The sequence below is a fragment of the Microcaecilia unicolor genome, chromosome 4 (genome assembly GCF_901765095.1).
Source record: "Microcaecilia unicolor chromosome 4, aMicUni1.1, whole genome shotgun sequence".
Taxonomy (NCBI): domain Eukaryota; kingdom Metazoa; phylum Chordata; class Amphibia; order Gymnophiona; family Siphonopidae; genus Microcaecilia; species Microcaecilia unicolor.
The window spans coordinates 295,144,765-295,216,853 of record NC_044034.1 but is presented as its reverse complement, the minus strand read 5'-3'; the positions used below and the strand labels follow the sequence as shown (position 1 = coordinate 295,216,853).

The 72,089-nt window shown below is 44.9% G+C and overlaps 1 long non-coding RNA gene across 1 annotated transcript; it reads left to right on the top strand.

The window, feature by feature from the left end:
* The first annotated feature begins 35,012 nt into the window (after positions 1–35,012).
* On the top strand, positions 35,013–50,251 carry LOC115468082. The gene is made up of 4 exons (XR_003941819.1): positions 35,013–35,076; positions 37,690–37,810; positions 49,340–49,538; positions 50,168–50,251. It is a non-coding gene; the product is annotated as an uncharacterized LOC115468082 (long non-coding RNA).
* Positions 50,252–72,089: the final 21,838 nt, after the last annotated feature.

The window sequence follows — 72,089 nt, the reverse complement described above, 5'->3', positions numbered from 1 at the left end:
TCTGTTTCATACATATTCATTATGGCAATCCTGAAAAATGAAATGAGCTAGGTGTACATCAGGACAGGGCCGGAAATGATTGTGGGGACTGCATTTCTATAACAATCCCCAGTCTCTCTCCTCATAACCAAGCAGCTTGTTTAACAGAAAGGTGTCTTCTCAAAGAGATCTTTCATCTGTTCCACATCCTAATTATATATGCAACAAGCCCATCATTCCCCAATTACTGCATAACAAAGAAAGGATGCAGAATGGTCCTTGTTTCTATATCCTGCTGTATGTATTGTATAATTGCAAAGCACTGCTTTACTGCTCTCTCCTGTGCAGTGAGGAAATATTTGTGTTTGTGACAAACTGATCTATAGAGACACTTGTACAAACCTATACCATACCGCAACATCTCAAGAGCAGATATGAAGGATATATATTTAGGAATATGAGACTTAGCATTGATCCTTTCTCCACAGAATGAGGAAGCACAGCATCTTCATTAAAGTTCTTGGAGGGATGGGCTTTCTGCAGACCCTTCCAAACCCAGGTACATTAATAACTTCACAGCACCTGAAAATGCCAGAGATCACCATCAAACAACAGGAAGTGGACACAAAAACCCCCCCAGAGAATACCGTGGCAAAGCATGGAGACAAAAACACTAGCAAAATGGACCTTGGTCTCTTGGTTTAGTTTCCTGAGTGGCACAAGCTAGTTTTGACTAGCTTAAAATGCAGATCTGCCAAATTCTCACAGACAAACAAGGAACAGCTGCACATACAGGGAAGACACAACAAGGCACAGTTGCAGATACAGGGCAAGTCCTTATCCAGGGCCGTGCCTAGGGTCTCCGGCGTCCCCCTGCAGTTGGCCCCGCGCCCGCCCGCCCCCCCCCCCCCCGAAAACGATCGCTACACTACCCGCCCTCTTCTCCCCAGATCCTTTTCTTTTTGTTTAAATTTACCTCTGACCGGCGGCAGCGTAGCGTTAGTGAAAAGGAGGCGGCGCTCCCCTGCCCCGACGTGTCAGTCTTCCCTTTGCTCAGTTCCCGCCTTCTTCTGACATCATTTCTGATGTCAGAAGAAGGCGGAACTGAGCGAAGGGAAGACTGACACGTCGGGGCGGTGGAGCGCCGCCTCCTTCTCACTAACGCTACGTTGCCGCCGGACAGAGGTAAATTTAAACAAAAAAAAAAAGGATCTGGGGAGAAGAGGGCAAGGTAAGCATGGTGCGGCGGGGCGCCCCCCAGAGAATGGCGCCCTCCTGCCATGCTTACCTCGCTTACTGTGTTGGCACGGCCCTGTCCTTATCCTTATATCAGTGGCCTACACTTAGATCTCATGTAGTGGTTGCCCAGAAAAGCATAATAGAAGGAAGAGGGATCAGAAGTGGCCTTGGGTAATAAGGCATAAAGTTGCCAACTTGCTCCAGAGGTGGCCAATAGGATTGATCCAGTTATGGGTTTACCCCATTGCACTCAAGGACTTGTAATCTTGCTGTTTTTAGGGAATGCACCTGGGAAGTCAGGCCTAAAAGTCCCTATATGCAATGGCATAAACCCAGGACTGGATCACATATGCAAAGAAAATCTGGAGCCAGCTGGCAACCTTAACATGAGCCTTGATGCAAGGTTTAAATCTCAACACCTAGCAGTCCAACACAAAAGGAGTATCCAATCCTCATGATATTAATCATACAACAGTTCAATATTATTTTATTTTCCCACAGGAGCACCATATGTGGTAAAAGGTCCCCCATTCTTGGCACCTCCAAAACATATTGGAGATGCTAAGGGAAACATAGCTTTTAATTTCTCTGGAGTATAATACCACCGATTGACTATCTTGCACATATTTTCTTTAATCAAAACACAAACAGAGCTTTTTTTTTCACCTCACAAAACACATTTTTCCCACTCTGTGTTAAAGGTGTTCACTATAAAAATTGGGGGGGGGGGGGGGGGGGGGGGGAGAATGTTGGAAAGAATGTATGCAGTGTTTGGGAGGGGAGGTTGTTGTTATATTATAAAATCTGACGACGATATGTAATGTTCTGTAATGTTATGATTTGTTGCTGGTTACCTGATATGAAGGTGCTGTGTACACTGATTAGTCATCAATAAAAAGTTGAAACATAAAAAAAAAATTTGATAGTTCATTCATTTATCAGGCTAATAAAATTTGGAACTCAATGCCAGATCAAATATGAACCATCTCAGATTATCTATAGTTTTATAAAGCATTAAAAACCTTTCTTTTTGAAAGATATTTGAGTGATTAAGTAGCAGAACAATCATTCTAGTCTTGATTTTGTTTTGTAATCTTATTGTAACTCGTTTAGATTCTTCACTGATGGAATAGAATAGAATAGCAGTCCTCCCAGCCCAGGGGCGTAGCTACGGGTGGGCCTGGGTGGGCCCAGGCCCACCCAATCTCAGCTCAGGCCCACTCAGTGTTTAAGCACCAAAAAGTGTCAGCCACAACCTTTCTATCCTCGCGACTCAGCCACCTCCAGTCCCACCTGCTTTTTGCCAGTCGAACGCAGCTCTTCTGACTTGAATCTGGTCCTCGGTAGGCCAGAATGAGCACTGCATTGCCGCACCCCGCTGCTCTCGCATCTCGCGGTCTCCACTGTCTGACCTGAACTACCTACCTTCTTGGCCGCTGCGCCGCGCTGTTCTCACATCTCGCGGTCTCCACTGTCTGACCTAAACTACCTACCTTCTCGGCCGCTGCGCCTGCGCCGCTCTCTGGTTTCGTTTCTTTATTTTTTGGTACATAAAAGCTCCCGCTCCTCAACTGCACACTTACTGCCTTGCTCCCCGCAGTGTGAATGGCATGTTACCACTGGTGCCGCACGCAGTGCCACATGGGAAAGGCTGTCGGCTGTGTCATGGGTGCAGCTCCTCCATCCCACACTGTGCCTGCCCTGCCTACTTAGATGATTTAGTCTATTCCAATAATCGATCACACAATCATCACAGAAGCTGAGCACTCCCCCGTAGCCCCCCACAAAAGGTACAGGAGCCAGTGCACACTGCAGCACGTGCAACTGCAAGCAGCAGGTAATTCATACATTTTTTAATTTTAACCATGTCATGTAATTGTAATCAAAATGCTGGCTGCTGGTGGTGGGCTTCTGGGTGGGGTAAACACTTCACTGCCTACAGGGCAAAAAAGGTATATTTAATGATTAAATATACCCTTTTTTGCCCTAGGCAGTGAAGAGCTCACCCACACCCAGAAGCCCACCACCAGCCAGCATTTTGATTACTCTTGTAATCAAAATGATGGCTCTGGTGGTGGGCATCTGGGTGGGGGGTGGACTCTTCACTGCCTAGGGCAAAAAAAGGTATATTTAATCATTAAATATATCTCTTTTGTCCTAGGCAACGAAGAGCCCATCCCCACCCCGAAATTCACCAATAAATTTTAATAGTGCCCATGTTAATTTTAAAAGATTGTCTATTTCTCATGTTGGTGGGTTTTTGGGTGGGGATGGTCTCTGCAGTGCCTAGGTTAAAATTAAAATACAAAGTGTAGGCAGTTTTCTCTGGGTGCCAAAGGAAGGGGAAAGGACTTCAAAGGTATTTTACCTATTTTCCTTAATCAGACATTTACATTTCTTATAAAGCAAATTATATGCCATTCTTGTAATTATAGTGCAGGATCCTGTTATGTGTGTTGACATATTTGTCATTATTATAGACTTATATTTGGTCAAGCTTGATATGGCATAATGTAACCATATTTAAAAATATAGGTATTTTATTTTATTTTCTCCATTAAGTATGTATGTGGTTTATGTTGATGCAGTGCAGCTGTTGGGCACACTACATAGAAATCGATCATCAAGTGCACTCTAAGGCATTATTTTATAGTATCCCAAGAAACACTACTCATACATAGTGCCCACGCACATTAGCTCTGGGCCCAACCAAAATGTCAGGTCTGGCTACGCCACTGTCCCAGCCTCTTTATGTGGCTTTATCAGTGCACACTTTGTCGAGATTCAATAAAAACTACTGGCAACGCAACTTTGTGCCATGCAGGCAAAATGTTACAGATGCACTGACACTGTTCTATATATTGCTATCAGCTCCTCTTATTGTCACATGCTACAAGTGGCACTTTATTTATTTATATAACACCCTAAATCAGGGCACTATATAACAAATTGCATACAGGTACAAGTAATTCCTGTCCCTGAGTTTACAAGCTAAGTGGTTACCTGAGTCATGAAGAAACAAAGGGACTTGCCAAAGATCAGAAGGTGTGCAGGTGAGAGATGCTGGATTTGAATGGTAATGGCCTGGTTCCCAAACCCATTGTTCTCAACACAAGGCCACACCTTGTTCCACTGAATCTTCAGGCCTCTCAGACTCTCCTGCCTTTTTTATGATCAAGTCATAGAGAATTTCTGGTGACCTTACTAAAAAAGAGGTTCAAAGAAAGTTTTACCACTTATATAGTTAGTAGAGAAGCATGAACTGATTACTTTGCTGCCTGGATGTCTCACCGCCACCTAAAGCTCAGTATGTCCAAAACTGAGCTCCTTATCTTCCCACCTAAACCAACCTCTCCCCTTCCCCCACTCTCTATTTCTGTGGACAACACGCTCATTCTTTCTGTCTCATCTGCTCATAACCTTGGGGTCATCTTCGACTCCTCCCTCTCCTTCTCTGCACATATTCAACAGATTGCTAAAACCTGTCGTTTCTTCCTCTATAATATTGCCAAAATTCGACCTCTCCTTTCTGAGCACGCTACCAGAACCCTCATCCACACTCATCACCTCTGGACTACTGCAACTTGCTTCTCACAGGTCTTCCACTCAGCCATCTCTCTCCTCTTCAATCTGTTCAAAATTCTGCTGCACGATTAATATTTCACCAAAGTCACTATGCCCACATCAGCCCTCTTCTAAAGTCACTTCACTGGCTCCCTATCTGTTTCCATATACAATTCAAGCTCCTCTTATTAACCTATAAGTGCATTCACTCTGCTGCCCCTCACTACCTCTTTACCCTCATCTCTCCCTACACTCCTTCCCAGGAACTCCGTTCACTAGGCAAATCTCTCCTAATTGCACCCTTCTCCTCAATCGCTAACTCCAGACTCAGTTCCTTTTATCTTGCCGCACCTTATGCCTGGAATAGACTTCCTGAGCCATTACGTCAAGCTCCATCCCTGGCCGCCTTCAAATCCGGACTAAAGGCCTACCTGTTTGATGCTGCTTTTAATTCCTAACTTGTCACCTGCTCGTAGCCTTTATCTTGTCTTCCTCTCTTCAATAGTCCCTTTTCCCTATGTGTCCTATTTGTCTATCCTTCCTACCCTTATCCCTTATTTGTCCTGTCTGTCTGTCCTGATTTAGATTGTAAGCTCTTTTGAGCAGGGACTGTCTTTTCTTCATGTTCAATTGTGAAGCGCTGTGTACGACTGGTAGCGCTATAGAAATGATTTGTACTAGTAGTAGTACTTATAGTTACTAGTACCATTTTCCACATAAACACGTAAGAGACAATCTCTGCTCAACAGAGTTTAAAACAAGGGCTTATGGAGTTTCATTTGTTATGATAAAGAATAAAACAACAATGGTATGAAACATGGAACAGGATGTGCCAGCCCAGGAAGTCCTGATGTACTATCAAAAATAGTTATCAGGTAATTGTTTGTCCTCTGAACCGAGTGGGCCTGCCCTTGTTTCATACTCTGACTTTTCGATTCTAGATGTGCCTTGCGGTACTAGTAATCCCTGCTGATTTCAATTGGAAGAAGCACAAAGAAATTTAAACGGGAGTCCTTTAGCGTTCTTTGCCTGACGTCAAGATATTATTTTTTTCTGGTACACTGTCACTTTAAATGGTTGTGACTTGCGCAGTAGCTCTGTTCTGCAGTATGTGCATGGAGCAGCCAGTACTGTGAGGGGGAGGGGTGAAGACAGGGTACACTCCAGAGGCACCCTGGGGAATAAGAAGTGCAAAGCAAGGTGGGGTGTGTGCAATGCATCTCAGCTGGATTTGTATTGCATTTTCCATCACAAAGGTCTGTATCCTTTTGGGGTTTTCACAAACCGAGCTCTGCCCTAGCAGATTAAACCCCTCTATGGGCTTCCTTTCCTTTGCTCAAATGACAAGACTTTGGCTTTCATGCTTCGAACACATCATGTGAGAAGAAAGATAACATGCTTGGCAAAGTTGAAGATGTACGCAAAAAAAAAAAAAAAAAGGAACACCAGATATGGATCGATAACAATAATAACAGCAGCTATGGATGCCACTATATCAACAATTAGCCGCCTGACCGAAGACCGATCACAGTTCACGGCAACTATCCAGAGGGTCATCATGAGTCGACACTGATTCGAGGGTACTTAAATGGTCCTGAGAGCACATTGTATGTCTCTGCTTCCCTGTACATTGTGAAATGGCTCACTGTGTTCAGCATCTAGGCTCTGTTCCAATGACTGAGTGAAAGAGAGAGAGGGGGTGGGGAAGAGCGTGCCTTGAAACTCCACCAATGAGGTAAATTAAGATGTTCATTTCACAGACTTTTAAGGCAACAGGAAAGTGAAATGGAGACAGGGACATGGGGAGAGATCTCTCTAGGTCTAGGCTAACTGGTACTGTATACAAAAATTGAAATTTACATTAGCTCCTCCTTTGTTGGTGGTCATGGAGTACAACATCTCTCTTTCCTTCCGAGCTGCACATCCCTCCTTTTCTCTTTCCTTCCACCCAGCATTTCTTCTGTTTCCCTTCACCTTTCAAAACTGCAGCATCATTATTCCCCTACCTCTTCTCTCTTTTTGCCTATGCCAACAGGTTGTGGAACGAAAAGGTGGGGGTTGCACTATGGCAGAGTCCCTGATGCTTAATGCCCTGAGTCACCACTCTCAGAGCTGGCCCTGGGGGTTAGAACTATGTGAAAATAAGGATGGATGTCTCACTTCCCCCACCAGCATTCCTCCTGACTTGTATCTTCTGTTGCCTCAGGTACCTAGTTAGACAGTAAGCTCTTTGGTGGTGGTGGAGGGGGGGGGGGGGAGTCTTATTGCAACTGAGTACTAATAACATGGTTAGCTGTAAAGGTGGACTAAAGTTCAAAAATGATAAGCAGTTCCAGGATGTCATGAACAACCTCTCCCACAAAGACATCACTATATTCAGAGCCTGTAGAGACTCTGAAGTCTCTACTTTCAAGGGTGAATTTGTTGACTCCTTTATCTTTATATCAAAGGAAGTATTTTTTTTATTAATACATTTTAAAAAGCAATCAGGTTCAGATAATTATTGGCATGTCAAAGTGATACATTTAGCACTAAAGAGAAAAAAAGATAATTTACAGAACAGTAGCAAAAACAGTAACAAATTACAGTAACATTGAACACCAGGCTCTGCTGCTGCTCCAGCTTAAATTTCTCACCTGGTGGCAGGATACAATGTAGTATTAGGAATCCAGTTCCTACAACATTCAGTTCAGTTGCAATGCATGTTACACAAAGGTACATTTTGGAGTCCTTTTACGAAAGCTTGGTATGTTTATGCACTTACCACACCTTAACCACAAAAGTAAAGGTGCAGTATATAAGCCTGTGTAGTAAATGCAGGACACATGCACAGCATCTGCCCTGCATTTACCTCATGGGCAACTGCGGTACATAAACCCACTTGAGTGCATCCATGCTGCTTTCTTGGTACATGTAAAGTGGTTGCCCCAGCACTGCCCCTACTGTTAAAAAAAAAAAAAAAAAAAAGATTAAGCTGCCAAGGTTGTTGTGGTGGTTCCCCTCCTTCTGATCTCCACTGACCCCTCCCTCATAGGACTTACCAGAGGCTTCCCTCTGCTCCCATCCTGTCTGGCTGCGGGTGTCAAAATGGTTCCAATGACCCCTCCCAGTGATCTTGTGGTAGTACCATGAGGAGTTATCCATCCATATAAGGGCAATCACACTGCTTCTGGGAGTCATCAATACCATTTTGACACCCACAGTCAGAGGAGCAAGAGTGGAAGGGGTCTACTTCTATCCCATCCCACTAGTCTACCAGGGAACCCCACAGGAGCTGCAGGTGGGGGGAGGGTTGGGATGTTTTCTAGGCAGGATAGGAAATGTTGAGAGGGAATAGAGGGGGAAGTTGTGATTTGGAGGGGACTTGTTCTCAACTCAAGTAAGACTACCTCTTACTGGATCATTGGTATATACCGGTCTCCCTCTATTCCACTTCGGTTTTTCAGCACTAATTCTGTGTATGCTGGTATCACTCAAACTCAACAATACCGTCTTCAAACTCTTCAGAATTCTGCTGCCCGTTTGCTTCGACATGCCAAGAAATATCATCATGTAACACCAGTTTTTCATCAGCTGCATTGGCTTCCAATTTCCTTCCAATCATGGTTTAAGATTCTTGTTGTTGCACATACAGTTCTGCATTTTGGTAGTCCTTCATATCTCTCCTTTGTCATTTATTCCATGCATGCTAGCTTGTACCCTCCATTCTTTAGATGGTCACCGTCTTGTCCTTCCCTCTCCTGTGAATCTACCAGGTCTGCTGCTTTCTTTTTTTTTTGCCTCAAAACTCTGGAATGACCTGTAACCCTCAATTCATTCTGAGCTTTCTTTTCCTAAATTTAATCATCCCTTAAAGCCTATTTGTTTCAGTTTAGCATTTGGAACCACTTTGGACCAAGTAGACTAGCTACAGTTGTGTAAATAGAAGCAGAAGTATTTGTTAGGTTCTAGGTTTTAATTGTATTTTTCCTAATAATCATAATTTAGCTAGTTTCCATAGAATGAAAACTAGGATTGCCAACTGGCTTCAGGGTAATTTTATACAATATGCCTATATGAAAAGTGCAAATGACACCAAACTAGGTTTGATTCCCACTGCACCTCCTTGTGATTCTGGGTAAGACACTTAAACCTCCATTGCAGTATCTGACATGCCAGCTCACATGCATTTGGCATGTAACACACGCATTTGTGCCCCTTCTCACGCCCACACACACAAGTATGCTATTCACACACATTCTGGCTCCCAGCTCGGGATGTGTCTCATCTTTCCTTCCCCACCTTCCCTGACTTCTCGCTCCCTCCCAGTCCATCTGCATCTGTCTCTCTCCTCTCTCTCCCTGAGCTGCTGACTCTAGTGTTTTTCCCTCATCTCCACCACCCCCTCTTCAGTCCTTCAAACTTGTGTGCATCAGTGGCAGGATTATGACATTCTGCCTTGAGCCTGTTCCTCTATGATATCCTGCCTCCTCTGATGGAATTTCCTATTTCCATGAGGCAGGGGCGTAGCCAGACAGCAGATTTTGGGTGGGCCTAGGCAAGAAGTGGGTGGGCACCAAATGTTCTCTCCCCCACCCCGCACCAAAAACATATCTCAGCTGGTGGAAAAATGCTTCTCTCCAGTCTCCACCTTGGTAGTCTGCAGCAGGCATACGCTGAAAACTGAGCATGCGAAGGTACTAATATTGTGGACAGCAGCATTTTCATTACCATGTGCTGCTGTTGGATGGGCCTGAGCCCTAAGTGGGTGGGCCCCGGCCCACCCAGGCCCACCTGTGGCTACGCCACTGCCATGAGGGTGAGACATCATAGAGGAATGGGCCTGAGGCAGAGTGCCATAATCCTGCCACTGATGCATGCAAATTTGAAGGACTGGGGGGGGGGGGGGGGAGTGAAGATAAGGGAGAAACATTGGAGTCAGGAGCTTAGGGGTAGAGAGTAGACAGATAGACACTGGCTTAGGAAACTGGAAGAATGGGCATCCAAATGGCAAATGAAATTTAATGTGGACAAATACAAGGTGATGCACATTGGAAAGAATAATGCAAGTCATAGTTACCTGATGCTAGGGTCCACCTTGGGGGTGAGCAACCAAGAAAAAGATCTATTTGTAGATAATACACTGAAATCTTCTGCTCAATGTGCAGTGGTGGCCAAAAAAGCAAACAGGATGCTAGGAATTATTAGGAAAGGGATGGTGAATAAATGACCTAGAGATGGGAGTAACTAGTGAGGTAATTAAATTTGCTGATGACACAAAGTTATTCAAAGTCGTTAAATCGTGGGAGGATTGTGAAAAATTACAAGAGGACCTTACGAGACTGAGTGTCTCAATGGCAGATGACGTTTAATGTGAGCAAGTGCAAAGTGATGCATGTGGGAAAGAGGAACCCAAATTATAGCTACGTCATGCAAGGTTCCACGTTAGGAGTCACGGACCAAGAAAGGGATCTAGGTGTCGTCGTTGATGATACGTTGAAACCGTCTGCTCAGTGTGTTGCTGCAGCTAAAAAGCAAATAGAATGTTAGGTATTATTAGGAAACGAATGGAAAACAAAAATGAGGCTGTTATAATGCCTTTGTATCGCTTCATGGTGCGACCGCACCTCAAATATTGTGTTCAATTCTGGTCGCCGCATCTCAAAAAAGATATAGTGGAATTAGAAAAGGTGCAGAGAAGGGCGACGAAAATGATAAAGGGGATGGGACGACTTCCCTATGAGGAAAGGCTAAAGCGGCTAGGGCTCTTCAGCTTGGAGAAAAGGCGGCTGAGGGGAGATATGATAGAGGTCTATAAAATAATTAGTGGAGTTGAACGGGTAGATGTGAAGCGTCTGTTCACGCTTTCCAAAAATACTAGGATTAGGGGGCATGCGATGAAGCTACAATGTAGTAAATTTAAAACGAATCGGAGAAAAAAATTTTCTTCACTCAACGTGTAATTAAACTTTGGAATTCATTGCCAGAGAATGTGGTAAAGGCGGTTAGCGGAGTTTTAAAAAAGCTTGGACGGCTTCCTAAAGGAAAAGTCCATAGACCATTATTAAATGGACTTGGGGAAAATCCACTATTTCTGGAATAAGCAGTATAAAATGTTTTGTACATTTTTGGGATCTTGCCGGGTATTTGTGACCTGGATTGGTCACTGTTGGAAATAGGATGCTGGGCTCGATGGACCTTTGGTCTTTCCCAGTATGGCAATACTTATGTACTTATAAGACCAAAAATACTATAATGCCTCTGTATCACTCCATGGTGTGACCTTGAGTATTGTGTTCAGTTCTGGTCGCCGTATTTCAAAAAAGATATAGCGGAATTAAAAAAGGTTCAAAGAAGAGCGACCAAAATTATAAAGGGGATGGAACTCCTCTCATATGAGAAAAGGCTAAAGAAGTTAGGGCTCTTCAGCTTTGAAAAGAATGAGAGGAGATATGATTGAGATCTACAAATTCCTGAGTGGTGTAGAATGAGTAGAAGTGAATCTTTTTTATATATATATACTCATTACAAAAGTACAAAGACTAGGGGACACTCAAGGAAGTTACATTAAAATACTTCTAAAACAAATAGGAGAAAATATTTTCCACTTAATGAATAGCTAAGCTCTGGAACTCTTTGCCAGAGGATGTAGTAACAGCAGTTAGCATATCTGGGTTTAAAAAAGGTTTGGGCAAGTTTCTGGAGGAAAATTCCATAGTCTGCTATTGAGACAGACATGGGGAAGCAGCTACTTGCTCTGGGATTGGTAACACGGAATGTTGCCACGATTTGGGTTTCTGCCAGGTACTTGTGACCTGGCTTTGCCACTGTTGGAAACAGGATACTAGGCTAGATGGACTATTGGTCTGACCTAGTATGGCTATTGTGATGTTCTGATGTTAGACCTGCCTGGGACCTTTGAGAAAAACCTCACTCATTGGCCTTCAATCTCCAGTATACCGGTGGTAAGTCTCCAGCTTTGGGATGGGCCACCCTTGGCATCTCTGCAGTATATCAAATCCCATCCCATCCCCTTTCCTTTCCTTCCTTTTCCTAATATAAAAGCAACACAGGCACCTATGTGCCTTTTTAAAATAAGCTTGCATTGTCATGGGGGTGGGGGGCTTCCCACTTTAGGTTCATGCCACTCCAAATTTGCATCACCATCTGGCGCTTTGACTGGTGGGGGTCCCCAAACCCAAGTGCTCATCCACCTGTGATCTGCACTTTCCCTGGGCAGCTGCCATCATGCTGGACCTCTCCACCCTCCCCATGCATACTCGGGTTTTGTAAAATTGAGCATGAGGGGGTGGGCCTCTCCCACACATGCTGAGTTTCAGAAAAAACAAGTATGTGCTGGGGGGAAGTTCAGCGCCATGGCAGTGGCAGCCCAGGGAAAGTACAGGCTGTGGGTGGAGGAGCACTTCCACTGGTGGGGCTTGTGGGGGTTACAGGGGAACAAAAAATGGTGGGGGAGGGGATGAAGAGTGGCAGCAGGACAAAATTTTGTCTCCCCCCACCTCATCCCTTTGTGCTCAGGTCCTCCCAAAATCCAAGGTCTAGTTATGTGGCTGTTGCAGATCTGTCTTCATAGTGCACAAATGCAGAAATTTACACCTTCAAAGGTATAAATTTGTGCATGCATCCAAACTATGCCCCTATTTTTATATTGTGAACTACACAGGTGGTCATTCCAATGGCACAATCTATCAAGAAAGATAACCCTGAAACTTCAGACCACCATGGGGCGCACACATATCATTGTGGGACCCCAAGATGTTCATCAGGTACGGCGCACCTTATTAAAAGGACCCCTATGTAATGCATACATCTTGGGATCACACCCAACTTGGGTGACCCTTATAGAATCGGGGGGATATCAAACAAATGGTAGGTAGTAGGGTTGAATTAACACAGGTGTGAAACTTTGGAGCAGTAGGTGCCGGTTGTAAAGGCTTCAACCCTACCTACTGTCCATTCGGACTCGATTGTAAATTTTAAGGGGCTTCAACGTTAGCTTCAGAACTTTTAGTACAGGAACACTACTGGGCAGACTTATACGGTCTGTGCCCTGAGAAAGGCAGGGACAAATCAAACTCTGGTATAAAGTATCATATACCATGTAAAAAGAGTTTATCTTGTTGGGCAGACTGGATGGACCGAACTGGTCTTTATCTGCTGTCCTTTACTATGTTACTCTTTGAGTTTCTACATGGAATGTTTCTACTGATTCTCTTTAGGATTCCAGAATCTTCAGAAATTTTAGTACAAGAAGAGTGCTGGGCAGACTTCTACAGTCTACGCCCTGATCGTAGATAGATAGGGATGGGCTGGAGTGTAAATTTTAAGGGGCTTTGATGTTAGCTTTAGAACTTAGTACAAGAACAGTACTGGGCAGACTTCTACGATCTGTGTCCTGGGAAAGGCAAGGACAAATTAAACTCGGGTATACATATAAAGTATCATATACCATGTAAAAAGAGTTTATCTTGTTGGGCAGACTGGATGGACCGAACTGGTCTTTATCTGCTGTCCTTTACTATGTTACTCTTTGAGTTTCTACATGGAATGTTTCTACTGATTCTCTTTAGGATTCCAGAATCTTCAGAAATTTTAGTACAAGAAGAGTGCTGGGCAGACTTCTACAGTCTACGCCCTGATCGTAGATAGATAGGGATGGGCTGGAGGGTAAATTTTAAGGGGCTTCAACGTTAGTTTCAGAACTTTTAGTACAGGAACACTACTGGGCAGACTTATACGGTCTGTGCCCTGAGAAAGGCAGGGACAAATCAAACTCTGGTATAAAGTATCATATACCATGTAAAAAGAGTTTATCTTGTTGGGCAGACTGGATGGACCGAACTGGTCTTTATCTGCTGTCCTTTACTATGTTACTCTTTGGGTTTCTACATGGAATGTTGCTACTAATTGGGATTCCAGAATCTTGTAACTCTTTAGGATTCTAGAATCGTCAGAAATTTTAGTACAAGAACAGTGCGGGGCAGACTTCTACAGTCTGTGCCCTGAGAATTGAAAGGACAAATCAAACTCAGGTATACATATAAAGTAGCACATATCATGTAAAATGAGTTTATCTTGTTGGGCAGACTGGATGGACCGAACTGGTCTTTATCTGCTGTCCTTTACTATGTTACTCTTTGAGTTTCTACATGGAATGTTGCTACTAATTGGGATTCCAGAATCTTGTAACTCTTTAGGATTCCAGAATCTTCAGAAATTTTAGTACAAGAAGAGTGCTGGGCAGACTTCTACAGTCTACGCCCTGATCGTAGATAGATAGGGATGGGCTGGAGGGTAAATTTTAAGGGGCTTCAACGTTAGTTTCAGAACCTTTAGTACAAGAACAGTACTAGGCAGACTTGGGTATACATATAAAGTATCACATACCATGTAAAATTAGTTTATCTTGTTGGGCAGACTGGATGGACCGAACAGGTCTTTATCTGCCATCATTTACTATGTATGTTACTTCCACAGAGCAATGCAGACCATGTGACATCGGCCAGTGAAACCTAAGCCTACACTATCACAGAACTGGTCAGTCAGACATTAATTGATCTCAATTAATCTTCGGTAGGGTTTGCACACTTGACTGGGGAGCATCATTTCAGAGAGAAACACACTGACAATGCAAGGTTCCACATTAGGAATCACCGACCAGGAAAGGGATCTAGGTGTCCTTGTTGATGATACGTTGAAACCCTCTGCTCAGTGTATGGCGGCAGCTAAGAAAGCAAATAGATTATTAGGTATTATTAGGAAAGGAATGGAAAACAAAAATGAGGATGTTATAATGCCTTTGTATTGCTCCATGGTGCAACCACACGTTGAATATTGTGTGCAGGTCTGGTCACCGTATCTAAAAAAAGATATGGTGGAATTGGAAATCGTAAAGAGGGCGATGAAAATGATCAAGAGGATAGGACAACTTCCCTGTGAGGAAAGGCCAAAGTGACTAGGGCTCTTTAGCTTGAAGAAGAGACTGGTGAGGGGAGATATGTTTAGATAAAAAAATGAGTGGAGTGGAACGGGTAGACGTGAATTGATTTTTTTACTCTTTCCAAAAATACTAGGATTAGGGGGCATGTAATGAAGTTAAAAGTAGTAAATTTAAAACAAATTGGAGAAAATATTTCTTCACTCAATGTGTAATTAAACTCCGGAATATAGTAAAAGCAGTTAGCTTAGTAGGGTTTAAAAAAAGGTTTAGATAGCTTCCTAAAAGAAAAGTCCATAAGCCACTATTAAAATGGACTTGGGGAAAATCCACTGCTTATTTCTAGGATAAGTAGGATAAGATATATTGTACTGTTTTGGGATTTTGCCAGGTACTTGTGACCTGGATTGGCCACTGTTGGAAACAGGATGCTGGGCTTGATGGACTTTCGGTCTGTCCCAGTATGGCAATACTTATATACTTATGACAAGAGAAAAAGATCTACAAGGGCCACTGAAATAAGGGATTTGAACACTGAGTTTGAGAGACTGATACCCAGAGCCTCTTTTACCAAACTGTGTTAGTGATCCCCGTGCAGCAATGTGGACGAAACCCATTCAAAGAGAATGGGCTTTGTCGGCATTGCCACACTCGTTAGCGCAGTTCAGTAAAAGGGACCCAGAGTAATTTTGAGAATTAATTGTCTTTTTTTTGCCTTTGCTTATTGTGTTATACATGTTTTTGTTTTTAACTTGGTTCTCTTGCTCTTATTCTTTTTACCTACCTAGCCAAAGAGAATAAATAAAACTTGTTCAAAATTACCTTATCCCTGCCTGGTCTCCCATTACAATATTTTCTTCTGTACAATAATATTAACCATTTTTTCTAGATCCACTCCCTTTGCCCCTACCTCTAGGGAAACCTTATGTGAGTGTAAATTGTGACCTCAAGGAGCAGTGAGGGTCTCTTCTTGATCTTGCTCTATAGGAGAGGTTGTGTGATCCCAAAGAGAAGCTGCCGATGAGACTGAAGAAGACTAATGGGAAACTGGGCTGCCTGACCTGCCCTGCCTGGCACAAGGGCCACATTAACCTTTGTAAAGTGGACTAACATGGTTTCCACACTATTTTAAATTTCGAAGTCTCCATCCTACCCTAGATCTTCTCCTGTTCCTCACCATGGACCTCTCACTTGTACTAGCTGCGTTTTGGTCATGCTATTCTTACGAAAAAGAACTCAGGCTAAGTTAGAAAACCAAAAGGAATCTTTATTTCTCACTGCAACAGCACAAGAAATATTATTGGCTCTTGGCATTAGTAGTTTTACAGAAAAAAATCTAACAATAGGAAGGAATACAAAGGTCACAGAACAGAGAGAAAGAAAGAAAGAAAGATTCTTAGCTATAGAGAATTAGTTTGTACGAGGGGAGGGAGAGAGAGTACCCCCCACCCCTGGAAATAGGCTGTGGCAAGGATATGAAACTCTCCTGCCATCCGGACTATTTCAGAGTCTCTTTAGATGAGCAGTTACTTATATACCCTTCCCATCACAAAGGACCACCTCATATATCACCCAATCAGCAATCCTGCAAGTACATAGGAGTCCTGTGATAAAACCTTAGTGTCCTTGCCACACCTCTGCTCAGTAACAAACAGTTGGGATGTCATGACAACGGGGGTCTTGTCAGTTTCTTTGTAACAAGACAGTTGGTTGGGATGTCATGGCAATGGTCTTCTCAGTTTGTGGTCAGCCAGAAATTCCTGTCTTGCCACTATCAGTGGAAACTCACAGAAACACACAGAAATAAGCAGACCCCAAAGAAAAGGCCAGAAAATTCCAGAACACACTCTCCCTAAATCATATGCCATTACCCAATCTGTGGTGTTGAAAAGGGGAAGGAGAGCTCCCCTATTGTTCTCGTTCTTCTGGTGCCATCTTGGAAAATGGTACTAGCTGACTGGAGATTAGCCTAATTTTGGATAATCAACTGTGGCTGTTTGTAGATGGTACAAATATTTGCGCTAATTCTATAACAGCAGCAGGGGAGTCCTGATTCTGTTACAGAGTACTAGCGCAAATCCTGTGCTGGTGCACCAAAAAAGAGAGCACACCCGCTTATGCCAGGTCAATGGCAGGGGTAAGTGGGCATGCTTAAATATGCAACTCAACATACATATCATACAGTATTCTATAAGATGCGCATGTTAATGCTTGACACACCTACATCCCAACCATGCTTCACCCTGTGTATTCCCTCTTGCCAATTGTGCGCTATGCCATTTATGTATGAGCTTTAAATGTAGCACTACAAATGCGCACATAAGTTCCACATTCTTCTGCTTTTACTTGCAAAAAATGTGTGCAAATGCAGATGCGCCTTTTACAGAACTGTCAATATATATTTATATACTGTATTTAGCTGTATTATCCTTTTTGTGTTATCTTTTAAACCTATTATATATTACATAAGCCGCATTGAGCCTGCTAATAAGCGGGAAAGCGCGGGGTATAAGTGTTACAATACAATATATATGGAGCCTAACTCATCACATTTTGATCCCATAGATGAAACCTTGGTTATCTGCTATAATCGGTCACATTTATTGAATCATAACTAGAGAGTTACTGGGCTCTCACATTACAACTTACTTAAAGTACAGGTTATTTTTTTTATTTTAGTTACAGTTGTACCCCGCGCTTTCCCACTCATGGCAGGCTCAATGCGGCTTACATGGGGCAATGGAGGGTTAAGTGACTTGCCCAGAGTCACAAGGAGCTGTGCCTGATCATCATCATCGACACCATTTTTGGGGTTTGTATCACTTTTTATGGAAGTCCATTCACACCATAAACAGAGAAACAATGTATCAGAGAACATAAGAAGATACCAGCCAGAAACTTTCAATCCCCATCCAACTTGTCAATTAAACTATTATAATAGGTTAAAGGGTATCATGTATTAAAACACTTCCTAACATGATGTGGGCTAATTTCAAAAGATGATTATGTTCAGGAAATGTTTTATTTTTCTTGGTTATTGTATTACTAGTAAAAAAGGCCCGTTTCTGTTTGAAATGAAACGGGCGCTAGCAAGGTTTTCCTCGGAGTGTATGTTTCAGAAAGAGTGTGTGTGAGAGATGGAGCATGTCTGTCAGAGAGAGAATGTGAGAGAGCGAGTGTGTGTGTTTGTGTGTGAGAGAGAGTGTGTGAGAAACAGTGTCTGTGTGTGTGAGACTGTGAGAGAGAGGGACAAAGAGATAGAGACTGTGTGTGTGTGACAGAGAGAGTGTGATAGACAGTGAGTGTGTCAGAGAGAGTGAGTGAGTGTGTGGTGGTGAACTGAGAGAGTGTGGCAGGGGGCGTGGGGGGGGAGGTTGGCTGTGTTGTTGCTGTCTGGTATTAGTGTGGTGCTTTCTTGTGTGTGTGTGTTTTTTTTTTAAGGTTCAAGGGGGGGGGTTGGGGGTGTGCAGCCGCTCCTCCTCTCCCCTCTGATGTCACTGCGCTCCTCCCCAGGGGCAGTGACGTAGAGGGGAGAGGAGGAGCAGCTGCAGAGACGTCAGCCAATGTGAAATGGCTGTCTACGGAGGTGCGTTTTAGTTGTAAGATTTTTTTTTCTTTTTTCGTTATGTACGGGCTGCTGCTGCTCAACAGGAGCAGCAGCAGCGGGCGGACAGAGTTAGTATTTGCGGCTAAGGGAGCTGAGGGGGTTGATGTGGGTGGGGGGAGGGGCTTGGTGATGCGCCGGGGAGGGTGATACGCCAAGGGGGGGTAGGGGCTTGGTGCTCCGTCGTTACAGAGGGCCTTGGGTGATGCGCAAGGGGGGGCGGGAGGGGAGTGTCGCTGGACATGGGTGGCTGGAAGGGGGCAGGGGAGGGTCGCAGCGCGGGTGGTTGGAAGGCAGTGTCGAGCGATTCTTAGGCAGGGGGAGGAGTAGGGAAACACTCCTCCCCCTGCCTGAGTCGTTGTTTGCTGCTGGCTGGGTCCCCCTGCCATTGTACACTCGCTGCAGCCGATTCGCTGCTCCCTGCTTCACGGCTCCTCCCCTCTCCCTGACGTCACTTATCTACTCCATCTAACTCTGGCCGGAAACCACGGTTCCAGGCAGCCTCAGAACGTTGGAGGTGAGAATTATTATATAGGATGATGATATAGATATTTATTTCCTAGTTTCTTGTGGTAATTTTATTTATTTATTGCATTTGTATCCCACATTTTCCCACTGTATGGCAGGTTCAGTGTGGCTTACATAATGCTAAAAAGGCGGTTACAAAATTTAGATTTGTAAAAGTCTAGTACATAATAAACGCTTAGGTTGATATAATAATAATTGTTATTATAATTATTAGGAAATGTAAAATTAAAAAAAACTTCCTAAAAGAAGTTAATGTTGTTATTTCCCATAATTCTATAGACAATTTGTTCCAATGACTTTTACTAAGCTGCGCTAAAAAGTGGTCTGAGCACAACCTTATGCAGCTCTTCCCATGTGCTAAGGCCATCTGTAATAGAGCTGGGAAATGGCTGATTTTCCAAATTAATGGCCGTGCACTAATGCTGGCATTAGCACCCGACCATTAATAAAGATGAGCCCATGAGCACTTACCGACACCTATTGTGTAGGCGGTAAGGGCATATGCACTAATCCTGTGCTAATTAGCACATGGTAATGCAGAAATGCTAATTGATTGGCACAGAAATGCCACTCTCTACCCCCAGACAAGACCCTCTGCAAAAAATGAAATGTATTTTTTAGCATGTGGTTTGCACGCACGCTTTGCAAAATTACTAAGGAATGCCTCAGCGCATCCTATGGCATGCCCTTTTAAGTTGCATTAAGCACGCACTATTGCTTACCACAAAAGGGCACGCTGAGGCATTCCACGGTAGTCCCCTGTGCTAGAAAATACAAACGTATTTTCTAGCACCGTAATCAGTTGTGGCCTTACCATTAGGCCACCTGAGGCGGGGGCCTCAGGCAGCACTCTTGTGAGGCAGCATTGCTCCTGCCCTTCCCTCCCCAACCCCCTTCCCCCAAATTAACTTTTTTCTTTTCTTGTTTTTCAAAAGAGGGCAACAGCAACTCCCATAGGCTACCCTGCCGCCAGTCCTGGCCCCTTCTCTCTACTGCGGGCAGCCCACCTCCAAGGAAACAGGAAGTTATGTCAGAGAGTTGGACCACCCATGTAGAGAGGAGCTGAGACCAGTGGCAGGGCAGCCTATGGGAGTCACTGGTGCCGCCTTCTTTTGAAAAACAAGAATAGAAAAGGTAATTTCAGGGAAGGGGGTTGGGGAGGGAAGGGTGGGGAGCAGCAGCAGAGGAGCCGGAGCGGCAGCTCATTTTCTTGCCTCAGGTGGCAGAGTGTCTTGGGCTGCCCCTGAGCATAATCACTGCACACCAGAAGCTGGAACTACCGCCGGGTTCCCGAGTGAGTCCGGTGGTAGGGCCGATTTGGCACATGGTGACACAGTGGTAGGTAAAGGGGCCCCTAGGGTTGGAATTTCTAGTAATTTCTGAGACAAAGTGTACTGGTGAACCACTCTTAAGTAAGTGGGAGTTTGATAATACAGTAGGGTCTGAATATTAAAACCATCCCTTTAAACAGACCATATTCCCTGGCTGGTAAACAATGGAGTTCTCTAGAAACAGGACCAGCACTTTCCTCCTCTACTTTCTCTCATAAGCAATCTTGCTGCTGCATTCTGAATTGTCTGCAGTTGTTAATAACAGCGTTTCTCAAGCTGGTCCCAACCAGTTTGGTTTTCAGGATATCCACAAGAAATATGTGTGAGAGATTTGCATGCATTTCCTCAATTGCACGAAACAAGCTTACATACACTGGAAAGGAAACCCACTGTTTGTTAATCTTTCTGGTGCATATTCATTGTGGTAATCCTGAAAACCTGACTGGTGAGGTGTGCCTTGAGGAGTAGGTTGAGAAACAGTGCCCTGTTGCGTCAAACCTAGTCGAGATCCATAGAGATCCCTTAAGCTATTTGCATGTTTATTTTATTTGTTTTTAATTCCCATGCCTGAGAGTTCTGGGAGTTCTCCTCTGTACAATCCCCCAGAATGCTTAGTGTCAAGACCAGAACTGGCTCAGACATCACCTGACCAGAGTTAGTTAAGAGGGTTGAGAGTGAGTGGCCACACACTACTTTAGGAGACATAGATAGAGGAAGCTTGCTGAGTCACAAATGAGTGGGGATCTTGTGTTTGATCCCATATGACATATCAAACTCAGAACAGAAATAATGTGGGTGATGACTGACGTGAGCAGATACTATAAATATCGGTGATTAATCATTAATAGGGGTGGAAGCAGCTTCTATCAATGAGTGTTTCACAGTGTAAGTCCCTCTGCATGCTATATGAGAACCGGTGTCATTCTTTTCTGCTTTTGTGGTTTATGAAACATAACAGATTGGTAGTACTAGCAACTGAAGTGTTCATTTCTCCATAGAACAGATACAGCACAGACGGCAGCAGTGGACATTCTTTCCTTCCCCACTACAGAACAGACCATAGTAACAGTGCAGCCTTCCCTCACACTGCACTCGTGGGAGAATTCTGCACAATCAATAAATAACACTGAATTTTCACAATTTGTGCACAGAATTCTCCCATCATAAGGCCAGGCACCTCTGCCTTCTCATCCCCACCCCCCCCCCAAGGTTTCTTTCTCCTCAGACTAGACCCTCCCCAGCATTATAACTCTCCTAAGTTCACCATGTCCGGCTAACTTCCCCCATACCCTAATTGTAGCTTGAACTCCTGTGCAGACTTGACCTCCCCTACCCCACAAAGGAGGTTAACTCCCTAGTTTCTTTGCCTCTTTTCAAGAGTAGACACCTCACAGCTTTCTCTCTCTGCCTCCTACTTCTTTCTCCCCTACCTTCTAGCTTTTGCTTGTGTCCCTTAGTTCTTTCTCTCCCCTCCTCTACCCTATCACTCTCTGGTCCCCTGTTCTCCCTCTCCCTAGCCCTGGGCTCTTTCTTCAACTCCTAGCTTATTCTCTCTTCCTACCTGTCCAGCAGTGGCGAAGCTATGGTGGACTGGGACAGGGACACCGAGAGGGGGGGGGCAGGGGGGACAAAATTCCCCGGGCCTCCAAGGGGGGTCCGGAGCTGGGGTCAGGCCGCCAGTGCTGGAGTCCCCGGTCTCACCTGCCTGCCCTCAGCTCTATCCACCACCAGGCCCCCTGCATTAAGATTGGCAGTGCCTCAGCTCCGTTTGGAAAGGCAGATCGCCTCCTTTTGGGCCCTCCCTGTGTCCCACCCTCGCAGAAACCGGAAGTTACATCAGACGAGGGTGGGACACAGTGAGGGAAGGCCCGAAGGGAGGCAATCTGCCTTTCCAAACAGAGCTGAGGCGCTACTGATCTTAATGCAGGGGGCGCGGTGGCAGGCAGGTGAGACCAGGACTACAGAAGAGGTGGGGGCGGCGAGGGCGTTGGCAGGGGGGGCAGCCTTGCCCCAGGCCCGGCTTAGTCTCTCAGCTGCCCTGGGCTGGAGCTTACCCAAAATTGTGGCACTCTTGGTGTGGCTGGCGGGGATCCCTACATCTTACCAGCTGAAGCCTGCCTCCTCCTCAGGCAGCAAGCACTCTTTCAAACAGCAGCTGGTAGCCCTTCCCGCGAGTGGATGCCGACACTGGCCTACTACTACTACTACTACTTATCATTTCTGCAGCGCTGTACACTTAAACATGAAGAGACAGCCCCTACTCAACAGAGCTTACAATCTAATTAGGACAGACAAACAGGACAAATAAGAGATAAGGGAATTACTGAGGAGGGAATTATAAAATATGGGTACTGAACAAGTGAGTGAGGGTTAGGAGTTAAAAGCAGCATCGAAAAGGTCGGCTTTTAGCCTAGATTTGAAGATGGCCAAAGATGGAGCTTGACATACCAACTCAGGAAGTCTATTCCAGGCATATGGTGGCAGCAAAATAAAAGGAACGGAGTCTGGAGTTAGCGGTGGAGGAGAAGAGGGCAGATAAGAGAGATTTACCCAGTGAACGGAGTTCCTGAGGAAGAGTGAAAAGGTACTGAGGAGATGCAGAGTGAATGAACTTGTAAGTTAATAAGAGGAGTTTGAACTGTATGCCGAAACGGATAGGGAGCCAGTGAAGTGACTAGAGGAGAGGGCTAGTATGAGTATAGCGACACTGGCTGAATATAAGTCGTGCAGCAGAATTTTGAACAGATTGAAAAAGAGAGAGATGGCTAAGTGGGAGACCTGTGAGAAGCAAGTTGAAATAGTCTAAGCGAGAGATGATAAGAGTGTGGATAAGGATTCTGGTAGTATGCTCAGAAAGGAAAGGGCAAATTTTGTTGATATTATAGAGAAAGAAACAACAGGTTTTAGCAGTCTGCTGAATATGTGCAGAGAAGGAGAGAGAGGAGTCGAAGATGACCTCAAGGTTACGAGCTGATGAGACAGGGAGGATGAGAGTGTTATCCACAGAAATAGAGAATGGGGGAAGAGGAGAGATTGGTTTAGGGGGAAAGATAAGAAGCTCAGTCTTGGTCATGTTTAATTTCAGATGGCGGTGAGACATCCATGCAGCAATGTCAGACAGCCAGGCTGATACTTTGGCCTGAATTCCTGCTGAAATTTCTGGTGTGGAGAGGATAGATTTGGGAGTCATGAGCATAAAGGTGATACTGAAAACTATGGGATGAGATCAGAGTGCCAAGGGAAGAGATATAGATGGAGAAAAGAAGAGGACTCAGGACATATCCCTGAGGTACACCAACTGACAGTGGGATAGAAGTGGAGGAGGATCCACCAGAAAGGCAAGTGCTTCCAGCTGCTTTTTGGAAGAGCACTGGCTAATTGAGGAGGAGGAAGTCTTTAGCTGGCAGGGTTTAGGGATCTTCACCAGCTCATGTATTTAATATTTTGGGTTTGGGGGGGGGGACAAATTTCATGCCCATCTACCTTGGGCTCAGGACCACCCAAAATTGGCCAACTGGCTACACCTCTGCACCCCAGCCCTCTTCCCCCTCCCTTCGTTTTCTCTAACTTTCAGCAAGACACCTAGGGGTCAATGTGTAAAGCCAGAAGGTGGAGTTGCTTGATGATAGCTAAGCGCACAGCTTCTACTGTAGATGTTGCGGGAAATATTCCGCAGTGATGCATAAGCTAATCAGATGTAAATTCAAAGCATACAAAACTTGCACACTAATTAGGAAAAAGCCTGCCAAAAACATGCATACAAAGGTTCTGCAATAAAGACAGCTTCATTTTGTGCATTTCCGAAAAGAACAAAAGTGCCAGCACACATCTGAGGCGGAATGTTGTTCTGCGCACAATTATTAGCCTCACAAAAATTTCTTGCACATAAATTTTAGTGAGACTGGTATCGGTGCAGAGATATGTGCCGATGCTTTTGTTTTCTTTGGACACACACACACAGTGAAGTTGCTGTTATCCCCATGCACAGCTGTTACTTCCGTTTTTGTCTTTTACAGTTGCAGGTACTTCCTATGGTCACAGGAAAAAAAAAAAAAAGAATTCTCTCTACTAACCCCTTCTATGCTGCCACAGACCTGGTGGTGAATTTCTTCCATTGTGCACATTGCAAAGGAATACCTAATGGCCTCATTAAGATTCATTTTAACATGTTGTGTGCCCATGTGTACTGTACAAGTTAACTGTCATGGTGAATCCCTTTTCTGCATTGTGCAGCCAGCCAGTAACATTAGCGCACACCTCATACTTTTGCTCATGGTGGCTTTCTGCATAGGCCCCTAAGTCTCTCTCTGTCCTCAAACTCTCTGTCCCTTCCTCTGCTACCCCTCAATTCTGCATTTCCCTCCCCAGGCACCCACCCCCATCTTTGTTGCCCATCTCTCAAGGCACACATCACCAGCTTATGCTCTCATCTTCTTCCTTGTCCCTCCCCCACCCACCAATCAGGCAGAAAGAATGAGAAGGACTGCGCATTAGGTTGCTTCTTCCTTTTCTTCTGCCTGGAGTTCAACTGTTTAATGAACTTGATATACCACACAATCCACACCAGGTCAAGGCTTATTATATAATAAAACTAAACATAATTAAAGGAAAACCATAATCAGACAGAAAAGCACATTCAAAACATATAAGAACCAAGACCAAATTAGTTTTACGGTAACCCCGAAGAATTCAAGCACAATTCTCCAGAGCACCAAATGACATATGAAAGAAATGGGTTTTCAAAAGCATCTTAAACCACCTAAAAAACAACTTCCCATAATGGTAGAGGCAATTTATTCCAAAGTTGAGGCCTCAAGCAAAAAAACAATCTAGTAAGTAGATACTAGTTGGACCTTCGAGGGAAAGAGGAGAGATACCAGTGCATTAAATGTTGATGAGTCAGAGACACTGAAACAAATCTCTGTGTCTCTGATGTAATAGGGCAATTTCACAAACTGAAAAGAAGTAAATCACCTGGACCGGATGGTGTACATCCTAGAGTACTGATATAATTGAAAAATGAACTTGCAGAGCTATTGTTAGTAATATGTAATTTATCTTTAAAATCTAGCATGGTACCAGAAGATTGGAGGGTGGCCAATATAATGCCAATTTTTAAAAAGGGTTCCAGAGGTGATCCAGGAAATTATAGACTGGGCAAAATGGTAGAGACTATTATAAAGAACAAAATTACAGAGCATATACATAAGAATGGATTAATGAGACAAAGCCAACATGGATTTAGTCAAAGGAAATCTTACCTCACCAATCTACTACACTTCTTTGAAGAGGTGAATAAATATGTGGATAAAGGTGAGCCAGTCAATATGTATATGGATTTTGAAAACTCAGTTGACAAAAGTATCTCATGAAAGACTCCTGCGGAAATTAGAAAGCCATGGGATATGAGGACATGTCCTATTGTGGATTAAAAACTGGTTAAAAGATAGAAAACAGAGAGTAGAGTTATATGGTTAGTATTCTCAATGGAGAAGAGTAGATAGTGAGGTTCCCAAGGGATCTGTGCTGGGACTGCTGCTTTTTAACATATTTATAAATGATTTAGAGATGGGAATAACTAGTGAAGTAATTAAATTTTCTGACAACACAAAGTTATTCAAAGTTGTTAAATCACAAGAGGATTGTGAAAAATTGCAAGAGGAGCTTATGAGACTGGGAGACTGGCATCCAAATGGCAGATGACGTTTAATGTGAGCAAATGCAAAGTGATGCATGTGGGAAAGAGGAACCCAAACTATAGCTGTGTGATGCAAGGTTCACATTAGGAATCACCGCCCAGGAAAAGGATCTATGTGCCAGCATTGATGATACATTGAAACCCTCTGCTCAATGTGCAGTGGCAGCTAAGAAAGCAAATAGAATGTTAGGAATTATTAGGAAAGGAATGGAAAACAAAAATGAGAATGTCACAATGCTTTGTATCGCTCCATGGTGCGACCAAATACTGTGTGCAATTCTAGTAGTCGCTGTGTCTCAAAAAAACATATAATGAAATTAGAAAAGGTACAGAGAAGGGCAATGAAAATGATAAAGGGAATGGAATTAATTCCCTCTGAGGAAAAGTTAAAGCAGCTAGGGCTCTTCAGCTTGGAGAAGAGATGGCTAAGGGGAGATATGATAGAGGTCTATACAATAATGAGTGGAGTGGAATGGGTAGATGTGAATTGCTTGTTTTCTCGTTCCAAAAATACTAGGAGGTATATAATGAAACTACTAAGCAATAAATTTAAACTGAAGAAAATGTTTCTTCACTAAACATGTAATTAAACTCTGGAATTCTTTGCCAGAGAACGTTGTAAAAGCAGTTAGTTTAGAGTCTGGATAATTTCCTTAAAGTCCATAAACCATTATTAAGATAGACTTGGGAAACGCCATTGCTTATTTCTAGGATAAGCAGCATAAAATCTTTTTTTTTTCTGTTCTGGGATCTTGCAGGTACTTGTGGCCTGGATTGGCCACTGTTGGAAACAGGATACTGGGCTTGATCAACCTTTGGTCTCTCCCAGTATGGCAACGCTTATGTTCTTATGTATCAAAAGAGGACAGAGATATAAAATAAGGTGGGCTGCCATCATGAAATCCTTAAAATCCACACAGAATTGTGCTGGTAACCAATGCTAAAGCACTAGTAAAAGTATGGCGCTGTCAAATCTTTGGGCTCTGCTTAGCAGCCTAATGGCTGTATTTTGTAAAGTCTGTAACTGCCTAAAATTAGACCGGACAGTACCTGCATATATCTCATTGCAGTAATCCAATCTTGAGGTGAATACTGCTATAAGCAATGATTTCTCAAGAAGATAATCCCTGATACCACAACATTGGTGGTGGTTACAAAACTTATAGGGCTGTTGATTTGAGCCACATGGTTGTATGGTGTCCTACATGGTTCAAAACTGCAGTTAGGCTTTGGGTAGCAGAGCAATAAGATGCTGTCTGATGAACAGCCATTATCCTCCTCCATCTTGCTGTGATCAGCTTGGGGTGGTGGGTCTAAGTAAGCTACTACAGCTGCTTCTGCTTCTTCAGAATTCTGCTAGGGTGGGCCCAGGTTCACCCAGTAGCAGCACACCTATGATGTGACTGGCAGGGATCCCCAAGCTCCACCAGCCGAAAACTCCAAACAACTGTCCCTCCTGCATACCTTGTAAATAGCAGATCTTCACCTGTAGCGACTGATACATATTGTTCACACCAGCCCCCACAGCCTTCCCTCTGATGTATTCTTTCCTATGCTGAAATAGGAAGTTGCATCAGAGGGAAGGCTGTGAGGCCAACATGAGCAGTGTGTATTAGTTGCTGCTCCCTGCTGGTGAATATGTGCTATTTAAAAGGTATGTGGGGCAGGGGAGATGTTTGAGAGACCATATGGCATGCAGGCAAGAAAGGGAGAGACCAAATCAATTGTGGGACAGGGCGGAGTTCTTCTGCCCACCCAAAATTAGGTATCTGGCTACACTCCTGCTGGGCGGACATGGCATTCTCTGCTGAGACTGCCTGTGGTGGTGTTGAACTGCAGTGGTGGGTTTACTTATGTAGGCTATAATCACCAATTAATTTCACACAGGCCACCTTTTAAGTTTCTACTGACCTGAGCTAGATTTGAAGCAGGAGCAGAGAGCTGAAGGCCCTGTAGACCTGTACCAGTCCCTCATGCACCATCACTAGGATCAGAAACTACAAATATCACAACTGCATTAGAGGTGTAAATTGAAAACCAGGACTGTGGTCTGAAATGTCCCTACTTGCATGGCTAAGCAGTGTGGTATTTGTAGACCCTGGAACTGGGTAATCATTATCTTAACAGAAAGCATTAGGATAAGGAGAAATATGAGATCCAGTATGCAATGGGAAAGGAACAAAGCCCACATTAGATCATCTTTCCTGAAAAATGGAGCCAGCTGATAACCCTATTTCCTATTTAAAAAAAAAAAAAAGTGTTGTTTAATTGCTCTGTTAGACAGGGAGCTAATGCCACTTCTCTCTCTAACTATTTCCATCTTTTTTTATTTTACTTTCTCTTTTTCTTCTATTTCACTTTCCCTACCAACACTCCTTGTCACTTTGGGCGTGTCATTTTGTCTCTCACTGCACCAGAGACTCACTTTAGACTGTAAACTTTTTAGAGCAGGAAATTATTGCACGCACCTGGATTTTAAAATGGCTGTAAGAAGCCATGAATATTATTTGAAAAGGCAGGCTGAACATCCAAGTTACAATTCTAATTAATCTATCTACCCTTCCAGAAGGAGAGCACAGCTTAGCTAGACCAGGGCGGGCTCCAATTCAATGAGATCTGAAGAGTATAAAGATAAGGCCTTGTTAGAGTTCGAGGAAAGCGCTGTGAGAAGCGACTAGTGAATGACTCAGCAGGGGGCGCTCTTCTCTCTGCATAACCAACCAGTGCCTAGCAATGCTGCTGGGAGTGCCACTGTTTGTAACGACGTCTTATCTTCATGCTGGATATTAAAAATCTCAGGGTATATTTTGCAACCATATTCCCAATGCCATTGCTAATTAGAGAACATCTGGTACAGTCTGGTTTAGAAAAAATACAAAATGAAATCTAGGTTAGACTCGAAAAAACCTCTATGCCTTCTGAACGTGTATAATATCTAATTTGGATTTGGAGGTTAGAGCCAGAGTCCTGCCTGCCCCGTGGTGTAAGTACTAGCTCACATCGCCTCCCTCCTCCTCCTTTTGCATAAAATAAACCGGTCCGTTGTGCTTTCTTCTGCAGCATCTGACGTACTTTGAGGGCTCAGGTTACTATGCTGGCTCCTTTCCATGTCAAGCAATCGCCGCCCGCCCCATGGCAAGCGAGGTAGCATCGGAGAGTTTTCACAGAGCTGCTGATAACCCAGGCATCAGGGGAAGAGCATTCTTAATGGCATTGGTGACGAAGTGAAAGAGAAACAGAGGAACGGGTTCCAGCGACTAGATCTCAGCTTCTTGTATGGGATCGGTTATTGGGGAGACAGTAGCACTCCAGCAAGGGGCACTAGTGATTAGTGGTGGCAAATTATTTTCAGATTGCATTGATAAATTATGCAGTGTTATTCCAGATATCAGAGGTCAATGCAGGGCAACCGTGAATGGTAACCACAGTCCACCTAGCCTAGGTGCAATAAAAGGTACATGATGCTCCCAGAGTGAAGGTGCAGGAATAATAGTAGGTCATAGGGATGGGCTGGAGTGTAAATTTTAACGGGCTTCAGAACTTAGTACAAGAAGAGTACTGGGCAGACTTTTACAGTCTGTGCCCTGAGAAAGGCAAGGACAAATCAAACTCGGGTATACATATAAAGTATCACATACCATGTAAAATGAGTTTATCTTGTTGGGCAGGCTGGATGGACCATACAGGTCTTTATCTGCTGTCATTTACTATATTACTATGTCATGGAGCAGGGTTCTAGAAGTGGTGGAGTGATTGGTGTCCTGCTTTTCTGTAGAACAGGGCCTTGGAGTGGCACACTGAAAACAGGTGAAGGCCAGGTTGTGGGGAATGGTAAGAGAAGAGGCTTGGTGATGAGGGGTGAGCTGAGGGGTAGAAGGGACATGTGCTGGATGCCTGAAAAGGTGGATAAGGGTTGACATGCAGAGGAGTGCAGCATTTTGAAAAAGAAAAGGAAACACTTGAGTTCCCTCTCCCAGAATTGTCCACACTTAAATTGCAGAAGCATAGAAATGTATTTATTTTTAGTTCAAATCTTTTTATTCAATGAATTTTCCAAAATGAAAACATATTGTACAATAGATGAAAGAACAAGAAGTTCCACAGATATTAAAATACCTCCATATAATGTGTGTTTGTTCTCAGCCTGGAACTTGATGGATAAGTGTTATAAATGGCTACATTAAATTAAATTAACAATAGCTAAGAGAGCGGAAAATCAAATCAATTATATTTTCATAGATATAAGACAGGGGCATAGCCAGACTTCGGTGGGAGGGGGGTTCAGAGCCTGGGGTGAGGGGGCACATTTTAGTTCCCCCGGCCCCACTGCCCCCGCCGCCACCAACAACTTTGACCCCCCTGCCAACGACCCTGTTGACCCCCTCCTCTCGCCACCAACCCTCCCCCACCACCGCCTACCTTTGCTGGCGGGGGACCCCAACCCCCACCAGCCGAGGTCCTCTTCTTCCAGCACAAGGCTTCGTTCTGTCTGTGAGTTTGACGTCTTGCACGTTCTACGTGCAGGACATCAAACTCACAGAAACAGAACGAAGCCTTGCGCCGGAAGATGAGGACCTTGGCTGGCGAGGGTTGGGGTCCCCCACCAGCAAAGGTAGCCAGTGGTGATGAGGGAGGGTTGGCGGCGGGAGGGAGGTCGAGAGGGTCATCGGCAGGGGGGTCCAGGGCCAAATCTATGGGGGTCCAAGCCCCCGTGGCCCCACATAGCTACGCCACTGATATAAGATAAGCAAAAATACTTTGGGCCCCTTTTACAAAGGCGAGCTAAAAATAAGCGTGCTCTAAAGGTTAGAGATGCCCATATATTCCTATGGGTGTCTGTAGCATTTAGCACTCGCTAATCATTAGCGTGCACTAAATGATGGTTCTTAAGACAGTACTGTGAAGTAAGAAAATCCTGAAAGTTAACGTGAGCATTTGAGATGAATGTATTTATTTAAATGTATTTGCTCCTGGGGTTCCCAAACTAAGGGCATCTTTTACTAAACTGTGCTAGTGATTCCCATGTGGCAAATGCGATGCAGTCCAATTTGCCACACTGGGAATTGCTAACACAGTTTAGTAAAAGAGGCCTTAAAGGGCTCTTTTACTAAAACTTAGGGCAAGCTTAGTGTGCGCTAACAGACATTAACATTTGCTAAGTGCTAAGAAGCCCATTATGTATCTGTGGGCTTCTTAGCATTTAGCGTGTGCTAATTCTGTTAGTACGCACTAAACTTTAGTAAAAGGGTCCTATGAGGGGGTATATAGAACACTGCCCCCACCTTTAAGAAGGATCCCTCAGATTGCCTGAGTCACCTTAAGGACGCTAGTCCCGCCCTGGGAAGAAGTGAGCTGGGAGGGGTGGAGTCAGAACCAGGAAGTATAAAAGGCAGGGCCAGACTGAGGTTAAGGAGGCCCAGGGAAGGAAGAACGGGAGCCCCAGCATATGCCGCTACAGCTTATGTCTAATGATCATGACCTGGCTGAAGTAAGCCACTTCTGTTTTTTGACTTGAGAATAGCAAGCCTTGCTCTGAGGTCTAGCTGGAGCCAGACCTGGAACTCAGAGAAGAACTGAGAAGAATTTATTTGCTGTGTTTGGGGAGTGGCAGTCCCACATGTCACAGACCTGGTTGAGACTGTATTTACTGAACTACAGAGGCATTTCACCTTATGTTCTTGGCCCTGTGTCATAACAGGCCTCAGGATTCAGTAAAATAAACAACTTATTTTCATTATATACCTTTGTCTGGCTGTGTTATTTCAGATGTCTATCCTCAAACCTCCCACTTGGGGTATCGCATGTGGTGTTAGGAGTGGGTTCTTTGGAGTTTATCCAGCCCGTGACCTCTGGGACTCCAATAAATGATACCACACACCGGGACATTGGGCAAAAGGGGTTAGCCCTGCCCTGGTTAAGGAGGGGTGTATACTTAGTGCCAGTCAGGCAGGTTTTATTTTTGTTTTTTTCAAGCAGTGTGAGTTCCTGAGCAAGGCAGCTATAGCAAGACATGGAGATGCTACTCCAGGCCCTAGTGAAGGGGACCAGCAACAGTAGGAACACCAGCAAGCCTCCATCTCTGGAAACCCAGCAGAGTTCCCTGACCCAGGTGGCACAAGCCTTGCAGTCTCCCAGGTTGAACCCTCCGGTTCCGGTGTTACCAAAAATGGTACCTGAGGATGACCGGACTATTTCCTGACCAATTTTGAAAGAACCACCTGCCTTGCTGGTTGGCCAGAAATGTCATGGACAGCTTTTCTGGAGAATTTACTGACTGATAGCAGCCAGACGGCATTCCAAGATGTTAATTCCACTGGGATGGCCACCTATCAGTAGCGGTTCCAGAAGAGGTCTCTCCAAGTTTAAAAAAAGCCTCAGAATTTCTTCTACCGACTCAAGGAAGTAGCCTGGAGATGGCTCCAACTGGAGGGCAAGACAGGCCTAGATATGGCAAGAGTGATTCTCCTAGAACAATATATTGAAGGGCTACCTTTAGCGGTGAAACAATGGGTGAGGTAGCACCCTAAATAGACTTCAGAGAGTGCTTTGGAAGTAGCAGAAGCTTTTTATCAAGCGCAGTTAGAACCAGAACCCTACAAGGAGGAGAAGAAAGCTAGAAATCCTGGGAGGATATGAGAGAAAATAGTATCAGCGAACCCAAAACCACCTTCTGGCTCAGCGTCCCCAAGAAGGGGGAGAGAGCGATGGAGGCCCTTGTCTTCACAGAGGCCACGCCCTTTGCTGACCTAGCCATAGGAACCACACTTCCTTACCTGCTTCAGATGTGGGGAAAGAGGTCACATAGCCTGAGACTGCTTAGAGTTAGAGGCCATTTATGTGAATATGGTCACTTCACATGCTTGCAACTTTGTGAAGGCCTCTCAACCCGAGAAAAAAAATTGTGTACTGCAAGCTGAAGTGAACAGGAAGCCCTATTAAGCGCTGGTTGTGTGAAGACCCTTGTGCGGAGGAGAGTGGTTACCAAACAGCAAATAAACTGTGAACGAACTGTGGCATTATCTTGTGTGCATGGGGACCAGAGACAGTATACCACAGCTCAAACCTCCCTCCAACGTCGACTGCCTCCCTTACCCAGTTGTTTTGGGCCGAGATTTACCAACCTTTGAAGTCATCTGGGCCCAGCAAAGAGGTGGCCTAAGGAAGGAGCTGGATTGGCATGACCCAAGCTTGAAGGAGCATTGTCCTTTGCATCCAAAGGCAGCAGTAGACCTGACTCCAGTGGTCTGTCAGAACCCAGATGAGTTATCAGCAATGGTATATCACACATGGGAGAAAAAGGATCCCTTGCTGGGCCCTCCAATAAGGGTTCCAAGTTGGCCCTCAACTTTGTACAGTGACTTGGAGAAAGCCCACTGCTATATTGTCGTGTTGGAAGATGGTTCCAAGCAGGCAGCTAAGTATACCCAAAGGTTACAGGAGGATAAGGAGTCCTTCCAAACCCAACTGGCCGAAGCTCTGAAGGAGATTAGAAGGCAAGCTGAGAAATATGTGGAGGAACTCCAAGCTGTCCGCATTGTGGTGGAAATGAAGAACAGGGAGCTACATGAAACCATCGAGCAGCAGGAGGAGGAAATCAAGCAGTTGGGGCCCAAACCCTGGAAGGAGAGTCCTGGGAGAACCATAGTACAACGGAAAGAGGACATCTGGTCACCGGACCAGATTGATGAGCTGCTCTGGGAATTGCAGGAAGCAAAGGAGAATGATTGGTAGATTGAGGAACAACATGAAAAGTCCAGGGGTGAGGTCAAATGGCTGCAACAGGAGCTGGCAGGCACCCTACCTTTGTGGCAGTACTCCCAAGCTGCAAGAACAACTAAGAGAAACCTGGTGGAGCTATAATACGGTGCTAGAACGACTTCAAATGCTTGCTGTATTAAAACTTCAAGTACAAGAACACCAGGGGGAAGTAGAAGCCCTAGATCATACCACCTAAGTTCTGCAAAACCAGCTGGATAAGGTTCAAACTCAGCTGTCCCAGACAGAAGCGTCCCAACAAGAGATGTACCAGGAACTGGAGGGCTTAGCTGCCCAGCTCAGGGAGGCTTTCTGTGCGGAGTCACAGCAAGGAAATACAAACCTCAGAGAGTGAACAGAAAACACTCAATGCCCACTTCTTGAGAGTGGAAATTTTGCCTATTGTTAACAGGTCATCCAATTCCAAGTGTCCGAGGAAACTTTCCGGACAACTTCCTTATGCGGAAGTACGCCTAAAAGAGCGGCATAGAGGAGTAGATATCTCCAGGAACCCATCAACAGGTGCAGCCGAGGCCAGTACAATCACTGCCAGAAAGACTTGCCAAACTGTCAGTGGCCAGAGTGCACCCAGAAGTACCTACAACGGACCTGCCAAAAAGCTTAACCAACCAGGCGATGGCTCACTTAGACTTGCAAGCGACTATGAGGGACCCTCCCAGGTGTACGAGGCCAGGTAAGGGTGCTGCCACTATCCCAAGAGGGTGGCCATAGTTCACACCACAGTCAGAACCTGTCTCTGCTGGGTTACACTCTCAGATTGATTTGTGGGGAGTCTCCTGGAGGTTCCAGAGGAGTGAACCAACTGTGGACCAGAATACCTCACAGGTGACGTGGCAAGTCTGTAGAACTGAGTCTACAATACCCATGGACCTTCATGGGTTGCCAGGTTTAGCCCTAGGATAAGGGACTGTCCTGGAAGAAGAGAAGAATGAGGGGTCCAGAATGATGGATTCCGTGCGGACGATCAGGAAGCCCTGGACTCAGATCCAGGAACTGATTGACTGATGGATATGATGCAATGGAGGAAGAGGGTGGAACTGGTGAAGGGGAGAAACCTGTGCCCTGCCACCTACCACTGCTGCTGGTGTAACATGCCCAAAATCCAGCTAGGTATTTGTCTCAGCCAGTGGACCCTGATATGGCAGGAGCTCAACTGGGTAGGGTTTAGCTGAGGGGGTGGGTATATGAAGGAGTATATAGAACACTGCCCCTCACCCTTAAGAAGTATCCCTCAGTTAGCCTGAGCCACTTTAATGATGCTAGTCCCGCCCAGGAAGAAGTGAGCCAGGAGGGGTGGAGTCAGAACCAGGAAGTATAAAAGACAGAGCCAGACTGAGGTTAAAGAGGCCCAAGGAAGGAAGAACAGGAGTCCCATCATATACTGCTACAGCTTATATCTAATGATCATGACCTGGCTGAGGTAAGCCAATTTTGTTTCTTGACTTAAATTGAGAATAGCAAGCCTTGCTCTGAGGTCTAGCTGGAGCCAGACCTGGAGCTCGGAGAAGAACTGAGAAGAATTTATATGCTGTGTTTGGGGTGTGGAAGCCCCACCAGCCACAGACTGTGTTTTAGGCCCAGCCAGAGGCCTGCTTGAGACTATATTTACTGAACTACAGAGGCGTTTCACCTTGTGTTCCTGGCCCTGTGACGAAACAGGCCTCAGGATTCTGTTAATAAACTATTTATTTTCGTTTATATACCTTTGTCCAGCTGTGTGTGTGTATGTATGTGTAACTTGGGGTGGAGGTGAGAAAGGAGAGAGGACAAGATGATGGAATGAAAGGGGAGGGATGTAGAAGATGAAAAAGAGGGTGAGAGAAGGGGAAAAAGGAGGGAAAGTGATTTGGGGGAGGGCTGAGTGGAATAGAGTGCGCCACACTCAAATCTCACTCCACCCCGCCCCACCTCACCCTCCACCTACTCTCCCAGGGGACAGCTAACGGGGAAAGAGGTGGAAGCATAGGGTAGAATTATCTGCCTCATCCCTGGGACTGTCCCCTCCTGCCTGCCTTCTCTAGCATTTTAAATCACTTCAAGGGCAATATTTGGTACCCTGTCCAGTGTCCACTCAGCAAATTCTTCTCTGAAGGGGACCTCGCCCCCATCCAGCCTTCTCAGTGGTTTGAAATGTCTGGGGTGGAACCCCTGAACTAAACCTGTACAATTGTGGAGAAGTACAGACAAGGTCTCATATTGTTGACCCCTGTCCGCTGACCCGGCTGGACAGTGGTTTGGCAGCATTTCACTGTGCCGATGATAATAATAATACAAACCCACCCCAACGTACTCATTCCTGCCAGGTAACAGCAGAAACATCTATTGAATATGCTCTAACTCCCAATGCCTGTCTCTTCCAGTAATTGTAGGACACAGAAATCTAAAAGAAAGCAAATGGGCAGGGAAGGATGTAGCTGCCCTTGGCTTGCATCACCTGTCTGTCCCTCAGACAGAACTTGTTGCTTCTAACCCATCATCCCTCACCCACTCAGCTAATGGATATTCTGTCTACTAAGGACATGTTCGACATCTCTAAAATGTGAGAGAGGAGTATCGCATGACAATTAGGGAGAAACTAGTAGGATAAAACACTGGCACTGTTTTATAATTAGTCTGAAACTTACATTTTATTTATTTATTTATTAGGGTTTATTTACTGCTTTTTTGAAGGAATTCACTCAAGGCGGTGTACAGTAAGAATAGATCAAACATGATCAATAGGCAATTACAACAGTAAAAATATTCAAATAACAATAAAAAGTATGGCATGGTATGCTACTTACAATGTCAACACAATACGTAGTAGAATATTTTAATTGTTAGTGAAGGGTAAAGCAAAGATGTAGCATATAGATAGGTAAGACAGTAAGAAGAGTTAGAAAATAAGGTGACTGATTTAAAGAAAGTTGCACACAAGGTCAGAGAGATGGTTAAATATTATCTCAGCTAGGGTAGGAGTGGATAAACATGTCCTGCTGCAGTATGTGCAGCGAGTCACTCCTTGTGTAAGTGAGTGAGACTAATAAGTTAGTTACTTCTTCCATTAAAGGCCTGGTTGAAGAGACAAGCTTTCACCTGCTTCCTGAAGTAGAGATAGTCTTGTGTTAAGCATTGCCTTTCAGACAGTGCATTCCAGAGTGTGGGGGCTACTCTGAAGAAGGCTCGCTTGCGGATATCACATCCTGTAATCTCTTTTGGAGAGGGTGTGGTTAGTGATAGTCCTTGGCATTAAGCTTTCTTGGTAATCATCCCAGTTCCAGGTGATGGGACAGGGTCTGTCAGATTTGTAAATATTAATAAAGTATGTTGAGGGGAATTTTGCAGCCTCATCAGGTCATCCAATGTCAGTATCAGACCGTATCTGCTATAGAAATGTAAGGCACGGCTACCCCATATCCTCATGTTTGATACAAAAGCATATAATGAACCAGGACAGCTTCTCAGGGAAGAACTAGGTAAGAAGGAAGAAGGGATAGTTATTTTCCATTTCATTCAGATGAACAAGTGTCCCTGTTCACTTGTTTGTGTGAGGAAGAGGCCATTGGAATATGCAATAAAGATGACATGACATATGCCTCTATTTGAGACAATGGAAAGGGGGTAGAAATTAGGTTTCTGACACCTGTATTTTATTTAGATACATACATATGTGCAGATTGTGGATGCATGTGTGTACCAGAAGATAGAATCCATTCATTATGGCTAGAGCTTCTTGTTGATAGTATTACATGATCTCACCACAGTTTTTCCAGCACTGGTCAGAGTGCCTTCACTCAGTCTTGTGAAGCTAGTTTGGGGTAAAATCTGTAGAATATTTTACAACCCACCTCCAGAACTCAGGCCCTGATGGAGTTTTCCTCAGCAGCTACGTCCCAAATATCTCCTGACTTTAACAATGCTACCCTTAACAATTTGCATAATCTGTTTTTCTCATCATTCTTGTAACTAAACTATCTGTACAATTTATAAATGGTGCTTTTCACCACACTACTACTTTGGATAAATTTCTTATTCTCAATTTGTTGGTTTCCAGTTTCTTAATTCTTTTCTTATTGGAGAGCCTTTGACGTAGAGACTGGGAGAGTTGTCAACCCCTATCTATCCTTATAAAGTTTCATGTTGAGAACAATTTGCTGAGCAAACATCTGCTTAAGGTTAGTAATTGCTGAATTTGCTCACATACCAAATGTTTTATTCAGAGGTGTAGCTAGGTGGGGTGCAAGGGGAGTGGCTGAGGAGAAAAGCAGCCTACAGGGGAAGGCAATGCGGCAGACTGTGAAGAAAAGCAGCCTGCTGTGTCTGTTCCTCCAGGTCCTCCCCAGCCTCCAAGGGGGACCTGGCGCTAGAGTTTTCTCTCTCCTGCTCCTGTCGGGACACAATCACCCAGGTCCCGTCAGGAGCAGGAGAGAGAGAGACCCCGGTGCCAAGCCCCCCTTGGAGGCCCGGGCCCAGGGAATTTGCCCTCACTGCCCCCCTCTTGGCGGCCTTGGTCAGGCCTGGGACTACACCTCCTATACTCTTTGAGGCTGATATTCAGACCATGGCTAATGCCCATGGTTGGCGGTGAGAACGGATAATCAATGCCGAGCCGTTTCCAGTGACCAGTACTGAATATCCGGTTTAATTTTGGCCAAGCCCATATTCAGTGCTGGCCAGTTATGTTTAAACCTGCCAAAGATAGGCCTGCTATTTTGGTGGCCCGATTTGGCTGTAAAACTTAGCTGGCAATGCGCTAAATATTCACGGATAGACAGTTAAACGCTATTGAACTGGCCAGGAGTCGTTCCCGCCTGGTTAAATAGTATCAGGATGTTTGTCCTTATAAGCAACCCTGCTTTTTAAGGGGGGGGGGTTATCTAACCAACCAACATTAGAAAATTGATTTATTTGTCATTAATGGCCCGTTTTACTAAGCTGCAAAAAAAAATCTAGGCTTAGCGTATCCTAACAGAGGACTTTCTTTTGCGCTAAGCCCATTTTTACTGAAATGGTAAAATAGAGATTTTTCTGTTTTTTAATTTACATGTCATGTGCTAATGTTATTAGCTCATGCAACTGCAAATAATTTACATGGGAGCACTCACTATCTCCTATATAGGCACTTTCTGCCCATGACACATCCCCTCAAAAATTGTTTTAAAATAGTTTACACATGATTACGGCATGCAAGCAGGGAAATTACGGCAAGACACTTTAGCAGGTAAACCTTTTTCAGCCCACTAAGCCCATCTTAGGACTTGCACCACTTTGTAAAAGGCCCCTAAATATTTTTTTAATTGAATGCAAAGCAGATGGGAAACCCATGGAGGGATGTAAGGAGATCCCCAAGGGTAAAAGGACCATAGCAGTGATAACTGAGTGGAGTCTGGAAGGGATAAAAAAAAAAAAAATAGGGAGAAATGCCAAAGTGTTATGAAAAAAGGTTCATGGTACTGTAGCCCAGTACAGTCTGGCTCTAACTGAGCTGGAAGCCCAAAAAAAGCAGAAGAAAACTGGACAGCAAACTAAACAAAGAAGTGTAGCACAGCTAGAACCTCTTCAAAATGGATTTGTTTACAGAGAATGTTTGTTATACAATGGAAACTTCCCAGTGTTTCCATTCAGAGGCTATCCATGAAGGAAAAAATCCTCATTTTGGTAAGCATCACTTCCTCCCCTAGTGCAGCCATGGGGTTTGATTGACAAAAGAGATCAGTCTTTACGCATTACAGACATGAAACAGATGCAGGGAACAGTATGGGGATAAACTTGACCATCTTCACAGGAGGGCACAGTCATGGTCCACCTTGGTTTCTGAAATGAGGGAAGGGGAAACCTTAAAACATCCGATCCCGTTATCTTGACCTCCCTGTGGAGCCCATGAACTGAATGTTTTCTGTCTGGGGTTCCCAAACCTGATCCTGTAGGTACCCCAGCCAGTCAGGTTTTTGGGATATCCACAATGAATATTCATGACAGATATTGCATGCACTGCCTCCACTGCATGCAAATCTCTCTCATGAATATTCATTATGGATATCCCGAAAACCTGACTGGCTGGGGTGCCTCCAGGATCAGGTTTAGGAACCACTGGACTAGGAGAACGGCAGAACTGGGTTAGCCCATATTTATACAGTCCCCTGATTCTATAAATGGGTCCAAATTTAGGCGCACAATGGGACCACATTATAGAGGAGGGCCAGTTACACATGTAACATGATTGGCACTGAATTGGTAATAAATACCAATAATTGGTGCAAGCAGTAATTGGTACCAGGGGCGTAGCCAGACCTCGGCGAGAGGTGGTCCAGAGCCCGAGGTGGGGGCACAGTTTAGGCCGCCTTCCCCAGCCATCGACACCCCCCCCCCCACCGCCCCTCCCTCGCCGCTGGCAGGGGTCCCCAACCCCCGCCAGCCGATGTCTTCTTCAGTGCTGGTCGACTCCGGCGCCTTCGCTGATGATCTGTTTCTGACTCCTGACATGCTGCATGCAGGTCCTATATGTAGCCCCATGCAGGACATTCATGCAGGGCGTCAGGAGTCAGAAACAGATCATCAGCGAGGGCGCCGGAGTCAACCGGTGCTGAAGAGACGTCGGCTGCCAGGGGTTGGGGACCCCACCAGGAAAGGTACCTGGTGGAGGTGGGGGAGGGGCGGTGGCAGTGGAAGGGGGATCGAAGGTGGCGGGGGAGGGGCGGCGGTGGCGGGAGGGGGGATCGAAACGTGGTGGGGGAGGGTCAGCGGCAGGGGGGGTCAAAAGTAGAGGGGGCCAGGGCTTAATCTGTGGGGCCCATGCCCCCGTGGCCCCACCTAGCTAAGCCCCTGATTGGTACTTATCTGACATTGTGTGTGTGTAACAGACTTATGCCCCTCTTCTACAAACAATGCATATAACTTCTCATGTGTGCAAATGCAAAGAGGGCATTAAAGTGGGAGAGGCATGGCTGTGTCAGGGTGTTCCGACTCTTCTTGTGCGTGCTTTATAGAATAGTTGCATTTAAGCACCCAACTGCTGCATTTAAGGTGCCTCCATTTACGCCAGCCGTAGATATGACATAAGTGGTCGCGCTTAAAGTTTGACTTGTAACTGCAGATTTACGCTAATATTCTATAACAGATTTGGTGCATAATTCTACCATTATAGAATACTAGCTTAGTGCCCAGGTTTTTGGCACCTAACATGTGGAGGGGCATTTTGATATGACATCTAAGTTGGAATTGGGACATTTAGTGCTAAACATCCCAAATCCAAAAAGAAAATATGGCCATTTTTGAAACAGCAATCTATCTTTTTTTTTTTTTTAATGGCCACATGCAAGATGTTTCGTGTTCTGTTGCATTTATCTTTTGGGCCATTAAAAAAAAAATCCAAGTGGAAAACGTATAAAATCAAGCCATTGGGATATAGGAGGAGCCCAGCATTCTTAGTACACTGGCCACACAGACATCCCAGGAGAGCAGTTGGGCACCCTAGGGGGCACTGCAGTGGACTTCATATAAAAGCTCTCAGGTACACATCTCACCATTATCCCCTTATACTGTATTCGGAGCCCTCCAAAACCCACCAAAAATCTACTGTACCCAACTGTACACCACTACAATAGCCCTTATGGGTGAAGGGGGCAACCTATATATGGGTACAGTAAGTTTTGAGGGAATGTGGGAGGGTTCATACTTTCCACCCAAGTGTAACAGAAAGAGTGGGATATGGGCCTGGGTCCTCCTCTCTATAGTGCACTTCACTGACCACTACACTACCTCCAGAGACCTGCTTGCTGCTCTGATAGACCTGGCTATAACATCTGAAGCTGCATGGAGGATGGTAAGTAATATTTTAATCACATCTTTGGGGGGTAGGAAGGGGTCAGTGATCACTGGGGAAGTAAGGGGGGGTGATCCCTGATTCCCTCCAGTGCTTATTAGGGCACCTTTTTGTGCCTTATTTCGTTCTACAAACAGGTCTAGACCAAAACATTGAAGTTTCAGCCCTAGATGTTTTCATTTTGTTCCATTGTGGCTGTAACAGGTCCCAAGTGTAGGTACAGCCCTATGCCCACCCCCAAAATGCCCCAACATGCCCCCCTTGTGATTTGGATGTACTGCAGGTGAATTGCATGATAAACATTTGCAAAATAGGTTTTGAAAATACGAATTTGGATGTTTTGACAAGAAATTCATTCAAATGCTGCATTATGACACATTTTGGACGTTTTTCCTCCTTTCAAAAATGAACCCCTTAGTAACATAATTTGAATTTTCACCAAGCTAGCTCCTGATCCTCAGGGGAATCCAGTCCAAACCTGGTTTTGTGTACCTTAATGAATATCCTCCTGCTTTAGTACACCAGACTGTATCCTAGGCAAGGGTCCAAAATTTGTTCGGACTCTTCTAACTCGTGAAACGAAGTTTTTACATTCATTCATCTTAGAGAGCCTGGACTATTGTAATTCACTTGTCTCTGGTCTCCGACTAAGGGACATTAAACATTACAACTTATCCAAACAATGCCATTAAACTGCTCCTGGGCAATACTCACCACTATCATGCTACTCTCCTATTAAGATAGGAACATTGGCTGCCAATATTGGCAAGGATTCCTTTTAAAATACTTACACTTGTCCATAGAATCCACTTTTCAGAAACACTTCTGTTTCTTTATTAATCTCTTGTGCTCTACATTCCATCACACCCCTTTGGTCTTCCCAACAAACTCTGCTGGTAGTCCCATCATTTCGGCAAATTAACTTTGAGACATACATTCTTCCACTTTTCGTTGTAGCTCCATCCCTGTGGAATAATCTTCCACTAGGCCTTCGTAAAACTGACCTGAAAACCCATTTCTTTATGAAATGTTATCCTGATTGATCCTCTGCTAATTCAGCACTAAGTGTTCTTTTCTGCTTTTAATTATTTATTGTAAATCACTTAGATAACAGGGGACAATGCACTCAAGTATATTGACTGGCAACTTCTAAGAGTGAGGAAAGGGCAGGAAAATCGTCTTGCTCTTCCCCAAACATAGGGAGATCATGCAGCAGAGTAGTGTATTAGAGCCAAGATTACGCTGAACAAGCTCCAGTCATAATTTTCACAACAGCATTATAAATATTCATTAGATATAGATGTATATATCTCAGTCATAAAGAGCCCAATTAATTTGCATATGTAATTATGCTGAAAACCAGACCCATCGTTGGTTCTCAAGTACCATAGTTTCCCATCCCAAACATGTGCCACATCCCTTTCTTGTAGGTTTCATCCTCTGACTTAATATGAAACTGAACTACAAATCCAGTATGCCCTAATGTAAAGAAATACACCCATCAACTCAATGACAGCAGTAGAGAACTCTGCCATCCTTCCTTCCATCTCCCAGGGTGAAATCACATTTAAAAAGTTCAAACAGCCTGATAAAGACTGAAAGAGAGGTAGAATGAAGGGAGGGAGGGAGGGAAGGAAGGAAGGAAGGAAGGGGCCTGGAGTTCTGGAAAAGCAGAAGGGGATGTACAGGCAGAGATTCAGGCAGCATAGCCATGGGGTCAGTGTCTGGTGCCAGGGGCTGGGCCCTGCCAATGAACAAAGACAGGAAGGTGGGCTGTGGGTGGGGGAGCCAGCATTTAACAGATCAAACAGCTTTAATATCATGTTCCTTGAGTCTCTGAGTTATTGCAAGAGTTAAATGGATAGCCACTATTGAAACACACACACAAATACCACTTACAAACTCTAATACAGACAGAATACACACACAGAGACTCTCATAATACAAACTCATACATATGCAACACAGACCTTTGTATATACGCTTAGGCATTCATGCACACAACAAAGTGTGAGAGCTATATAGGTCATATCCAAAAGATTTATGTGACGAAATGTGGCTTTTAACATCATAAATCTAACTGGTTAAAAATGTTTCCCCCTCCCATCCCTAGTCCAGCCTAAATCTCTCTGCAGAAAATGCACACAAATTTAGTCATATGTAAAAGGGGCCAGGTGGGGGTATGCCTTTGGCGAGGTTTTCAAATTTACTAAAACACAGAGGGGTCCTTTTACCGAGCTGCAGTAAAAAGGGCCCTGAGGTAGTGGTGGGGGCCGTTTTTGCCACATGCCAGGGCCCTTTTTACCGCAGCAGGTAAAAAGCCCCTAAAAAAAAGACATGGCTATATGTGGGGAGCACTTACCACCACCTACTGAGGTGGCGGTAAGGGCTCCCTTGCTGCCAGGTAGCACCACAATAGAAATTACGGAATTATTTTCCAGAGTGCCAGAAATGGTGCGCACACCGAGATGGAACTACCACCAGAGGCCGCATTGTGCCGGCAGTAGTGTCCGGGTTGCCATGTGCCAACGGGCTTACCACATGGCAACCCTTTAGTAAAAGGACCCCATTATACATTTGGGTATCCACAGCCTCCATTAATCTCTTTAGGGGCCTATTTCCTGCAGCAGTGTGTAGTTTAAACACATATAAACCCTTTGGCTACTTAGTGCAATATTCACTGCTAACTGGTTACACTTGTCCACCACCTAAGTGCAGTTATGCAAACAGTCCACATTTGTGCAGCTAAGTTTTTAACCAGATGTTCAGCTGGAACTTCAGTTTGTGAACTGTGACTAAGTATCCAGATAAAGTTAACCACTCAGCAGTTCTTGGAAAAATCTACCCTATAGTGACAATGAGTCAGAGAGAGAATGAATAAATCAAACAGAAAGCGAAGGAGTCAGGATGAGAGAGAGAAAGAGAAGGTTTAGGTATAGTGCAGGCTTTAGTCACTGAAATCAGCAAAGTAAAGTTTTTTTTTTCACTCACCCACAGACCTTGGGGATGTGACTTTGATTCACGCATACAGAAAAAAACATGTAATCAATGCAAAGCCGTTAAATGAACTTCTCAGTTAATGTTCTTTTCTTTCTTTCTTTGGATTTATTTAACCACCTTCATGAAGAGATTCACCTGAGGCAGTGTATTTAAGAATGCACTCTGTTTAGAATCTAGATCAGGGATGCTGGAGTTCAGGCCTTGAGTGTCCCAAGCAGTCAGGTTTTCAGGAAAGCTGTTATCAATATGCAGGAGATAAATTTGCATACAGTGGAGGTAGTATCCATGCAGAGTAAGCTTCAGAGCACAGCCTGTTTTAATTGCATAAATCTAAATATTTAGCTCTCACATTTGTGTGTATATTATGAGAATGTATGGTGTCTGGTGTGTGTGTGTGTGTGTAATAATTATATACTATCATTCATTAGTCATAACCCTTTTGGATTATTGTAACTCACTTATGCACGGTATTCCTCAGTATCAGTTAAGAACTTCAGTTAATGCAGAATACAGCAATTAAATTAATTCACGGAGCAAAAACATTTGATAGTGTCATCCTTCTTTTAATTCCAGAACACTTGGCTTCCCATACATTTTTGACTAATTTTCAAACTGTTACATTAGTGCATCAAGCAATTCATCATGGACAACTCCTATTCCTCTACAGATGTCTTATTCCATATTCACCTTCACAAACTCCGATCATCACAACAAACCTTACAATAATTCCAAGTCACCTTACAATTTGCTCCCACTGAACCAGTACATCTGGCTCTGGGTCAGAAGGTGTAGCTTCTAGGTGCACAGGCAGTGTTTTCATCAATCCTTCCTGTTGAAGACAGGCAAAAATACCTGGAAGAGCTAAGAGAAGCTAGAAAAGCTGGCAGGAAAGTGAAGAGGCAAACAGTGGCGTAGCCAGAAGGCAATTTTGGGTGGGCCAACAGGTTGGATGGATGGGCACTAGAGAAACACCTGCCACCTGATATGCCCTGCCCATGACCCCACTCCCAATAACTTCATGGAGTAGCAGTGCTGGCCTCAGTGGCTGCAGGCCACATTGAGAGCTAGGGGAAATATAAGAGCGTGCACTCTTCATCCTCCACTGAGCTGCGGTCCTCCAACACACATATGCTTTCCCCAAATATGCCCTAAATATTACAGTGGGGGCCCTAAAATATCAATACGTCTATCAAGAAAACTGAACAAGCCAAAGTACTATAGAATACTCAATAGAAAATTGATGCTAACAGAATACTTTAGTCACACACACAGAACACAAATGCCAAATACAGAATACACAGGCTTATTTTTGAAAGAGAAGGACGCCCATCTTCGACACAAATCAGAAGATGGGCGTCCTTCTCCCAGGGTTGCCCCAAATCGGCATAATCGAAAGCTGATTTTGGGCATCCCCAACTGCTTTCCGTCGTGGGGACAACCAAAGTTCACGGGGGCAATGTCGGAGGCATAGTGAGGTGGGACTGGGGCGTGCCTAACACATGGGCATCCTTGACCAATAATCAAAAAAAGAAGGGCGTCCCTGACGAGCACTTGGACGACTTTACTTGGTCCTTTTTTTGTTACGACCAAGCCACGAAAAGGTGCCCGAACTGACCAGATGACCACCAGAGGGAATCGGGGATGACCTCCCCTTACTCCCCCAGTGGTCACTAACCCCTCCCACCCTCAAAAAAATTTTTTAAAAATATTTTTTGCCAGCCTCAATGTCCATACTTTGGTCCATCGCAGCAGTATGCAGGTCCCTGGAGCAGTTGTAGTGGGTGCAGTGCACTTCAGTCAGGCGTACCCAGGCCCACCCCCCTACCTGTTACACTTGTGGTGGTAAATGTGAGCCCTCCAAACCCACCAGAAACCCACTGTACCCACATCTAGGTGCCCCCTTCACCCATAAGGGCTATGGTAGTGGTGTACAGTTGTGGGTAGTGGGTTTTGGGGGGGGGGTTTGGGGGCTTCAGCACACACGGTAAGGGAGCTATGCACTGGGAGCAATTTCCGAAGTCCACTGCAGTGCCCCCTAGGGTGCCCGGTTGGTGTCCTGGCATGTCAGGGGGACCAGTGCACTATGAATGCTGGCTCCTCCCATGACCAAAGGGCTTGGATTTGGTCGTTTCTGAGATGTGCGTCCTCAGTTTCCATTGTCGCCGAAAATCAGAAACGACCAAGTCTAACGACGACCATCTCTAAGGTTGACCTAAATTTCCAGATTTGGGCGTCCCCGACCATATTATCAAAACAAAAGGTGGACATCCATCTTGTTTCAATAATACGGTTTCCCCGCCCTTTCATGGAGACGTTCTGCGAGGGACGTCCTCAGAAAACTTGGGCATCCCTTTCGATTATGCCCCTCTAAGTAACCACAAACCATAAACAAATTAAATCAAAATCCCAAGAGGCCAGACCTTGTATTTAGCACAGCACAGAGAAATACAAAGAGATGTATTTTCTCCTATACTGTGCAAAATATGATAGTACATGTCAAGAGACAGTGTTAGGGGAGGTACAACTAGGGCAACTGTGTTTGGCCCCCCTAGAGCTGAAGAAGGTGCAGCCTGTTAGTAAGCTTTTGTGTCCCTCCCAAATTTCTGCCTTGGGCCCCAGCCATATCTAGCAGCAGGATGTACATTTCAATTCTGACATATTCTAGTCACAAAATAGAAAAATAAAATTATTTTTTCTACCTTTTGTTGTCTGCTCATTTTATTTTTCAAGTCATGTTGGTCCAAGGCTCTGGTTTCTACATCCTTCTGTCTTCTCTAACTCACTCACCAAGGTCTCATGTCCATTTGATATTCCTACTCTCTCTTCATGTCCACTATCCATCGTCTTCCATCTCTGTACCTCTATCTTTCTCCATGTTTAGTATCTCCCTTTCTCTGTGTCCCTATATTTCTCTGTCCAGCTTCTCCCCTCTCTTCGTCCCAGTGCCAATATATCTCTACCCTCTCTGACCCTACCCCATCCAGCTTCTGTCTTTCTCACTCCCTCCCCTTCCCAGCATCTGGTTTGGTTGCTTGATTCCCTGCCTGCCTGCCCGCCCACCCACCCCACCCTCTCTCCCTCATGCTGTAGGTTTAATATATGTTCCCTTTTCCTTCATTTCCTTGGTCTTGTATCTCTGTTTCCCTTCCCTCCCTCCTGTGCTGTACCAGCAGTTCTCTCCCTTCCCTCCAGTTCTCCTCCCCCTCCTCCTCCCACATCCAGCAGCTCTCTCCCTTCCATCCAGATCCCCTCCTCCTCTTCTCCAGCAGCTGTCTCCTTTCCATCCAGTCCCCTCCTCCTCTCCTTCCTCCCATGTCCAGCAGCTCTCTCCCTTCCCTCCAGTCCCTTCTTCACCTACCTCCATTGTCAGCAGCTCTCCAGCCCTTCCTCCTCTCCCTCCCATGTCCATCAGCTCTCTCCCTTCCATCCAGATCCCCTCCTCCTTTTCCTCCCACCTCCAGCAACTCTCTCCCTTCCATTCAGATCCCCTCCTCCTCTTCCTTCCACATCCAGCTACTCTCTCCCTTCCCTCCAATCCCCTTCCTCCCACAAGTCTGGCAGCACTATCCCTTCCCTCCAGCCCCCATCCTTCCCCCAAAAGTCCAGCACTTAGTTCTGCCTTCCTGATCCTACCCCAACCCAACATCCCTCGCTGTCGCTGCCTTTTTTTCTGCGGCTTCGGGTACGGCCGTCCGGGAGAGTTCAGCATTGCCTGTGTGCCTGAAATTCTTCTCCTTTTCACCACTTTTTCCATCCAGTCTCTCCCCTTTCCCCTTCGATCCAGCATCTCCCCCTCTCCCCCTTTGCAACATCTCCCATCTCCCTCATTCATCCCCTTCCCTCTAGCATCTTCCCCTTCTATTGTGTTCCCTTTTCCTTCCCGTATCTCCCCTCCCCCTTCCATCCAGCATCTTGTCCTCTCTCCCTCTTTATGGCATCTCCCATCACTCTTGTTCATCCCCTTCCATCCAGTGTCTCCCCCTTCCATCCAGCATCTTCCCCTCTATCTCCCTGCCATTGCCCCCCCTCTCTCTATCTTCTTCCATTTAATGTCTCTCCTTTCCCCATTCCCTCCAATGTCTCTCCCTTCCATCTAGAATCTCCTCTCTCACTCACTCACTTTCTCCACCCCCTCTCATGGGGCAGGGGCAAGGTCATTGATGCCCAACCATTAGCTTCTCTTCCTGGCCACTGCTGTGGCGGCCTTGAGGAATCACGAGCTTCCATGCTCTGCTCTGCCCTTCCCTGCCTCTCTTTCCACCACCCCTGTGTCCCACCAAAGCTGCAAAAAAAAACAAAATGAAAATGTGTGTGGGGCTGTAACCCTGCATGCTAACCTAGGTCCCTGCAGCATTCTTTTCTTCACCCATCGCCAGCAGCGCTGCCATTCATTCACACAGGCAGCTCTGCTCCCCTTTGCCACATCCATCCGGCCCTCTCTGTTGCACTTCCTTTTTACTTAGGGCCAGATTGACGCGGCAGAGGGGAGCGGAACTGCCTTTGTGAATGGCAGCGCTGTCAGCGACGGGCAAAGAAAAGAATGCTGCAAGAACCGAGGCAGCGCTGGTGGGGAGGACAAGAATTTCAGGGCAGGCAAAAGGCAGTGACATGGGAGGGGGTTGTTGGGTGGGCGGGCCTGGAGGGAAAGTGGCTGGGCCTGGGTCCATCCAGGCCCGCCCGTGGCTACGCCCCTGGAGGCAAATGGAAGAAAAGATAGCTGATACGGTAAAATTGGGGGACAAGACATTTTTCAGATATGTAAGTGACAGAAGGACATGCCATAATAAAATTGTAAGGCTCAAAGCTGAGGGAGAGGAATATTTAGAAGCCGATAAGGATAAAGCTGAACTGCTTAACAATTATTTCTGTTCTGTGTTCACAGAAGAAAGGCCTGGGGTAGGACCTTAGAAAATATATGCTAAGGAGGATGGATGGATGGCAGACCAGGACCAATTCTCAGAAGACTGTGTTCAAGAGGAGCTACATCATAGAGCTAAGTCTGCCTTGAAGACTTGGGCGCGATTGGACTCATTTTGTCAGACATCCCGTAGCACTACTTGACCTTATGCCTTCGCCTATAGGTATTGTCATGGAACGCTCTCATATTTACGCTTAATTGCCATGGTGTGTTCATATTGTTTGTTTGATTTTGTGTTTTCTTTTCTGTTGTATGTTTTGAAAAGCCTTCAATAAAAATATGAAAAAAAAATAAAAAGTTCACCGTGAACTATCATTTAAAAAATTTAAGGCCCTCTTGAAAGCACAACTTTTTGTAAGGGCCTTTTTTTGTACACAGTCCTAATTTATCTTTTACCTCCAAAGCTCCTGCAACTCTCCTTTCAACAGCTAACACTCATCTTCATCTATCTCTTTCACTTCTTCCCTTTCATTTCTTATTTGTTAGATTTTAATTTTATTGCAACTTATATAACATAACATAAGATGGAAATTATGTATGTTGGGTGATCAATAGACCCTCTTTTACCCACAATATTAGAATATCAGGGAGTCAAACTTATTCTTAAATCCTGTATCCGAAATCTTATGCCGGATGTAAATGTTACGATGCAAAAACAGGTTATTTCAACAGCCTTCTTTCTACTTCAGTTATTGAATAAGTTGAAGGGGATGGTGCCTGCATCAGAATTCCAGACGTCTGCACAGAGCCTGGTATTGATGAAAATTGATTACTGTAATTCGCTTTATTTAGGTATGTCATCACCCAGATTCCAGGTTCTGCAAGTTGTCCAGATTGCAGCAGTACATTTGATTACAGCAGTATTGAGATCAGCACATACCACACCAGGGTTGAAAGAACTTCACAGTTTGCCAGTGATAGGTAGAGTAATCTTTAAGGTTTTGGTATTGATTCATCAATGTGTATATGCTAATGTGCCTATGTATTTCTTAATACCTTGAAAATGCATTGTCCAAAATGATCTTTAAGATCACAACCTGTGAACAGTTATGTCTTCTATCAGCAACATCATATCACCATACTGAGACTTGTACATCTGCTTTTTCTGTTGCAGGACCTATAATGTGGGATAGGCTCCCAAGCCATTTAAGACTTTGTGCTAATATTCAGCAGTTTAAATGATTTTTGAAGGCCCACTGTTTTGTGAAAGCTTTTCTGGAGGGATGAAGTTTATTGAAGTTTACTGACTGTATTCAGAAACAATAGAACTGATGTTTATTTATTTTTATGTGATTTTAAATTGTGCATGTTGATTGTGACCCACTTTGGTTAAAGCAGGATATAAATGTAAAAATAATAAATAATCTTCTTCGTATATACCACAAATACCTGCAAAAGTGGTTCACTGTGCCTTATAAAACAAAATAAAAATTGGTCACAATTACCATGAATAACAAATACTAAGAAATTACAAATTAAAATATACCTAAAATAAACATTCATTTTCATTATTTGTACTTCATCCGTTACCTAAAATATGCTTCTGATACAAAAAAGTTTTCAAAGCTCTTCCAAATAGACAATAATTTGTAATAGAGTGAATGAATACAAGCTGGCAAGTTTTCCAATTCTTTGCTGCTTGATACGCAAAAGATGCACCAAAGTTTCCTTGATTTTATCCCTTTCGGATTTGGAAAGTAAAAGGTTGACACAACCACGTAATGAATAGTTTTTAAGCATTGGAGTGAATTCAACTAAAGAGTACACATAATATGGAGCAAACCCTTGTTGAATTTTAAAAAGGATACAATTAAAATAACTTAAACAAAATCCTAGCCTCAACTGGCAAGCAGTGGAGGAGAATTAAGAAAGGAGTTATTCTCTACGTTGTAGGTAAAGAAATATCAGCTGTATTGCTGTATTCTATACAGTTTGTAACTTCTTTCATGAGAAGGTAGGATAATCCAAGAAGACGATGTTGCAATAATCAATCTGAGACAGGAGCAAAGCTTGTACTAATAATTGAAAATCTGCCTCCCTAAAAAAAATGTTCAGATCTGTCTTAATTTTTTCACCAAAAGGTTCTGAAATAACTGAACATTGAGCTCCCACTAATAACAGTTTTGTTTTTTCTTTCATTTTAATTGATGTTGTAGCATCCAATTCTCAATAAGGTTGATACAGTTGGAAATATGAACCCTAGAAAGATCTAGAGAAAAAGGAATTGGAATCAAAACTGTTATGTCATCAGTGTAGATAAAATTATGAAACCTGCTCTTTCCAAAGTAAACCCCAATGTGTGGATATACATGTTGAACAGTATTGGGAACAAGGAGGAATCCTGTGGTACCCCATACTGAGTGGTCCATCTACCTGAAAAGGTATCATTCATTTTAACCTTATAGGTTCTGTGGAGAAATCCCTTTTGTCCACCCTTCTACTCATCATAATTTTAATCAAAGATATACTGCCTATAAATACATTAACTTGAAAAGTGAAATGTGAGGAGCCCTCATGAATGTAGTAATCATGCCAACACAGGTAGAATCACTAGTTCAGGTTCCTTTGTGCTACCAATGGCTGCATTCAGACTGTATGACACCACATCTGTAATTTTGAATGAGGAGGTAGCCTTCTTTAAAGAGCGTTTTCCCTTCAAGTAGGCAAATAAATAGATACAGCATTTAGATGTTAACCTGAGGGTGATTATAGATCAGTGTTCTTCTTTTGATTTCTCTAACTACTCAAGAGAACAAAATTGGAGCTAAACCAATTGTTAAAGCTTAGTGTCTCTTGGCTTGAAAGGAATGAAGGAGTGAAAATTATAATTTTACTGAGATGTGTGTATTTATTCACTATCTTACCAATAGAAGCCTCCAGTAAATTCTTGAAAAGCTCCAGGAAAAATATTTGAATATATCTGAAAGAAGAAAGCCCCAGTAGTAGCACAGAGAGTTGTGTACAAACCTAAGAGGCGAGGAGCACTAGTAGTCCATAATTTTAAAATATATTATGAAGCAGCTCAATTTATGGCAACTTGTGTGTGGAAAGAGCTAGAGGAGAAACCATTGGTAACAACTGAATAAAAAGAATTAGGAGAAATCCCACAAGGCACAATCTGTGGTTGATAAGAGAGACATCTTGTGTAGGGTAAGATAATGAATATTTTCAATGAATATTTTCACTGCTCTTACCCTCAAAATCTTGGAAATGTGGAAGTCTGATCTCTTGGTTGGTATAAGACACTGCAAATACACCTTGCTAAAATATAATATAGACTTTCTTCAAATGCTATAGTCAAGGGTTTTCAACCCAGTCTTTGGGACACACCCAGCCAGTTGGGTTTTTTAGGATATCCTCATTGAATTCAATCATGAAAACCCCGAATGGCTGGGTGTGCCCCGAGGACTGGATTGAAAACCCCTGACTTTGACTTAATGATGCAAATTAAGGAGCAAAATCTAGCTGATGTTAAAACTAGTAGAATCTCTTTTCCAACTGAGTTTCAGTAAGGGCAGAATTTCTACGCTCTATGCATTGCTGAAGAATATTGATAGGAAAAAATCTAAGCATCTGTTAAAGTGTGAGGAAGATCTAGGAGCTCCTTTGAGTAACATTCAATAGGAAAGTTTCTTTGATAGGATCCAGAGGGATAGAATAGCCGGTGACTCACGTACATCTTAAGGACCACAGGGAAGGTTCCTCTATTCCTCCATGGGCTATAAAATAAGATTAATAACTTGCTGCACATAGCAATATGCACCAGCAACTTTGGAGGCTACTGATGACATCATCGCCTAGCAAGATTAAAAGCACACCGGTCTCTGAAGCATCATGCTGAAGGGGCATGCCAAAGAGGCATACCCTTTGTGTGCCCCTATGTGAATGACTTCAGGCGCAGGTAGGGCAACAAATTTCTTATTTTATTTTCTGTTTTTTTACGTTTATAAAATGTTCATCAAGAATGGAATAAATACAGAAATGGTTGATGTATCATCTGCTGCTAACCTGGATTGTTAGTTATCAAATAGGTGCAAGTATACTTAGAAAGTTCCATAGGTTACTATCAGGCTCATTTTCGAAAGAGAAGGATGTCCATCTTTCGACATAAATCGGAACATGGACGTCCATCTCCCAGAGATGTCCAAATCGCTATAATCGAAACCCAATTTTGGACGTCTCCAACTGAAGTCCGTCACAAGGACGTCCAAATTTCAAGGGGGCATGTCGGAGGCATAGTGAAGGCGGGACTTGGACGTCTTTGACCCATAATTGAAAAAAGCAAGGCTGTCCATGACGAGCACTTGGACGTTTTCACCCAGACGTGTTTTTTTTTTACGAATATGGCACAAAAAGGTGCCCAAAATGACCAGATGACCACCAGAGAAAATTGGGGATGACCTCCCATTACTCCCCCAGTGGTCACTAACCCCCTCCCACCCTAAAAACAATCTTTAAAAATAGTTTGTGCCAGCCTCTGTGCCAGCCTCAGATGTCATACTCAGGTCCATGACAGCGCATGATTTGTGGAGGAAACAGTGAGCTCTCCAAAACCCACCACAAACCCACTGTACCCACATATAGGTGCCCCCCTTCATCCGTAAGGGCTATGGTAGTGGTGTACAGTTGTGGGTAGTGGGTTTTGGGGGGGCCCAGCACACAAGGTAAGGGAGCTATGCTCCTGGAGCATTTTATGAAGTCCACTGCAGTGCCCCCTAGGGTGCCCGGTTGGTGTCCTGGCATGTCAGGGGGACCAGTGCACTAGAAATGCTGGCTCCTCCCACATCCAAATGGCTTGCATTTGGACGTTTTTGACTTGGATTTCTTTGGTTTCAAAATTGCCGAAAGTCAAAGACGTCCAAATCCAAGGACGTCCAGATCTAGGGACGTCCTTGGATTTGGACATCTTTGATGGTATTTTAGAAATGAAAGATGAACATCCATCTTTTTTGAAAATACAGTTTTTTCCCGCCCCTGGATTTGGACGTTTACAAAGATGTCCAAATCGCAACTTGGACTTTTCTTTCGAAAATTCCCCTCTATGTAACTTTAAAAGTCTAAGTACTTTGAAAATATAGCTCCACTTGACTGATATAATATACTGGTGCTTATTTTCCCTAGAAATAGGTTGAAAGGGAATAGGCATGGACTGGAGCAGGGATATAATGGGTTTATAGGGAGTGATACAGATAACTTTAACTGTGATATGTTAGACCTAATAGAACCAGGATGGAATAACAAATTGATAATAAAAAAGTGTATGGCTATAAGCACCAGTTAGTGACATCAATTATGATGAACAGTGAAAGGGTCATATGTACCTATTCCTATAGGTTATGTAAATGTAAGGTCAGTAGTTAATAAGCCATAATCAGTTAGGATTACTTTTTATTACTGAGACATGGTTATGCACTAAGGATGACCCGGCAATTAAGGAGTTTGGTCCACTGGGTTACAAAATTATACACTTAACCTGAAATAAAAAGAAGGGTAATAAGATTGCAGTCTTTATAAGTCGTTCTTTAAGGTGGAACCAATTTCTGAATACTTCAGAATACTTATCCCCCACTCTTGAAATTCTGGCTTGTAAGATTAGTGATGATACACTGCAAGGGCATTATGTACTATTTTGTTTTATTGCCCTCCAGGGAATTGGAAAGAGGCACAGGTAGATTTTATGAATTTTATTTCAAATATTTGTACTGAGTTTTTAAATGTGGTTTTAGCCGGGGATGTAAATTTACATTAGGATGATGTAGCTGACACTAATACTCAAAGTTTATTGGATATTTTATCCATGTGGAATTTTACCAGACCATTGGCCATTTTTTCCCCATGTTAAGAGACATTTGATAAATTTATTGGCTTACAGATTTATTAACTGGAATGAGTATGATGTTAAAAATACCATCTGGATGCAGCTGCCCTGAACCAATCATAGAAAGCTGATTTTACCCTCAATTGATTGGAATGTGATAAAAGAAGGAAAAAATCAGATTGGTTCATGGATTCTATAGGACAAGAGGCAGAACTGATGAAATACAGCTTTGGGATAACATATGTGATAGTCAAGTTCTGTCACACTCAGGATCTGTGGACTTCGTCTCTTGCTGGGATGAAACCAGTAAAAACAATTTTAGATGAGCTGCTGCCAGAGAAATTAAAGTTGAAATCTAGGAAGAAAACTTCCCCATGGTTTAATCAGGAAATATTAGATGTTAAAAGGCTCTGCAGGAGGTTAGAGAAAGTGGAGTAGGATTAATTTGGAAGAAAACAAACAACAGTGGTGCAAGGCTCTGCAACAGTATATGAGTCTGATTAAAAAAGCCAAAATTAATATTATGAATCATAGGTAGGATGAGCTAAATTGAATCCCAGGAGACTGGTTTGGTGAACAATTTGTTAGATACACAGGATTTGACTTCAGTAAATGAACAATCCATCTCAGCAATGGATTTAGCAGTCTTTTTTGAACAGAAGATTATTACCATTAGGAAAGGTTTACCAACTGCAATTGTAGATATTGAACAGTATATTGGTCCTTCAGGAGTTATAGCGGAGTCTGCGGTGGTCGATAGGTTATGGTCATCTTTTATTCCACCTACCAGAGATATAGTTAGATCTTTTGTATCTAAATATTCTTCATCTTATTGTATACTGGATAATTGTCCCAGCCGTCTATTGAGAATAGCCCCGGATATGTTTATAGAGAGTTTAAGAGAATACATTGCTATTATGCTACAATGAGGTCAATTTCCCAAGGAGAAGGTAGTATTATTTTAACCCCTAAGAATAAGATGATTAGGAAGAACGATGTTACCAACTATAGACCAGTGGCTTCCATCCCCTGCTGGTTAAGGTGATGGAAGGCGTGGAGGGGCATAATCGAATGGGGACAATCATCTCTAAGGGCGCTCATCTCTAAGGACATCCTGGCGAAGGGGCGGGGAAACCCATATTATCAAACAAGATGGCTGTCCATCTTTCGTTTCGATAATACGGTCGGGGATGCCCAAATCTCAACATTTAGGTCAACCTTAGAGATGGTCGACCTAAATGTTAAGATGATCGTCCCTGGTTCTCAGCCATAATGGAACCGAGGACACCCATCTCAAAAATGACCAAATCCAAGGCATTTGGTCATGGGGGGGAGACAGCATTCATAGTGCACTGGTCCCCCTCACATGCCAGGACACCAACTGGGCACCTTAGGGGGCACTGCAGTGGACTTCACAAATTGCTCCCAGGTACATAGCTCCCTTACTGTCGCTGCTGAGCCCCCCAAAACCCACTCCCCCACAACTTACACCCACTACCATAGCCCTAAAGGGTGAAGGGGGGCACCTACATGTGGGTACAGTGGGTTTCAGATGGGTTTTGAAGGGCTCACATTTACTAGCACAAGTGTAACAGATAGGGGGGCGATGGGCCTGGGTCCGCCTGCCTGAAGTGCACTACACCCACTAAAACTGCTCCAGGGACCTGCATACTGCTGTGATGGAGCTGGGTATGACTGGCATAGAGGCTGGCAAAAAAAGTTTTTTTAATTTTTTTTATGGTGGAAGGGGGTTGGCAACCACTGGGGAGTAACGGGGAGGTCATCCCGATTCCCTCCGGTGGGCATCTGGTCAGTTTGGGCACCTTTTTGAGCTTGGTCGTGAAAAAAAATCGCCAAGTAAATCGACCAAATGCTCGTCAGGGACGCCCTTGCTTTTTCCATTATTGGCTGAGGACACCCATCTCTTAATCACGCCCTGTCCCGCCTTTGCTACGGTGCCGACACGCCCCAGTGAACTTTGGTCATCCCCCACGATGGGAAGCAGTTGAGGACGCCCAATATGGCTTTACGATTATGCCCGAGTTGGGTGACCCCTGAGAGAAGGACGCCCATCTCCCGTTTGTGTCAGAAGATGGGCGCCCTTCTCTTTCGAAAATGCCCCTGATAGTAGCACAACAACTTATGGAACATGTATCTCATTACCATCTATTGCACAGTTCACAATCTGAGTTTAGGCTTAGCTATAGTACAGAAACAGTGCTGCCTACACTTGTTGCAGAGCTTAGGAGAGAAATCAGCATGGTTAGGAGGCTGTCAGATTTCAACATGTCCTAGCACATTTGATGTCGTTAGACCATTAATACTACTGAGACTTTTAGATAATATAGGGATTTGTAAAGAGTGCTTTGAGATGGTTTAAATTAAGATCTTATCAGTTAAAAATGTCAGGCTCCATTTCTCCTGAGTGGGCCTATGAATGTGGAGTGCCTCATGGCTCCCCATTTCACCCATCTTTTTAACATCTTATGGCTCCACTCGGGAGAAAGTTGGAGATGTCTAAAACCAGTTCTGGCAGAAACACATTTCAAAATCTGACACATTCTAATCAATAAATAAAATAAAATTCTTTCTTCTACCTTTGTTGTCTGGTCATTATTTTTTTTTAATGGTTTTGGTCCCAGTCTTTGGTTTCTGCTTTCCTCTGCCTTCTCTTAACTATCTTGCAGAGTCTCTTTGTCCATTTGGCACTTCTTTTCTCTCCATGTCCACCATCTGTCTTCTCTGTGTGTCCCTATCTATCCTATCCAACATCATCTCTGTGTCTTTGCCCCATCTTCCTGCCATATTGAACATCTCCCATCTCTGTATCCCTATTCATGCCCCACCAACATAACTCTTCTATTCCCCTTTGCCCCCCACCATGAGCCGGCATCTCTCCCTCTCTCTTCCTTTCCTCTTGTTTTCCCCCCTAAACCAGAATCTCTCCTATTTCCTCCCTCTATCCTCCCCCAGGGGTCCAGCAAGTGCTCCTCTCTCTTTCCTTGCTCCTTTATGTCTTCACTCTGCAGGTCCAGCAGCTTTCCTTCTTCCCTCTTTCCCTGCAGATCCTGGCATCTCTTCCTCTCTCTCCCCCACCACCTTGGCATCTCTTCTTCTCTCCACCCCCCCCCCATCATCTTGTCATCCTTTCCTTTCTTCTCCCCCAAATCTCTCTCTTTTCTTCCATACATGTGCAGCATTTCACCCTCTCTCTTCCCTCCTATCCAAGTGCAGTATTTTCCCCCTCCCTACCCTGGAATAGCACAAGCAGGAGAAAGTAGAGGCTGGACAAAAGATAATCCAACACAGGAAATGGTACTTAAATCCATTTCATTTGCAGTATGAGTAGACAGACCTGACACAATCCGTGTTTTGGTAGCACTATCCGCCTATCTCAGTGGTCACAATCAAACAATCAAACTCATTATCCCTGTGGTTCAGCCAAACTCAGCTCATGTCCCTCTCTCACACATAGAATCTCCTTATCCCACCGCTGACCATGTCGGGTCCTTCTATTCATGCTGCAAATGCACATGAAATGCTACGCTTTCATCCATGTGTAGCATTTCCCCTCTCCCTTTCCTTCCATCCAAATGCAGCTTTCCCACCACTTCCATTCAAGTGCAACATTTCCTCCCCCTCATTCCCATCCCTTCCATCCAAATGCTGCTTTCCCACTTCTTCCATTCAAGTGCAGCATTTCTACCCCTTCCTCCTGAGTGTCTGGCATCTTCCCTCTCTTGTTCCCTATGCCTGCCTGCCCCCCCACCACCACCACGCAGGCCCTACAAACTTGCAGGTTCACTGGCACTATATCAAGCTCTTTCCTGACACTCTGAGGCTTCTTTCCCTCTGCCACATCCTGCCTATGTGGCAACTGTCACGCTTCTTGTGGAACCTCGGGGTTAGTGAGCCTTTGGGCCACTGCCGAAGGGCGGCAGCGGCAGGAGGAATCACCCAAACACAGACAAGGCAGAACAGACGTACCAGCAACTTCAGGACAGGAACTACCAGGCGAGGACTGCAGCCGAGGCAACGCAAGCTGGAGCAAGCAGGAATTCAGCCCAAACTTTACCTGCACTTAACCGCTGTTCCTCAGGAGTTGAGCCCCTGGGTGCAGGTGGCTGGCAGGACTTACCGGAAGGGCAAGAAGGCAGAACTGCAGGAACAGCAGCCGGCTGGCGAACAGCAGGTACTTCCAGAAAACACACCGGGGTTCCAGGCAGCAGCACAGCAGATAAAACCAGAAAACAAGCCAGGTCTGGGCGGGCAGCAGACAGAAGAATAAACCAGGAGACAAGCAGGGTCAAAGCCACAATCAGGAAATAGCACAGCAGCACTGCAACAAACTCTCACCAAAGGAAACTCCTCTGAGGACCTCTGTTGCAAGGCAAACTAGAGACCTTCCCAGGTGGTTAATAAAGACAGCATATAAGAGACTTCACCAGGTACGGGTACTGCTTAGGTCCAAAAAACTCCCAAAACAATCTGGAAGGCTGGAAGATCCGGACCGGACCAGCATATCTTCTGGAACATGGAAAATGGTAAGCCATCAGTTCAAAGCAGCCACCAGGTCTAACCACCGGGGGGAGAGGTGACTGAGAGCAAGGAACCTGGGCACCACGATGACAGCAACAGGAAGTTGTGACAGAGGGAAGGACCCCAGGGTCGGCAGAGAGGGCCTGATGTAACAGTGCCAGCAAACAGGCGAGTTTGTAGGGCCTGTGCGGCTGGATATGGGTGGGGGAGAGGGAAAGGGAAAGGGAGATGCCAGACCTGCCAGAGGAAATGAGGGAGGGGAAAGAAAGGTGGGGCAATGCCAAACTCACATAGGAGACTACCGGGGAATGGGGAGGAAGTGTGTGAGCTGAAAAGGGGCCTGATTGCATGTCACATGCCAAATGCATGTGACCTGGCATATCTGAGGTCAAGGCAAAAATTTGGGAAGGAGCCCAGGGAAGAAATTTGGGAAGAGACCCCAAAACCCACTAGCAGACTATGCCTTCTTCAGCTTCAGGAGACTTTGAGCCCTCTTTGGCCTGGAGACCCAGCGCTGTTCCTCTTGTTGTATCTCTTCTAATGGCAGCCCTAATATCTGCTGTCATCATATTTTCACAGTTTGTGGAAATGCATTTCTTTCTATTTCTCTGGTTTTGCACTGCATGCAGAGTGTGTAGTCTTGGTGTTCCAGTTTAATTTTGTCTACATATTTCTATTTTAATTTTGTGGTCAGTTATTCTGTTTTTGGTGAGAGTTAATTTGTGTTCTGAGTGTGTAACAAGGCCAGGTATTCTGTTAACATTAATTTTCTATATAGTAAGCTGCAGTAATCTGACCTGTTCAGTTTTTTTCAATAGGCTTATTAATGTTATAGGGTCCACTGCAATATTTATAATACTGTCTTTTCCTAGGTAAGGTCCTTGCGTGAGTTTTGGAAGTTAGTACTGGCATAGCAGATTTGGTCTTGGTCCTGAGTAGATTTTTTGTAGCGTTTTGTATTACTTCCCAATATGCCTGGTACTGAGAGCATTTATGTTGCTCTTATTGAAATGACACTAGAATCAGAATTGCTTTTTGTATTGTAAGTTTTATGGGGAAATATCCTAGCTATACTCTGCACAGATTTTGGGGGAGAAGCCAAAGGTTCTGTGGGGCATAGAATATGTTTGGAATTAATATCCTATCTGGAAGAATGTGTGTTGGAGGACTGAGGAGGAGACTGTGTCTCAATGGGAGCTAAATAGTGCAACCTGCAACCTTTTGTATTCTCCCTCATCCCTCTACACACGCAGACTCCAATGTTGCCTGCAGGTGCCGAAGCCTGCACTGCTGCCCCTACTGCAGTTATTTGTTAGGTGGTGGACTGGAGTGTGGGCAGCAGCAGGTGGTGGGTTTTTCTCTTTCGCAAACTTGGCAACCCAAACTATGTATCAACTGAAATTTAACCAGTTTAATTTTGTTGCCACTTAGATATTTGATACTAGTAAAAAAAGGCCCGTTTCTGACAGAAATGAAACGGGCGCTAGCAAGGTTTTCCTCGGAGTGTGTATGTTTGAGAGAGTGTGTGTGAGAGTGACTGTGTGTGAGAGAGTGAATCTGCGAGTGTGTGTGTGTGTGACAGAGAGAGTGAGACTGGGTGTGAGTGTGTCTGTGAGAGAGAGTGTGTGTGCCTGGGGTCCCTCCCTCCCACCCATTTCCAGTGTCCCCCCTTCCTCCGTGTTCCAGGGTCGTTCCCCCCATTTTCTTTTTTTTTTTAGTTTTGTACAGGTGGTGCATTACCCCCTCCTCCCCTCTCATCCCCTCCTCCAAGTTCCAGACCCCCTCCCTCTGAATTCCAGACCCCCCTCCGAGTTCCAGACCCCTCCCTCTCTCCGAGTTCCAGACCCCACCTCCTTGCCCCTCCTCGATTTGCAGACCCCCTTCCTCCGATTTTCCGACCCCCCTCGGAGTTCCTGACCCCTGGACCCCTCTGCCGCAACCCTCTCGAGCCCCCTTCCCGCCCATCTGTGAAGAAAGTTATGGACACAGGCAGACGCATAGAACGTTGGAGGTGAGAATTATATAGGATATACCAAATACCAAATATCTACATTTAATAAAAGATATTACCTTTGTAAAATAATAATATAATAGTATTTAATATTCTATTCTATATTCTATTCTCCACCAATTAAATATAAGGTAATATGATAAGAATAAGAATATATAAGAAAAGGGGGAGTTAAATATATATTTGTTGAATTACATTAACCTGCACTGTAAGGTTTAAGGACATGTGCTTAGAACATAAAGACCATATATTTAACTTTAAAATGTTTATTTACAATACAGGTAATGTAATAATCAAGAGAGGCGGTTTGTTTTTAGGGATCTTTCACAAGGGAAATGTGCTTAAAAGTTGAATTATAAATTAGGCTGGATTAATGGTAACTCACTTTGATGGAGGCTGCTGGTTGGAGTGATGAAGGAGATCCTTGCTGGAAAAGAAGTCTTTTGTTGCAGGGTTGTTGCTGGAGCCTGGAGAAAGTCTTATCTGGAATGTGTGTGAAGTCTAGTAAGGTCCATGGAGGTGCAGATCAGGAATAGGACAAAGAGAGCAGGCCCAGAGCGCAAGAGCAAGAGAGCGAACTGAGCATGTTCCAGGCTTTTTATAATCTCTTGTTGGACCATAGGCTGAAGTCAGGTGGGATGTACTCGATCCAATGAAAACTCAGGGATAGCTGAAAACTGGTTTCATATAGTTTTGAGATGGAGCATGGTAACTGGTCACATGTTTTAATGACATCATAAGACTTTCTGTCTGGACATCTGCTGTGATATACATCCAGAAGGCATCTGACAGGATTAAAAGAGTATTTGTCTGAGAGTAAGTGGACTTCTTTTGTCAAATTAGATAGGTAGAAGTGTTGGGGGCAGCTTTACAGAGACTGGACATTCAGGGTTAGGCTTTAGCTATAAATGACACTCTATATTGCGTTTGCTTTTCAGTCTCTGAGTCATTTTCTGAGAATAGGTGGAGTTTCACTGTCTTTGTTAACTCCAGTCTCTGTGATTGCTGTCCATCTTCAGATTTTTGTTCTTTGGAGATATGTTGATGGACTTAGGTATCCACCCAGCTAGTATTTGTTACATGGGAGGGTGATGGTCCCCCTTCTCCTCCTCTGCTAACTCCAGGCTTCGTTCCTTTTCTCTCGCGGCACCTTATGCCTGGAATAAACTTCCTGAGCCTTTACGTCTTGCTCCATCTCTACCTATTTTCAAATCTATGCTGAAAACCCACCTTTTCACTGCTGCTTTTGGCTCCTAGCCAGTGGCGTTCCCGGCCTGGATGGCATCCGGAGTGGATCGCCAATGCGCCCCCCCCCCCGCTAAATGACACCTCCCCCCCTCCGGCAAAATGACACCCCCCGGGTGCACGCCGCTGGGGGGGTGCCGCGGCACATGCCTGCTCCGAGTTCGCTAACTTCGCTTGTTCGCTGCAGCTCCCTCTGCCCCAGAACTCGGAGCAAGTGCGCATGCACCCGGGGCAGACCGCCCCCCCTTGGTACGCCACTGCTCCTAGCCACTACTCATTTGCCCCCTAGTACTAGCCCTTATTGTCTTGTCTATCTGTATTACTTTAGATTGTAAGCTCTATTGAGAAGGGACTGTCTCTCGTGTCAGGTGTTCAGCGCTGTGTGCGTCTGGTAGCGCTATACAAATGCTGATAATAATAATGGTCATAGCAATTTATCTGATACTGTTCCAATAAGTCTTTGCAATTTATTTGCTGCATTTGTATCCCGCATTTTCCCACCTCTTTGCAGGTTCAATGTGGCTTACATTATGCCGCATTGGCAATCACCATTATCAAAATGAGAAATACAGAATATTATTGTGTTTAAGGTACAGAAAATGTAGTAGACATTAGAAATGAGTAGATATACATTCATTTCAGATATTTGAGAACAAGGATAAAGTATAACATTCAGTAATATCAATGAGTCTGAAGTAAACAAATAAAAAGAGTTCAATATTAGTTTGCTCTGGTAAAGTTGTGATGATAGTTCATTGAGACGGGTTCAAATGATAAGTCTCTTAGAACAGGTTAGTCTTTAATAGTTTCTGGAAGGCTACCAAGTCTTGTGTTGCTTTTATGGATCTTGGTAATGCATTCCAAAGTTGTCTGTCTATCTATCTATCTATCTATCTATCATATCTATATATATATATATATACACACACACACACACATATACATTTGTATCCGATCCAGCAAAATCAATAACTCTGACAATTAAACATATCATGCTACATATTAATTTTCCATTAGGAGGGTTTAGGAGGGCAGGAGATGAGGTGGGTTGATTTTATTGTACGTTGCTCAGATAGTTTTAATTATCTCTTGAACAGTATATAAAAGATTTTATAATAATAAGAATAATAAACTATTTTGTTGTCCTTGCTTTCGCATGATGCCAGACAAATATGGGCTCAGGCTAAGAAACAAATCCCTATCATCCCAAGGATTTTAATTTATCATGCCCTACTCCCAGCCCTGCCCTAATTTAGCCTCTCCAAATAGCTGAGCCATGAACTGCCTATACTCGAGTGCATAGGTGCCTGGTATAAGAGGCTTATGGAGGCTAAGGTTCCCCAGCCACAACCATGTCTTTTTCCACCTTCCTCCCGCTGCCATCTCCACCACTGCTGCTTCTGCTTTTCAAAATCAGCAGCAGTAACAGCAGTAAAACAAAACAGGTCTGGGGCTGCAGCTTCTATACATGCAGCTGCTGGGTCTTCCGGTCCCCCCCACACACACACCACCCACCCACCCACCAACTTCCTGTGCCAGAGGGGAGAGACCAGCAGGCAGTGTTGTTCAAAGGACTAGGTCAAAGTACTTAAGTAAAAATATGTTATTTTAATACTTAAGTAAAAGTACAATGAAAACACATTAAAAATTTTACTTATGTGAAAGTAAAATGTTACTGCCTAATATAACACTTTCCGAGTAAAAAGTAACATTACCTTAACTACAGTGAATGCAACTATTGTTAACATTTTATCCCAACAATATTATTGCTCTACAATTCAATCTACTTTGCTTTTAGTAAAACTAAATTTTGAAAATAACTGTCACTTATGTCAGTGGCGTACCAAGGGGGGGGCAGTGGGGGGGTCCGCCCAGGGTGCACGCCGCTGGGGGGGTGCTGCGTGTCTGTCGGCAACGCTCGTTCCCTGCTCCCTCTGCCCCGGAACGGGTTACTTCCTGTTCCGGGGCAGAGGGAGCAGGGAACGAGCGAAGTTGACAGACGCGCAGCCCCTCCCAGCAGGTAAAGATGCACCCGGGGGGGGGGTGTCGTTTCGCCAGGGGGAGGTGTCCGTCGTTTCGCCGCTGAGGGGGTGCTGCACGTCTGTCGGCAACGCTCGTTCCCTGCTCCTTCTGCCCCGGAACAGGAAGTAACCCATTCCGGGGTAGAGGGAGCAGGGAACGAGCAAGCCGACAGGCACGCGGCACCCCCCAGCAGGTAAAGATGCACCCGGGGAGGTGTCCGTTTCGCCGGGGGGGGGGGTCGCACTGCACTCGAGGGGGCGCTGCACCCGGGGGGGTTGGGGGCATCGGCGCTCCGCCTTGGGTGTCAGCCACCCTAGGAACGCCACTGACTTATGTGAGTGCGCTTCTGAGTCTTTAATCCATCACAGCTAAAAAATGTGTTCAACAACTGCACCATCAGGAAGTGGATTGTTCAGTCTGATTAAAAAAAGTTCCTTCAAATCAGGCCAGGCCACAATATTACTGATGCCTTTTAACTTGGTCTGCAGGTATTGATCAAAGGAATCTCTGTCTGAAACACTTGACTTCCTTATGGCAAAGAATGCTTTATCATCATTGTCTTTATCATCTGCATTAGTAGTAGTGCTAATTCATTATTTGCATCTTCATCTTTGTTCGCTGTCATGCTGTCCAACTACAGAGAAGGCTTTCACAAAGTTGAAATCATTGTCTTTGTTGTCCTATTTATTATCTGATGGCAAACTCTGTTTGAATATCTTCGTGAACTAATGCAAGAATATCAAATGTATGGAAATGCTTAAGGCCAGACAAGCGGTCTATCAATTGAGTGGACTGTCATGCCAATGTAAAGTTTTCCCTGGGATGTCCAGCAGTCAGTTATGATAGAGGCATATGCCTGTTCACCAAGAACTGCAACCAGCTTCAGCTTCAGCTTCATCTCTGTTTCAAAGTGACTGAACTTATCACCCTTGTATCCCTGAACATCAAAATTTAAGATGAGATGGTCCACTGTTTGTGTGATGCAGTGGCGTAGCTACGTGGGGCCAGGGGGCCTTGGCCTCCTTAGATTTGGCCCTGGACCCCCTTGCCGATGACCCGCCCCCCCCCCCTCCCGCTGCCAACCCGCCGTCGCCTGCCTTTGCTGGTGGGGGACCCCAACCCCTGCCAGCCGAGGTCCTCTTCTTCTCGCAAAAGGGTTCCTTCTGTTTCTGACGTCCCGCCAGCAAAGGTAGGCGACGGCGGGTTGGCGGCGGGAGGGGGGTCGAGAGGGTCGGCGGCGGGGTAGGTGTCAGCAATGGCGGGGGGGGATCGGCAATGGGGGGCTCTAAAATGTGCCCCCTCACCACCTCTGGACGACCCCCTCCCCCAAAGTCTGGCTACGCCCCTGGTGTGATGAGGTTTGAAATTGCAAAATCCTGTTCCAGGTTTTGCTGTTTCACTTGGTTTACTGAGGAATCATTATTTAGATCTCTCTGCCACTTTTACTTTTAATTGTAAGCATCAGAAGTAACTTGGTAAAAGTAGTAAAATTGGTAAAATTGTTACTTCAGTAAAAGTAACAAATTTTTCCTGTACTTCTTTACAAGTAAAAGAAAGTACAGTACTAGTTACATTTACTTAGTTACTATACAACACTGTCAGCAGAGTGGCAACGAGCATTTGAAGAGAGAGGCTCTATGTTTTTTGTTTTGTAGTGGCAATACTGGTCCAGTCAGGATGCATGGGAGAGGGGAAGAGAAGAGCAGGAGAGAGAGAATATGCTGGCTGAAAGGAGGGAAGAAAGATGGAGGAAATGTGGATGGAAAACGTGAAAAGAGGAAACTACTGGATGTAAATGCTGGCTGGAAGGGGCAGAAACAGAGGGAAGCACTGGCTGGAGAGGGGGAGATGATACAAGGAGAAAGGGGAGAAGGATACATGTTGGCTGGAAGGGGGGAGACACTGGCTGGAAAGAGGAGAGAGGAGGGAAGACCCGGATGGAAAGGGTGGAGACAGAGAAGAAGAGACACTGGATGGAAAGGGTGGAGAGCAAGAGGAGGGAACTACGATGGAGAGTAGGGAGGGGGAAATGCTGCATGAAAAGAGTGCAGAAGGCAGATGCTGGATAGAAGAGAGATGACAGGAGAAATGCTGGATGGAAGGGAAAGAAAGAGAAGGTAGATGTTGGATGGAAGAGGGAAGATAGAGAGGCAATCTGAATTGGAAGAGAGAGGGAAGCAAGAGGGAAGAGAGAGAAAAGTTCTGGATAAAAAAGGCAGAGAGAGAGGGAGCAGATGCAGGATGGAAGGACAGAAAATGCTGAGGATGGATGGAGAAGGAGGAGAGGGATGGAGATCATTGGAGCCGACTCTGTGGGTGCTGGGTGCTTGAGCACCCCCCAATATTGAGAAAATTCCTTGTTTGTGTCCAGGGAGGGGTTATTTTCATTGGGCTTAGCACCCCCAATAATTTTGAAAAGTTGGCTCCTATGATGGAGATGATGGACGGAAGTGGGGTAGAGAAAAAGGGGAGATGTGAATGGAAGGGAGAGGATAGTGAAAGACTGGGAGATAAGAGGAAGAGGAATGGGAGAGCCAGAGTGAGGAAAAGAGATAGAAACTGGAAATAGATTAATTAAAAAGAGGGAGATTGAAGATTGGATAGTAAGAATAAATAAAATCTGTATTGAAAGGCAGAAAAATAAATGGAAAAAAGCTGAAACATAGATATCTTAGAAAAATGTAAGCAGATGAAGACCATATGGCCTATCCAGTCTGTCCATCCATGCCATCTACTTTCCCTATCACTCCTTTAGAGAGCCTAGGTCTTGTCCCAAGCTCTCTTGAATTCAGATACTGTTTTTGTCTCTACCACTTCTGCCCAGGGCCGCCGAGAGACTGGGACGGGCCCACCCCACCCCCTCAGGTTGCCGCTGCCACTCCCCCTCCACCCCCCCCCCCCCCGAGGTCACCACCGCTCCCCCCCCCCCCCGAGGTCGCTGCTGCCGCTTCCCCCCTCCGTCCGCCACCAAGCTGGGCCCTCTGCATTGAAATCGCAGTCTCACCTCCGTAAAAGCAGCGCTGCAGGCAGCAGAACGCCTCCCTTCAGCCCTCCTTCCCTCCTTGTATCCCACCCTCATCAGTTACATCAGACGAGGGCGGGACACAGGGAGGGAAGGAGGGCCAAAGGGAGGCGTTCTGCTGCCTGCAGCGCTGCTTTCACAGAGGTGAGACTGCAATTTCAATGCAGGGGCAGACTGTTGACGACGGAGGGTGGGTGGGACTGCGGCGCTGCGTGCCCCTTGGAGGCCAGGTAAATTTTGTTCCCCCCTGCCCCCCTCTCGGCGGCTATGTTTCTGCCGGGAGCCGTTCCACACAACCACCCTTTTCGTAAAGAAGTATTTCCTCAGGTTACTTCTGAGTAGGGTTACCATATGTCCGGATTTACCCGGACATGTCCTCTTTTTGAGGACATGTCCGGGCATCCGGACAGGTTTTGCCAGTCCGCCCATTTGTCCGGATTTCTGGACAAGCGGGCGGGCCTATCTTAGCCTCCCCTTCCTTACTACTATCTACTGCCCTGGTGGTCTAGTGACCTCTTCGAGGCAGGAAAGAGCCCCTCTTTCCTGCCCAGAGCGCTGCCCTTGCCCTGCATGCTGTTGCTGTGACGGTCTCGGGATTCAAAATGGCCACCGAGAGTTTAACGCAGCCTCGTGAGACTTCAACTCTCTGTGGCCATTTGAATCCCGAGACTGTCACAGCAACAGGATGCAGGGCAGGACAGAGCTCCAAGCAGGAAAGAGGGGCTCTTTCCTGCCCTGAAGAGGTCACTAGACCACCAGGGCAGTAAATAGTAAGTAAGGGGAGGGGAGGGGAGGTGACGGGGGGGCAGGGGAATATGTGACCCGGGGGAGGGGAATATGTGACAGGGCGGGGCGAGGATGCAGAAGGGGCAGGGTGTGGGCGGGGCAGGGCGGGGCATGTGTCCTCTTTTGAGAGGACAAAATATGGTAACCCTACTTATAGTCTACCTGTCACGTCTGTGGCCGTGACCACCCTCAGACTTACCCTGTTTCTGGGAGTCAGTGGCTGTGCTGGCTTCTGCTTGTCTCTGTGTCTGTCTCTGTCTTAGTTTCTCTCTGGCTCTGTGTGCTGATTGCCCTACTGAACCTCACCTGTGTGGGCTATGCCTTTTCCAAGATGGCTGCCACCGACTCCTCTATGCCAGTATCCAAGATGGCTCCCGCTGGGCTGACTTCTCTGTGTGTCAAGCCTCTGTTTGGATGCAAGGTGATTGCTGCAGCTGTGCCTCTGGTGTGGAAGGGCTTTATTAATCACTTAGAGACTACAGCCTTGCCTTTGTTTGCATTTCGTCTAAGGGCCCTGGTGTGTAGAGTGCTCTGTACACTGTTTCAGTGTTTGCTCTGTGTGAGTTTCTATGTGTGACTAGATAGCTTGGGAACAGTTTGCTTGTTAGCCTGTGTATAGCTTCGCTAGTTCTCTGTGTATGTTCCTAGTGTAGGACTTTTAGCTTGGGCACAGCTTTGCTTGTTAGCCTGTGTGTAGCTTTGCTAGTTCACTGTGTTTGTTTCCAGTGTATGACTTGTTAGCTTGGGAACAGCTTTGCTTGTTAGCCTGTGTGTAGCTTTGCTAGTTCCCTGTGTTTGTTTCCAGTGTATGACTTGTTAGCTTGGGCACAGCTTTTTTGTTAGCTGGTGTATAGCTTTACTAAGTCTCCTGAGTTTGCTCCGTGTATGTTTCCAGTGTAGGACTTGTTAGCTGGGCACAGCTTTGGTTGTTAGCTGGTGTATAGCTTTACTAGGTCTCCTGAGTTTGCTCCGTATGTTTCCAGTGTAGGACTTGTTAGCTTGGGCACAGCTTTGGTTGTTAGCTGGTGTATAGCTTTACTAGGTCTCCTGAGTTTGCTCCGTGTATGTTTCCAGTGTAGGACTTGTTAGCTTGGGCACAGCTTTGGTTGTTAGCTGGTGTATAGCTTTACTAGGTCTCCTGAGTTTGCTCCGTGTATGTTTCCAGTGTAGGACTTGTTAGCTTGGGCACAGCTTTGGTTTAGCTGGTGTATAGCTTTACTAGGTCTCCTGAGTTTGCTCCGTGTATGTTTCCAGTGTAGGACTGGTTTGCTTGGGCATAGCTTTCCTACTAGCTTATGTATAGTTGACTAGTCTTCTGGTGTTTGCCTGCTGGTGTTCCGTGTGTTTCTTTTGCTTCTGGAGCTTCAGCCCTAGTTCTATCTGTTGCCAGTACTCCTTGATACTGAGGCTCCAGACATAGTCTTGTTCCTTGACCTGACCATTGCTTTGAACCTGCCTGCTGCCGGAGCCCGGACATTCTCTGCCTGTCTGCCCTGCCTTCGCCTAGGTGCCTGGGGGCACTCCTGGATCCTCATTCCTGCTGTTCCTGCTTGCAAGTTCCGTTTTTTCCTGTAAGTCCTGCCGGCCGCCCGAACCTGAGGGCTCAACCCTCGGGGAAAGGTGGTTAAGCGTAGGTGACGCCTAGGTCCAGTGTGTTCCAGTCCAGCGGGTTCCGGTCCCGTGGGTTCCGCTCCAGTGTGTTCCAGTCCAGCGGGTTTCACTCTTGTATGTTCCAGTCCAGTGGGGCCACTCCAGTGTGTTCCAGTCCAGCGGGCTCCACTCCAGTGCGCACCCGTCCGGTGCGTTCCAGTTCCGTGTATTCCTGTGTAGAACTCCAGTCCGGGTTCCGGTCCAGTCTCGTCTCATCTCTACCTTGAAGGTGATCTTGCCTGCCACTGCCGCTCCACGGTAGTGGCCCAAGGACTCACGAGCCCAGTGCTCCCGGGGAAGACCTGACAGTATGCCAAGGTCCTCGAGCACGCGACACTCCCTCCTTTCAACATCATCCCATGCCCCCTCATTCCATAGCTTCCTTTCAATTGAAAAAGACTTGCCTCCTATGCATTTATGCTACAAAGGTATTAAATCTCTCTATCATATCTCCTCTCTCCCGCATTTTTCCAAAGTATAAATATTTAGATCTTTAAGTCTGTATCTTAATGCTTTATGGCAAAGACCTCTGACCATTTTATTAGCCACCCTCTGGACCGACTCCATCCTATTTATATATTTTTTGAAGGTGCAGTCTCCAGAATTGTACATAATTTCTAAATGAGGTCTCACCAGTCTTATACAGGGGGCATCATCCTACTGGCCATTCCTCTCCCTATGCACCCAAGCATCCTTCTAGCTTTTGCTGTCGCCTTTTCTACCTATTGCCCACCTTAAGATCATACCTACAATCACCCCCAATTCCCTCTTCTTTTGTGCACAAAAGTTCTTCACCCCTTAAACTGTACCATTCCCTTGGGTTTTTGCAGCCCAAATGCATGACCTGCATTTTTTTTAGCATTAAATCTTAGCTGCCAAATTCCAGACTATTCCACTAGCTTTGCTAAGTCCTTCCTCATCTTATCCACACCATTAGGGATGTCTACCCTATTGCAGATTTTGTTATCATCCACAAAGAGGCAAACGTTACCAGACAGCCCTTCAGCAATATCACTTACAAAAATGTTAAAAAGAACAGGTCCAAGAACCAAACCTTGTGACACACCACTGATATCGTCCTTTTCCTCAGAATGAGCGCCATTTACCGCTACCCTCTGTCTCCTTCCACTCAACCAGTTCCTAACCCAGTCCAATCACTTTAGGGTTCATATTGAGGGCACTCAGTTTATTTATTAGTCATCTATGCGTGTTAAAGGCTTTTCTAAAATCTAAATACACCACATCTAGCACTCTCTAGTCACCCGGTCAAAGAATTAATCAGATTTGTCTGACAACACCTGCCTCTAGTGAAATCATGTTGCCTTGGGTCCTGTAATTCATTGGATTCCAAAAATGTTACTATTCTCTGTTTAAAAGCATTTCCGTTAATTTACTTACCACAGAAATCAGACTTCCCATCCTCTTCATTACTTTTGCTTTTGTGGAGAGGGACCACATCTGCTCTTCTCCAGTCCTCTGGGACCATTTCCGATTCTAGAGAAGCATTGAAAAGGTCAGCCAGCGGAGTCGCTAGAACTTCCCTAAGTTCCTTCAGTACCTTTGGATGTATGCAATCTGGCCCCATTGTTTTTTCACCTTAGTTTAGCCAGCTACTCAGGAA